The sequence below is a fragment of the Marmota flaviventris genome, chromosome 3, assembly GCF_047511675.1.
Source record: "Marmota flaviventris isolate mMarFla1 chromosome 3, mMarFla1.hap1, whole genome shotgun sequence".
NCBI classification, from domain to species: Eukaryota; Metazoa; Chordata; class Mammalia; order Rodentia; family Sciuridae; genus Marmota; species Marmota flaviventris.
The window spans coordinates 105,103,023-105,174,375 of NC_092500.1; the positions used below are offsets into that span (position 1 = coordinate 105,103,023).

The 71,353-nt window shown below is 42.3% G+C and overlaps 2 protein-coding genes and 1 long non-coding RNA gene across 5 annotated transcripts; 1 reads left to right on the plus strand and 2 right to left on the minus strand.

Annotated features, from left to right (window-relative positions):
- Nucleotides 1-13,516: 13,516 nt before the first annotated feature.
- Plpbp (pyridoxal phosphate binding protein) lies at nt 13,517-35,708 on the minus strand. The gene is made up of 8 exons (XM_027939359.2): nt 35,538-35,708; nt 29,960-30,067; nt 29,848-29,883; nt 29,055-29,130; nt 19,795-19,929; nt 17,658-17,800; nt 16,736-16,834; nt 13,517-15,280 (listed from the first exon to the last, which is right to left on the minus strand). The coding sequence occupies exons 1-8, from the start codon at nt 35,634-35,636 to the stop codon at nt 15,149-15,151; spliced, it is 828 nt and encodes a 275-aa protein (XP_027795160.1). The 5' UTR covers nt 35,637-35,708; the 3' UTR covers nt 13,517-15,148.
- Nucleotides 35,709-35,826: 118 nt separating this feature from the next.
- Nucleotides 35,827-44,333, plus strand: LOC139705230 (uncharacterized). The gene is made up of 3 exons (XR_011707119.1): nt 35,827-36,047; nt 40,011-40,199; nt 42,726-44,333. It is a non-coding gene; the product is annotated as an uncharacterized lncRNA (long non-coding RNA).
- Erlin2 (ER lipid raft associated 2) lies at nt 41,423-57,669 on the minus strand. Of its 3 annotated transcripts, none has more exons than XM_027939344.3 (12): nt 57,592-57,669; nt 56,277-56,398; nt 54,636-54,717; nt 53,371-53,417; nt 52,706-52,767; nt 52,426-52,551; nt 50,051-50,124; nt 49,851-49,909; nt 49,099-49,190; nt 48,165-48,254; nt 44,989-45,068; nt 41,423-44,561 (listed from the first exon to the last, which is right to left on the minus strand). In XM_027939344.3, the coding sequence occupies exons 2-12, from the start codon at nt 56,381-56,383 to the stop codon at nt 44,361-44,363; spliced, it is 1,020 nt and encodes a 339-aa protein (XP_027795145.2). In that variant the 5' UTR covers nt 56,384-56,398; nt 57,592-57,669; the 3' UTR covers nt 41,423-44,360. The 3 variants fall into 3 exon arrangements, with proteins under 3 accessions (XP_027795145.2, XP_071466320.1, XP_071466321.1); XM_071610219.1 differs by lacking the exon at nt 57,592-57,669 and adding an exon at nt 57,344-57,580; XM_071610220.1 differs by lacking the exon at nt 57,592-57,669 and adding an exon at nt 56,866-57,217 and having other exon boundaries at nt 56,277-56,319.
- Nucleotides 57,670-71,353: the final 13,684 nt, after the last annotated feature.

Genomic DNA, 71,353 nt, shown 5'->3' on the forward strand with positions numbered 1-71,353 from the left:
AGGAGTGATTTTTAATGAGTCCCTTTGTGTCATATCTTAGTTTATGTTAATAGGGTGACTTAAGATGCAGTTCCTAGATAGCCTCAGTATGGGGCTTGCCACCAAAACCAAGTGAGTGCAGGATGAGGACTTTCTGCCTCACCTATCAACTTTTAGGAAGGGGAGTGGGAAGCTGGAGATTGAGCTCTACAAATGCTTTGTGTGTGTGTGTGTGTGTGTGTGTGTGTGTGGTACTGAGGATTAAACCCAAAGGCACTGAACCTCAGTGTTTTTCATTTTTTTTTTTAAATCTTGAGATAAGTTCTTGCTATATTGCTGAGATTGTTCTCAAACTTGAGATCCTCCTGCCTCAGTCTGCCCTATAGCTGGAATTACAGGTGTGTGCCCCTGCTCCTGGCTCTCTAAAAACTAGTGAACAATGAGATCCAGAGACCTTCCAGGGTCGTGAACACATAAAGTTTCTGGGAGTGTGGCATGCCCAGAGAGAGCATTAGCGCTCTGTGCCCTTTGCTCCCCACAGACCTCACTCTATGCATTTCATCCATTTAGCTGTTCCTGAGCTATACTTTTTGTGTGTGTCCTAGGGGTGGAACCCAGGGCCTTCTGCATATTAATCATGCACTGTAAGATTGAGTTACACTCTCGACCTAGAAATTCTTTCATTTCTCTCTCTCTCTTCCTCCTCCTCCTCCTCCTCCTCCTCCTCCTCCTCCTCCTCCTCCTCCTCCTCCTCCTCCTTCTTTTTTGGTACTAAGGATAGAACTCATAGAGCTACATCCTCAGCACCTCCCCTACCTCCTTTTGAGCCAGGATCTTTCTTAAACAGCAGCCTTGGTTGGCCTCAACCTTGTGATCCTCTTGCCTCGACCTCCTGAGTTGCTGGGACTAAAGGCATATGCCACAATGTTGGCTTCTTTCATTTATTCTATGACCTTCCTGCTTGTTTCAATGCCCAACAAATAATTAGAGACATTATTTCACTTGACCAAGCATTACTCAGGTCTTAGTCATGTGTTTAAAAGGTATTCACTGAGCATCTACTATATGCCATATGCTGTTTCAGGTTCTGAAGGAACCAAAAGTCTGTCTGTGGTTTAATGAGGATTAACATTACAGCAGAGGGGGATAGACTGTAGTAAAAAAACCCCCAAACCTATAGGCATGATCTGGTAGGCGAGGAAAAGATCAAGGGAGCAAAATCAAACAGGGCAAGGGATGACAGACGAAGGGAAGGCCTGTCTGATAAGCTGCCCTTGGAACAGAGTTCTGAAGGAATGAAGTAGCAGTCCACAGGGATTTGGAGGGACGGAGCAGCCAATGGAGAAGAGACAGCCAATGGTAGTAAGGTGGGAGGGAGCTTGGTGTGCTCAAGGAGAGTAAGGGAGTCAGTGTGGTGGGAGTGGAGGAAGCAAGAGGGAGACAAATTAAACTCGGTGTCACAGTGACAGATTAAGTCGGAAAAAGACTTTGATTTTTTCTGCACTAGAGGAGAAGCTAAGAGGGTTGAGAATGAAAATAATGTGATCTGAATTAGATTTAAGTCGCCTCTCTGTTGGAGGATCAACTGTAGTGGGACAGGTAGGGGAGCAGGAGATGGCGAGGAGCCAGAGCCACAGTCCAGGGGAGAAATCATGGCATCTTGGGCACAGAAGGCGGTGAGGGAGGTGAAGAGAGGTTGGATTCTGGATATAGTCTGAGATCAGGATGTGAGACTATGGAATACTTACTTGGTTTTGCTCCCATTTTGTGGCATCAAAGTCCTAAAATCCTTGGAGTCTGAAACAATGTCTTTTTGTAGGCTAACGTGTTGACGGATGGCTGGCAGTCTCTACTAGCTTTAGGATGGGGGCTGGGCACAGGAAAGACCAGGGCAGGATTAGAGGGTTGGGACTTTCAGTCCCACCCCTTAACCTCCTGGGAGGAGAGAGGGGCTGAAAGTTAAGTTGATCACCTATGGTCAATGATTGAATCAACTGTGTCTATGTAAAGAAGACTCCATAGAAACCAAAAAGGACAGGGTTTGGTGAGCATTTAGGTAGCCAAACATGTAGAACACGTAGGAGAGGGCGTGGAAGCTGCGTGCACCTTACCCTGTACCTTGCCCTGTGCATGGGCAATCCTTGAAAGATCCTTTACAACAAATCAGCAAGTGTAAGTAAGTGTTTCCCTGAGTTCTATGAGCCACCCCATCAAAGTAACCAACCTGAGCAGGGGATTGTTGGAACCAGATTTATGGCCCATTCTCAGAAGCCAAAAGTGTTGGGGGTCATCTCGGGGATGGAGACCTCAACCTGTATGATCTGATGCTATTTTCAGGTAGACAGTGTCAGGTCTGAGTGGAATTAGAGGACACCCAGCAGATATCTGCTGTAGCATTGCTTGATTACTGGTGGGGAGACATCCCCATGTTTTGGGGGGGTCTCAGAATTTTTTGTATCAGAGCAGAGAAAAAATGGTTTGCTTTTCTTCTCATGGTGTCAAACAGGATTTTCTGAACCATATATTAAGAAACCTTTGTCAAGAACAACCCCTAGCCAGGAGTGATGGCTCACGCCTGTGATCCCAGCAACTTGGGAGGGTGAGCCAAAAGGATTACAAGTTTAAAGCCAGCCTTAATGGGGCCATTAGCAACTTAGTGAGACCTTGTCTCAAAAATAAATAAATAAAATTGAAAAAAGGGCTGGGAGTGTTGCTCAGTGGTTAAGCCTCTCTGGATTCAATGCCTGGTACCCATAAGCAAGCAAGCAAACAAACAAACAAATAACTCCAAGAGTTTTGGGTTAAGGTATAGAAGAGTAAATTGCATCCTGTATGGTAATGCATCCTGCAATCCCAGTTACTCTGGAAGGATGGCAAGTTCTTGCTCAGTGAGACCCTGACTCGAAAAGCAAAAAAGAAGAAGATAAGATCTGGGGAGGAAATCAAGTTTGGCCTGCCACTCTGCTCAGTGCAATGAAGACACGGCTGCTGCCCTCATGGAGTTGACAGTGCAGTAGGAGAGGCAGTTATTGAATGGATAAGGGCACTAATCTATAAACAGAAATTATGGTAAATGCTTTGAAGGAGAAGGGAGCCATTAGAGAGAATAGTGCGGCAGAGGGGGCCTGTGGTTTCTGTGGGGTCAGCAAAGGCCTCTCCGAGGTAACAGGTAAACTTACCTGAAGGATAAACAGCTTGTTAGCCAGGTAAGGAGAGCGGTTAGGGGCTTCCTTACATCTGGGCAGCCTTAGGAGAGCCTCATGTTGTTGGAGGAAGTAAAGTGGGAGAGTGGGTGAGTGTGGGGTGGGGACCAGAGGTGCTGCCTCCTCCTCCCTCTCCTGCTGGTCTTCTACTCCTGGCCAGGAGCAGGAAGCACCTCTTCCAGCTCCTGGGATCCTCTGAACCAAGAAGCTTAGACCTCTCTTGCTCAGAGTCTTAGATGGCTCAAGACTCAGGAAGTGTCCCCATCCTCAGTCTTATCAAGCCCTGAAAGAAGGGTCTTTGGGTTGGGGGGGACTAAGAGGGCCATGCCCATAGGGGACTAGCTTGCCATTTGTGACCTGTCCTAGGGACTGTTCCCTCATAGCCTTTTCTCTCCAGAGACAGTGGAGAAGATGAGGCCCACCTGCTATAAGATTATTCAGGTCCCTGACAGGGAAGAAGTACCTCTAGCCAACAGGGGAGGGTATGTGAGTGAGGGTGGAGGAAGGGAGAGGTGACGGCAGAGGGGAGAGAAGGAGGCCTGAGGCCAGAGCATTCTTTTATTTCCCTCAGCGCTGGGGACCAAACCCAGGTCCTCACACACATGCGAGGCAAGCACTCTACCACTGAGCTACATTCCCAGACCTTCATATTTTATGTTATTTTTTAAAAGACAGGATTCTGGTAAGTTGCTGGGGCTGGCCTTGAATTTGTAATCTTTCTGTCTTGGCCTCCTGAGTTGCTGGGATTACAGGCATGCACCACTGTGCCTGGCTCCAATCTCTTTTTAAAAAGGCAAGTTCTTGCTAAGTGGCTGAGGCTGGCTTTGAACTTGCAATCCTCCTGCCTCAGTCTCCTGGGTAGCTGAGATGACAGGCATGCACCACCATGCCCAGCTTGAGGCCAGCATTTTCTTTCCTTTTTTTTTTTTTTTTTGATATGGGGATTGAACCCAGGAGTGCTTTACCACTGAGCCGCATCCCCAGCCCTTTTTATTTTTTTACTTATTTTTTATTTTTTTAAATGCTTTTTTTTTAGTTGTCAATGGACCTTTATTTATTTATATGTGATGCTGATAATCAAATCCAGTGCCTCACACATGCTAGGCAAGAGCTCGATCGCTGAGCCACAACCCCAGCCCCCTTTTTAATTTTTTTTAAATTTTATTTATTTATTTAGAGAGAGGGAGAGAGAGAGAGAGAGAGAGAGAGAGAGAGAGAGAGAGAGAGAGAATTTTTTTTAATATTTATTTTTCAGTTTTCGGTGGACACAACATCTTTATTTTATTTTTATGTGGTGCTGAGGATTGAACCCGGGCTGCACGCATGCCAGGCAAGCGTGCTACCGCTTGAGCCACATCCCCAGCGCCCCCTTTTTTATTTTTTAAAAATATTTATTTTTTAGGTGTAGGTGGACACAACACACTGCCTTTATTTTTATGTGGTGCTGAGGATCGAACCTGAGTCCCGCCTGTGCTAGGCTAGTGCTCTACCGCTGAGCCACAATCCCAGACCCTTTATTTTTTATTTTGAGACAGGTTCTTCCTAAGTTCTTAGAGCCTCCCTAAATTGCTGAGTCTAGTCTCGAACTTGCAATCCTCCTGCCTCAGCCTCAAGAGCTGCCGGGATTACAGGTGTGCCCCACCAAGTTCAGCAAGGCTCGCATTCTACGCAGGTATGTGGTTGTGTGGAATAGAAAAGAAGAGCCAAACTGACTGGGACACTTAGAAGCACTGAATATTCTGGGATTGTGGCTCAGCGGTAGAGCACTCGCTATTTCACTGACCCTTCCCTCTGGTCCACATGTGCTCATGTGACTGTTACTTTTTCATAGATGAGGACTGGAATTCAGTGTGTGTGTGTGTGTGTGTGTGTGTGTGTGTGTGTGTTGGGGTTGGGGAGAGTCATCCTCCTTTTGGGCTTGGCCTTCCTCCTCTCTTTGATCAAGGTCACTCATGGAGGAGCTGGGCTGGGGCCTCCTCTCCTGATGCCTCCTCTCCATGCTACCTGCTACCTTACACAGTAGAGGTGAGTGTGGCGAGTTGTGGACTGTGGCCTCCCTGACCCAGGCCCAAGGCTCCCACCTCAGCACCCCTCACGCCACTCAAGAGGCCTGAATCAGAAATGAAGCAAAACAGAAGAGAGGGGTGTAGCTCAGCCAGAGAGCGCTTACCTAGCATGCTTGCGGCCCTGGGTCCATCTTCAGCACTGCAAAAAGCAAAACCAGAGAGAGAGAGAGAGAGAGAGAGAGAGAGAGAGAGAGAGCGCGACAGACTTGAAGAAAACTGAAGGGGAACAAAATGTTGCTGGGTGGAGAAAGTTGCAGATAATATTCTGGGGAAGAGGAGGGGTGGAGAAGACAGGGCGAGCTTGGAGTGTTTGGGGTCGTCCAGGGGCACTGGGCCAGGTGGGGGCTGGTGACAGTGAGAAGTGAGCTCCTCTTTGCAAGGCATGTGGCAGGGAGCCTGAGGTTGAGGCAAACCTCAAAAGTTTGTCTGGAGCTAAGCCTGCTTCCACCTCTCACCACTTTTTTTAAAGTTATTTTTTATCGAAGTAATGCAGACATATGGTTAAAAAATGGACCAATGTGGAAGAGCTTATAATTGAAAGCAATAGTCCCCTTCCCAGCTTGCTCCCCGGAGGCCATGGCTTTTAGCTGTTCCTGCTTTTAGTTCTCTTCTCTTTGTTGAAGCAGCCGAAGAACAAACAAGGCTTAGTACCCCGAGACATCCACCTACCCCTTCTGAAGGTGGTTTTTCAAATCCAGCTTTGAGGAGCTCCCTTTCCCAGATCCCCATCAGGCCACACCTCTCTCAGAGCCCTATGTAGATTTCCAAACTAGCTTCTCTGGGTCACTGTAACTCCTTCCCAACACCATGGCCTCAGCTGTGGATTGTGGAAATTGCCTCCAGTAATGCTGGAACCTCAGAGAAATGCCCCTATCCATTGTTTTGTTTTATTTTGTTTGGTACAAGGGATTGAACTCAGGGGCACTCAACCACTGAGCCACATCCCCGGCCCTATTTTGTATTTAGTTCAGAGACAGTCTCACTGAGTTGCTTAGCACCTTGCAGTTGCTGAGGCTGGCTTTGAACTTGTGATCCTCCTGCCTCAGCCTACCGAGTGGCTGGGATTACAGGCGTGCACCATTTTTGCGCACCTGGCTTGGATATTTAATTGTCTGGTAAAGTCCATCTTTGCATAGAACCCTGATTCTGGCAGCCTCCTACTTTGGGGGCCTTGCTGGCCTGTGGGGACCCTGGAGCTGCCCTTTCTGCTTTGACTTCTTTATCCTCTCTCTCTGCTTCTCTTCCTTCTCCTCCACTTTTCTCTGTGCTTTGCTTCTGCCTTTCTCTCAGTCTTCTTTGTGCCTATTTCTCACACACACCCTGGGTCTTCACTGTGGAAAGAAAAGGTAGAGCTTCTGGTAGGGAGTTGCCATTCTATTTTCCAAAACCCAGGGCTGGGGGTGAAGCTCAGTGGTAGAGCCCATGCTTAGTGTGCCTAAGCTCTGGTTCTATTCCCAGCACCCCTTGGGGAGAAGTTATTTCCTTAGACTGTCAGCTCCTTCTTGGACTCCAGAGGGCCTATAGTTGAGGTTGGAGAGATGAACCAAAGGTAGCCTTTCCCTAGAATGGAGCTTGGGGACAGCATTTGAGGGAGTTTGGGTGTTACTGGAGTCTGGAGACCCAGAATGTTTGAGGCAGAGTAATGGGTTTTTTTGTGTGTGTGTGCGCGCATGCCACCCCTCCCCCTTTGTGGTACTGGGGATTGAATTCAGGAACTTGAGTGTGCCAGGCAAGCACTACCACTGAGCTACATTTCCAGCCCACTTTTTGTTTTACTCTTGTCTGAATTTGCTGTTTTCATGCCCCAGCCGTCAGTTTTGTTTTTGTTTGGTTTTATTTTGTGCTGGGCATGGAACCCAGGGGCTCACACACACAAGGCAAGTGCTGTACCACTGAGCTAACCCCTAGACCTGCAGCCGGGTCTTTCCTTTAAAGCTCAGTGAAGGGGCATAGACTTGTCATCCCAGTGGCTCAGGAGGATGAGGAAGGAGGATAGCAAGTTCAAGGCAACTTAGAGAGATCTGTCTCCCAAAATAAAAAATAAAAAGGACTGGGGACTTAGTTTATTGGCAAAGCCTTTCCCAGTACCACATAAATAAATTAAAAAAAAAAAAAAACTGGGAGAACTGCAGGAGGCTTGGATGTCCATGTTTGGGCAATAGTTACAGGGAGGCAGGTCCTCCTCCCAGGCCAGTGTGGTTATGTCAGCTGTCATCCATGAGCCACCCACGAGGGGAGTCTGTCTTGGGGACATGGAGATTTAGTGGCCTCTTGGAGGGTCTATTTTTCTGGGCCCTAGAGTTTCAGGTTTCACTTTTGAAGGAAGGCAGCAGTTTTCCTAAAGGACCTTATCAGCCTGTCCATCAAAGCTCCACCCCATTTCTCCATGGAGATTCAAAGGGTCAAGAGGGCAAAGGCACTGGGCAGCTGAATGTGCACCACCTGAACTCTGTGTGCCAGGCTTTGTGCATGTTCCCTGAAGTATAGGAGCATGTGTAACTTTTCTTTTTTTTCAGTACTGGGAATTGAGCCCAGGGATGCTCTACCACTGAGCAACATCCCCACTCCTATTTATTTTTGAGACAGGGTCTCACTGAGTTTCCCAGGTTGGCCTTGACCTTGTGATCCTCCTGCCTCAGCCTCCCAAGTCACTAGAATTATACATGTGCACCATCACTCCTGGCAAAATCACATTGCTCTTAATATCACCCTACTTAATGCCCTTGGTACCTTAGCTGAGGAATTTGGCCTAAGGATTTTATAGATGAAAATAAAATTTGATTTGTGTCGTTAAAAAAAAAAAAGAATTTGACCTAAGGTAATTTGGCTGGTAAGGAACAGATTTGAGATTCAAACCCAGGCAGACTGAATCCAGACTCTTGGAACAATCCTGTGGGTTGTGTGTATGTGTGTGTGTGTGTGTGTGTGTGATTGCATGTGTGTATCAAAAACACGTGTATGTGTGTTTGTGGCTGTGTGCCTATGTGTATGTGTTGTGGCTGTATGTGTGTATTCATGCATACGTGTGTATGTGTGTTGCTGTGTGGGTTGTGTGTTTGTGGCAGTATACGTGTGTAGGTATGAGTGTATGTGTGTTTGTATAGCAGCATAGGCTGTCTGCTTAGACTCCTGCAAGCTCCTCCCTCTCTAAGTATGTTCTTGAACTTACTGCATAAAGCGCTTTTGATGCCTGGGTTCCTTGAAGTGGACAGACACAGTGAGAGCCCTGTTCCCCGTTTCCCACCCCCTGCCCTAGGCTCTGGGCTTCAGCTGAGAGGGCCAAATGCCACACTGGCTGCCAAAGTGGGTATGGGACTCACAGGTGAGCTGTGCCACACTGCCGGGCACATGCTGAGTCCTCAGAGAGAAGCCCATGACTGGTCACAAGAAGGCACACACAGAGACATCTGTGAAGACCCCATACCCAGAGAGAGGAAAGGATGGCTCTTACGTAGACCTACTGCCTCCTACTCACAAACCTGCAACAGGAGGAGAGCCAGACCCAGATTGAGCCATCTCCCTGCCAGAAAGTTCCACCAAGGGGCTCTCTCTACCATCCACAAAGGCCCCCAAATCCCAGCATCCCTGGTAGCAGCTTCAGGGTGCTGGCCTCTTCCTGCCTCCTCCCTTAGGGCTGATCAAAGTAGTAACCAGAAGCATGGCCACTCAGAGATCTCAACTTTGGAGTTCTTCCTGTTTCCAGTGGAGAAGGATAATGAAGGGGATCGGAGGGGAAGGCAGCTTGAGACAGGATATGGAGCTGAGTGTGGTGGCACATGCCTGGAATCCCAGTGGCTTAGGAGCCCAAGGCAGAAGGATCACAAGTTAAGGACAGTGAGCTCCTGTCTCGAAATAAAAAAAAGGGCTGGGGATATAACTTAGCGGTAAAGTGCCCCTAGGTTTAATCCCAGTATAAAGAGAGAGACAGAGACAGACAGACGGCGGGGGGGGGGGGGGGGGGGGGGCGGGGGGGACAGAGAGAGCAGAGATGGTTGGGTTTTTCCAAGGACCCACAAATTGGGGCACACTTTCCCTTTTTCTCCAGTGTGAGACGTGAGACTGGTTCTCCTATGAAGACCAGAAGGAAGCAGGAAAGCTACACCAGCCCAGGGTGAGATGAGGCCATGGGACTGCCTGGGGTTGCAGACCCAGAGTGGCAGCTCTCTGTAGCCTGGGGGAACCTGTGGCCCAGCTGGGAAACCCCTCCCCGAGCCCCAGCCCATCCAGCTGTGAAGTGCTGTTGGCAGAGGCTGCCTCTCCAATCTCTGGCTTTATCTTCCGAACACATTGAAACCATCAGGCCCCAGCCCTCGACTGCAGCCTGCCTAGTTCTGTCGGTTAGAGATGTCTCAGAACACTGTGCTTTCATCCAAACCAGACCTGCCCTCCTCCGACTCCCCACTCGCAGGGAAGGGGGGCAGGCCCCTCACTCATGTTCCAGTTGCAGAACTTGTTGACTATTGTCCTCCATTTCCATTTCCCCTCTGAAATGTTTGTGAGGCCACATCCCACTCTGGGCTCCTTACTCTACCTTCATCTTCCAAAGGGATTTTTTTTTTTTTTGGTCCATGCTGCCCGAAATAGGGAATTTGGGCCCCCCAAATTCTGCTGTTTCTCCATCAAAGCAGCGAACACCCTTCAGTGCCTCATGTTCTGGGGAAGCCAAATCAAAGGCAAGCCCTGAATTCCTCTTGCTCACGGCCAATAAAAACCTTGCTTTGGTGCAGGCTTCCTTTGCTGAAATCAGATATCCCAGTAATAAACAAGTCCGAAAGGCAGGGGAAAGCTCTCGCTTCTTTCTGCTGATTAGTTTTTCTTCCTTTGAAAAAAGGTCTCTCCTATAACAGGATGCCTGCCCCAGAAACTTGAGCAGAGAACTGCCGCCCTTGCCTGCCCTGCCTTGCACACCCCACCCCTCCAGAACCTTCCCCCTGGGCTCCCGCCGGTGGGGTGGGGCTCTGCTTCCCGAATACTAGAATGCTTAGCTCAAGGGCAGGTCAAAACAGCCAGGGGAGAAGAGGTCTTGCTGCTTGGGGAGATGGTTACACACTTACAGGTATAGTGAGTCTCCAGTCTTTGGTTGCTGGTGGCCATCAGACAAGTACGAGGACTTCTTTCTGAACAGTCCTTCTGAATTCTCCATGTACTATGGGGTTATAAAAAGCACCATGGGGTTTATTTTATTTTTTGTGGTGCTGGGGATCCAAAGCTAAGGCCTTGTACATGTTAGACAAGTTTTCTACCAATGAGCTACACCCTCAGCCCCTATTGATTTATTTTATTTTTGCAGTGTTGGGGGATAAACCGAGGGCCTTGCACATGCTAGGCAGGTGCTCTACCCGGGAGCTACATCCCCAGCCCTTGTGGGTTTTAATATTGGGAAGCCTGACTAGGCAGATCTTGAGGCATCAGAACAGATGGTAAGCAGAAAAATTCGGGGTTTGGCTTTCTGGGACACCTTGCCCTTGCATATCAACCCTCTCTGGGCTGCCCTTTCTGTCCTTGTCCAGTCTCTGGGCAAAGTGTCTCTCCACATGTGGCCTGCTGTCAAGGAGTGCCCGCCCCTGATGTGCTGACATTTCTCCTCTTCTCCCCCCAAATAGGTTTTTAAGTGACTTCGCTGTCAGAAGATGCTATTCTGTTTGTTTTTCCTTCTGACACTATCTCTCCGGAGAGTTTCTGGTCAAGAGAATTATGTTGAGGCTGCAGATTGCAAGAGAATTATGCCTAATGGGGAACAGACGGACAAGACACCTTTCATGTCCAGCCAAGTTTCTTTTCCCTTCTCTCTCTCTCTCCCACTTCTCATCTTCCCTTTTTGGCTTCAAAGTTGGCCCTGGTTTGTGCGTGTTTCTTTGGTACATCTGCTGAATAAGGTTACACATTGATTTTATTTTGGAGATTGGCAGCCGGGTCAAGCTCAGCTCTGAAGCTGGAGAGCAGCACGGCCGTTCCTTGGAGGGTGGGTGGGGGCAGACACTAGCAGGCAGCTGGCATGGGATGTTTCAGCTAGCATGACCTGAGCCATTTGAGAGGCACTCAGGCATTGAAGTGTGGCGTCTGCTCCCTTGGCATCCCAAAACTCAGGAGCTTGAGCTTGTAAAGGTATTTTAAATACAAGAAAGGAGTGTGGTGGCACGTATCTGTAATCCCAGCTACTCAGGAGGCTGAGGCAGGAGGATGTCATATTCAAGCCCAGCCTCAGCAATTTAGCAAGAGCCTGTCTCAACACACACATACACATACACATTCACGGCGGAGGTGGGGCAAGGGTGGCTGAGAGTGTAGCTCAGTGGTAGACAGCCCCGGGGTTCAATCTCTAGCATCTCCTCTCCCCTCTGGCCCAAATACAAAAAAGGTGCCCAAACTCCCTCTGGTGGTCCCCACACTTGATCTGTGCTGGAAAATAAAGTGTTAGCTCCAATGTCCCTTGGGACCTCAAAGTGACTTTGACTCAACTACACATAGGTATAGTATATGCACAATGATACAAATGGGACAGGAAAGAAGCCCATTTCTTGAACTGGGGGTGTAGCTCAGTAGCTCAGTGGTAGAGTACTTGCCTAGAACTTGCCTAAAATGCACAAAGCCCTGAGTTTGAGCCCCAGCACTGGGGAAAAACAAAAAACAAAAAACAAAAAACAAAACTTTTTCTCTTTTTCTTTACCTATGTGTTCCTTCATGGAGGGCAGATTTGTAAATCATTTTGGAGGATGGTGGTTTGGATTCTTTTACCCTTAGTCATGAGGCTGATGTAATAGCATTCAACTGATTTCATGGTAAAGACAGTCACCATTCCCAGAGCAAACCATTTCCAATTGCATACTGGCAAAGTCCCACCCCTACTGTAGTCCTTCAGGAATTATCCTTCCCCTCTAAAAGCTTTGGTGGGAAGAACGGGGTTACTTGTTTTCCAAAGGACAAAAATGTCTTGGGTTTTAAGAATGCCCCGTTCTGACCTCATTCCTTCTGTGTCTAGTCTTGGGTAACAGAATTGACTGCTGGTTCAGCCCTGGGGAGCAGGGGTGGGAGTGAGGGCACAGTCTTGCACACTCTGAGCCCCACAGACTGTGGGAGAGTTTGAATTTGGAGGAGGAATGTGCATGCCAGGGAAGTGGGATAACGGAAGGGAGGCTAATCCTCCTCATGGCTGAGTTTAATTCTCTCCTTCCTTCTCACCACCACTGCTTGTGGTTTCAGAGTTTGTTCTGCATTAAGATGCATCGATTCTCAAGTAATACAACAAACTAAAAACTGCACATTTGTTATATAGTGATATAGGTCTCTGAAGTTAGAGCCGCAAATCTAAGAATGCTATTTCTCAGTGATTAAAGCCAGAGATGGAGCACTTGACTAGGACATGAGAAGCCCTGGGTTCAGTCCCTGTTATGGCAAAAAGCCAAGAATACTATGGTAATGTAGTGACCAAGCTGCAGACCAGAGAAGTCAGGAGTCTGGAGTTTATTTCTTACCCTGCCACCAACTTGTTCTGATCTCAAACAAGGAGGGTCCCTGCTCTGGGCCTCATTGCCTGTCCAAAAAATGATATCACCAAGTAGCCTAAAATACACGACCATCTGTTATGAGATTAAAATAAGAGAATATGAGGGAGAGTGCTTATTAACCATAAATGCTAAAAAAAGAGAAAAACTGGGAGGGGATACATTTGAGAGGTTGCTTTAAGAAGTGTGATAAGCCTGCTGGGTATGGAGGGAGGCATAGGCCTGTAATCCCACTGACTCAGGAGGATCACAAGTTTGAAACCGGCCTCAGCAATTTAGTGAGGCCCTGTCTCAAGATAAAACATAAAAACAAACACAACAAGAAATATGATAAGGTTAGCAGTGCAAATCAATGATAGAACGATTGCCTACCATGCATAAGGCCCTGGGTTTGATACCCAGCACTGCCCAAATAAATAAATAAACCAACAAAAGAGAGAAGGAGACTAAAATAACCAGGAATCCTTTCCAGGGTAAATTGCTGACAGTGGAGCCCTAATTCTTGCCCCAGTTTAGCCAATGTCGCCATCTAGAGGCAATTCAAGAGTTTCTTGCAGCCAAAGCTAACCTCTTTGTAATTCCTGAATCATCATTTAATTTCCTTGCCCTAGAAGTTCAGAATCTCTTTTTTATCCGTAGCATGGCTTTGGCTGCATCTGTGATCCAAGAAAAACCCTTCTTCAAAGCTAGGCTGGCAAGCAACAGGCGCAGCTGCTCCCTGTCGGTTCCAATGCCCACCTCCTGTTAGATCACTTACTACACCAGATCATAAAAAATAAATCTTTTAATTGCTTTGTAATTGGCACAGATGGTATAATTCAAACTCACATTTTATTTAACACTCTGAAATATCACACTGTAGCTTTGATTGAAACAGTACAGGAATCATAATGGTGTGTTACAAAATTACATTCAGCAGCAGCATCATGTTCTCAAAGTTATTTCATAAAATTAAAGACGAGGGCTTGAACAAATAAGAGAAAAAGCTATCTAAAAAATAAACAACCAACGTTGAAGCCATCTGTCATGACTGTTAGAGAATTGTGCTTTCTGGTTTTTGAAGATATCAATGCTTTATTAACAATCAAGAAGAGCTTCAAAATTCTGGCTTATAAATACAGCGGGGAGCTGTAAATGTGCGTAGAAAACGCTTCCTCAGAAAGGGAACGTCAAAGGAAAGCCTTGTTGAAACCATGTGTCTGAACTGGCTTTAATGACTTCAATTTTTTTCTTTTTCTCCCCCCAGTACTGGGGATAGAATCCAGGACTTCGTGTGCGCCAGGGAAGTGCTCTACCATTGAGCTATACCTCTAGCCCTTTTTTATTTTGAGACATAGTCTCACTAATTGCCCAGGTGGGCCTCAAACTTGGGTTCCTCCTGCCTCAGCCTCCCAAATGGCTGGGAATATAGGTGTGCACCACCATGCCTGGATAGAACTTTCATTTTTGAGGAGTGGTGAAATTCAATTTTTTTGGCTAGAAAATCACCTGAAAGAGGATTATGGTGGAGGAGAAATTGTATTAAATTCCATCACTGTAGGTCCTAGAGGTAAAAGCTCAAAATCCGGTCTGTTCACGAGGACCTCAGAAAGACCCAGGTCCTATTTACAATCAATTAACCCCTGTAATTTCAGGGTCAGTATCACAGTGGTCAATCACACAAACTCTCCCTAGCAAAAATTTGTGTTTGGAGCCTTAATTTAAACCACTGTTTATGTTACTTATATTGCCATTCCTGAGCAGAGAATACCTTCCCTATCTACTGAGCAGCAAAGGTGACCATTAAGTAGGAACTTGTAAGAAGTCTGTAATCATAGGAATTTCCTATTAAAGTGGGAGGAGGGTGGGAAATCCCTCTGACTTCCATAATTATAGAAATTCATGACTCCTTTTTTTTTTTTTTCCCCAGTACTGGGGATTGAATCCAGATTCTCACACATGAGAGGCAAGTGCTTTTCCACTAAGCTCATCCAGCCCTTTTTATTTTGAGACTTGCTAAGGGCCTAAGTTACACAGTCTGGCCTCCAACTTACGTTACTCCTCTTTCAGCCTCCCCCTGGGATTATGGGTGTATGCCACTACCTTTGGCTCACTGACTCAAATTTTAACTTGAAAAAGAGATTCACAGATTGGTTGGTGCTTGTCCGCAGAATTCAACATTAAACTCACTTCCTGGCTACTGATTTGATGTTTGCTCTGTAGAAGAGACTGGATTTCTCAAATTCAATCCAAAGCCACTGCCTGAAGCAAGCTTTCTATGTGAGATGGTTTCCATCAACACATGTGATCATCAGTGCTCTATCAAGGTCACAAGAGAGCATGATTGGGCTGTAACACGGGCAATATAAAAATGAGAATCAGGGTTTGTGCATAGTTAGTCTTCTTGGTTGTCCTCAGCTCAGTGTTCCTGTGCCACCCCCACTGGGGCCTTCAGGTCTGTTGTACTCTTATCCAGGGCAGGTTTCTTTGAGAAATCCCGTGCTCCAAAAATGGTGCTTCCTATCCGGACGTTTGTAGAGCCTACTTCAATCTATGGGAAAGAGGAGAAAGTATTGAGGATGATTTTTAAAAATAGTAAAATGTAGTTAATCTGAAACTGTGCCTCTCCTTCTAGCTCTCCAGAGGCTTCTATAAAGAACATGATAATGCAGCTATGGGGTGTGGTTCTCCCTGGGGAAGTACCAGGGAGGTGTTCAGGAAGCAAGTAATGATTTCTGGGTTTCCACAGAACTTGGGGAGCTCGATGGCATTTAGTTCAGTGGACACCAGGGCTGTTGGACACTGGAGGTATATAGGATACAACTGTATAGTGAAGAGTTGTCTCAGCCCACATGCCTTTCCAATGTGCCATGGTCAGGTAGAAGAAAAAGCCTTACTACAATTATTAGAGCATAGAAGCTAACTGCATTTAGCTTATAAACAGAAAGACTTTTTATACTGGTTTAGTATATATAATTTTCCAGGTATGTATTATGCTTTAATTTTTTAGAACTTTATCAATTACTTACTATTCTTATTCATTATTATTATTATTATTTTGGTACTAGAGATTGAACCCAGATGTTTAACCACTGAGATACAACCCTAGCACTTTTATTTTTTAAGACCGGTCTTGCGGTCTTGCTTAGGGTCTCGCTAAGTTGCTGAAGCTGACTTTAAACTGGTGATTCTCCTGTCTCAGCATCCAAAGTCACGGGCATGTGCCACCATGACTGGCCAGTTATTTACTATTCCATAAACTCCTGTATATGTTGCCAATAAATGTCCTCTATCAGTTTGTATTTACAGCTGTTGAATTCATGGTGAATCTACACATGATTAAGTATCAGATCACCTCACTAAGATTTACTGTCATGATGGGCATGGTGGTGCTCACTTGTAATCCAGTGGCTCGGGAAGATGAGGCAGGAGGATCTTGAGTTCAAACCTAGCCTCAGCAACTTAGCGAGGCCCTAACAACTCAGCAAGACCCTGTTTCTAAATAAAATATAAAAGGGCTGGGGATGTGTCTCAGTAATTAAGCAACCCTTTTTAAAATCCCTGGCACACACACACACACAAAAAAAAAAAAAAAAAAAAGAAAGAAAGAAAAAGAAAAGAAAAAAAATACTGTCATATATTCATGCCCTGGTGTTTACATGATGAAATGCCTTTAAAAATTAGTTAATTTCTTTCTTTTTTTGGTGTCAAAGGATTGAACCCAGGGCTTAGTGCATGCTAACTCATGTGGTCTACCACTGGGCTATCCTCCCAGCCTATAGTTTCTTATTTTCTTTTAGATTACACTCAGGGAATTATACTGAATTTTTGAAAATTAGATGTTAGGCTGTACCGTCTATAAATTTTCTTAGAATAGTTGACAATCCCTGGGACTGGGTAATCTGCAAGGAGGCATTTCAAAGGTTTACCTACCAGAAACCTATTTCTGCTTCATCCTTTTGGACCCTACTCTAAAACAGAAAAGGGCACCCAGAAGGACACTTACTGCATGCTGGAAGTCCATGGACATGCCCATGCTCAGCTCAACTTGGTCAGTGGGGATGCTCAGCTTTCTACACAGCTCCTCCCGCAGGGACAGTAACACCTGACAGAGACACAAGCGTGATACCCATTTTATTCCTGCCATCTCTAATGATGTCTGAAAATAACCAAATCTGATCATCCCTGAAGATTATTTATTCTGCATGATTCTGAGGCCTGTCAAAATTGCCAGAAGTATTAGAAATGCTTTAATAAAACCCCCCACTTTCAAGAAAACTATTGGGGCTATGCATGTAATTCAGTGGTACAGCTCTTGCAGGAGGCCTTGGGTTTAATCCCAGAACTGCAAACAAAACAAAACAGAAAAAAACAACAATGAAAGAAGAAAACTATCAGTCATTAGGAAGAAAAAGCTTTAAAAACTGTGTGAGCCAATTTCAAATTAGCTAGAAATGTCTGTGGTGTTTGAGAACTTACTATTTCCTTTCCCTTATGAGAGAGTTCAGAAGAGGGTTATAATATCTACTAGACAATATGAGGGATGTCTTTTTTTCTGTTTTCTTTCATAGCTCATAATTTTTTTTAAATTAAAGTATTACAGTTATACATAGCAGTGGTGTTCATTTCGACAAAAGTCATATATGCATGGAATTTAATTTACTCCATTTCAGTCGCCATTCAGTTCCCACTCTCCTGCATTTCCCTCCTCTCCTCCCTCCGCCTAGTTTCCCTCCTCTATTCTGATTTTCCTTATTTTTGACTGTTACTTTTTATATATGTGAAATGTCTTTGAAGTTACAACAGCCGGCCCAGGGCCTCATGCAAGCTAAGCATGCGCTTTACTATAGAGCTACACCCCTAACCCCAAGATCCATCTTTTGCACATGAGTAATCCCTCACCCCACCCAACTCCTGGCCCCTAGTACCTGGAAGTCGGGGTTTGGTCCTTGGCTAAGATCATGCCCAAAGCTTCCTATGGTCATCAGTCCCACGAATTCCAGGCTGGGACACTTGGTATTTATGTGTTCCACCATGGGTATTGTCTCTGAAGGTGGAAGGCCATGTTTACCTTCACAAAAAGAAACAGAAGACACATAAGCTGAAATGCCTTAAACAGCCAGAGGAGGAGGGCTCCATTTTCTTCCATCTCTTCTACCAGAGAAGATAACTCTCAGATGAGGACCTTATGGAATACGTTATCATCAAGTCCTAAGGAGCAACTTTAGGTTTGGTGTTTTGTGTTGCTCCCCTTCTAGGCAGGTTCTGAATTTCTCAAGGAAAGAGCTATAAATCGGATTCTTTTTACTCCATCTCAGAATTTTGTTCTTCATTTTTTTGTGTAGTGCTGGAGGAACCCAGGGCTTTGCACATGTTAGGTAAGAGCTCTCTGAGCTACATCCCCAGCCGTTTCCCCCCTAATACATGATATTGGGGACTGAACCCAAAGATGATCTACCAATGAGTTACATCTTCAATCCTTCTTACTTTTTTTGAGACAGGGTCTCATTAAACTGCAAAGGCTAAACTCAAACTATTGGGTACTCCTGCCTTAGCCTCCAAAGTAGCTAAAATTATAGGCATGTGCCACCATGCCTGGCTTCAAACATTTATTCTTAATAAAAAGATGCTTCCAACATTGTATGTATGTGTCTGTGTGTGTGTGTGTGTATGTGTTTACTTACTTACCTACCAAAAAGTTCCTTTATTTATTTCCTTCCTTCCTTACTTGTCATACTGGGGATTTTCCCTCAGAAGCACTCTACCACTGAGCTACATCCCAGCCTTTTTTTTTTTTTTTGTGGGTCCAGGATTAAACAAGGGGCATTCTATCAATGAACTATACCACCAGGGCCCACCCGCCTGCCCACATTTTAAAATTTTGAGACAGTCTTGCTAAATTGTTAAGGCTGGACTCAGATACTTGTGGTCCTTTTCTAAGTCTGGTGAGTAGCTAGAATTATGGGCATGTGCCACGATACCTGGCTTCATACACTTATTTTTAACAAAAAACTAATAAGGAAGACGAGTGGGGTTCTGTGCTTACAGCTTTGCCTGCATCACCATATTCAATCCTTGTCACATTCTCTGAAGTGGGTACTATTATGATACCATTGCCAGACAAGGAAAATGAGGTACAGGAAGGTAAAGTAATGGACCTCAAATTACAAAGCTGGAAAGTGGTGATGCTCAAGCCTGTCTGATTTTAAAGGTCATGATCCTTCTCGCTATGTTAAGCTGTTATCCCAGGCCTTGTAAGATAGTCATTGACTGGTACTCACAGGGATTTTTCTTCAATTCTCTTCCAATGCAACACTAGGTAATCTTTTCAAACCTAAAATGTATTAGACGTGTAACTCTACAATCCCTTTCAGGAGTGATGATGACCTTTGGGGACTTTCAGGAGATCAGAGTCTCAATCTCTCTCTCTCTTTTTTTTTTTTTGGTACTAAGGATTGAACTCAGTGGTGCTCTACCACTGAGCTATATCCCCAGTCCTTTTCATTTTTTAAGACAGGGTCTCACTAAGTTGCCCAGGCTGGGCTTGAACTTGTGATCCTCCTGCCTCAGCCTTCCAAGTTGCTGGGATTACACATGCATGTGTCACTGCACCCAGCCTCATCCTTTCTTTCTTTTTTTTTTTTTGTACCAGGATTGAACCCAGGGGTGCTTAACCACTGAGCCACATCCCCAGCCCTTTTTATTTTGAGACAGGGCCTTGCTAAATTGCTGAGGCTGGTCTCTAATTTGTGATTCTCCTCCCTCAGCCTACAAGCTACTGGGATTACAAGCGTTTGCCATCCCGCCCAGCTCTGCACAATTCCTTCTTGATTCATCCTCTCCTCCCCCAAATTAAGATATAACAAACCAGGACATATTAAAGAATTATATAAGGACTGGCTTGCATATCATTATACTTCTATATCACACATATAACAACTTAGAGGCCTGTGACTTCTTTCTATAACTTTATGGGTCAGATACTTATATGCTCATCATTCTCTGAGATCTTTAGTTATCTTAAGGGAGAAAAAAAAAATCTATAATACAGGGCTGGTAACTTACTCTCCTCTCCACTGGTGTTAATCTGGACCATAACCTTCAGCCTTTCAGCAGAACCTTTCTTCTGCCAGGAACTGTTCACTTTGTCTGCTAACTTCATAGAATCCACTGTTTCCAGCATGAAGAGGTTGGGAACAGCTGTAAAATGAGAAAGAGGCAAGGTAGCTAATATGCAGTAAATCTTTGAACTGCTATAGGGAAAAATATCTCAGGAAAAGAAAAAGACATTCAAAGCTTAGTTCCACTAAGGAGATAAAAGGAGACAATCACAAGAGTTTACAAGATCTAAGTTCAAACATTAGATCATCAATGGCTCATGAGCAAAGTTGAATACGGAAAGGGAAACAGACACACCACAATCAGGAGGCATATGTACCCAGACTCTTTGAGAGGCTGGTAATTTGAGAGATTCTGAATAACAGGTTTCAGTCTCAGTTCACACTGAGAGAAAAAGGTCTAGGTGACAAGAAAGACTAACTAGTGGAAGCCAGAATACATGATATCAATGTGTTCTTAACCCTTCTGGGATGCAGGTGTTCTTGTGTGACAGGGATATCAAAATGACCCAAACAATGAAAGCTAAGTGGTTCACTTAAGGCACTCGAGCCATCTCCTTTTTCAAAGTGTACATGAGATGAAGTATCAGCCTTACTTGCCTCAGATAAAGATCAACAGTGACAGGCAAAACCAACTAGTTATTTTTATTTTTTGTGGTACCCAGAAGTGCTTTACCACTGAGCTAATTTTTTATTTTTTAAGACAGGATCTCACAAAGTTGCTAAACTGGCCTCAAACTTGTGATTCTCCTGACTCAGCTTCTTGAGTTTCTTGAGTTGCTTGGATTATAGGTCCAGCTATTTAGCATTTAACTCCCTACCCACCGTTCTGTTGGATAGACCCCAGGGCCTTTGTGTACACTAGGCGGGCACTCTACCACTGAAAAATACCCCTAGCCCACATAATCATTTTTTTCTTTCCTTTTTTTTGAGACAGGGTCTCATATTGCCCAGGTAGCATTGCCCTCTCAAGTTTCCTGCCTCAGTCTCCCAAATAGTTGGAACTACAGGTGACTGGCCTGAATTCTTTTTTTTTTTTTTTTTTGTACCAGGGACTGAACCTAGGGGTACTTAGCCATTGAGTCCCCCTCCTTTTTATTTTAAAATGTTTTTTATTGTTGTTGTTGTTGTTTTATTTTGACACAGGATCTCGATAAGTTACCTAGGGCCTCACTAATTGCTAAGGCTGGCTTTGAACTCACGATTCTCCTGCCTCAGCCTCCTGAGCCGCTGGGATTATAGGTGTGCGCCACTGTGTCCAGCTTAATTATTCCTTTTTAACAGCTAATGAAATACTATTATCTCCATGTAAAGAAGGGAAAACTGAGGCAAAGAATAGTCTTTTTAAATTCAAGTTTACAAAATTAACAAATATTAGAATTATGATTTAAATTAAGGCAAACTGACTCCCTCTTCTTTTCTTTTTGTGGTCCTGGGGATTGCTCTACCACTGAGCTACTCCCTATCCCTTACCTCCATATTCCATACTCTTTTTTTTAATGTTTCTTTTTATTTTTAGTACAATATCTTCATTTTATTTTTATGTGGTGCTAAGGATCGAACCCAGTGCCTCATGCATGCCAGGCCAGTGCACTACCACTTGAGCCACATCCTGAGTCCCTCCATACTCTTTTTAAAAAAAATTATTCTTTTTTAGATATACATGACGAATTCTATACTCTTAATACTGAATTTAAGCTCAGACTACTTTGCTTAAGAAAATAAATTTTTAAAAAATGACAAAGTATATGTGCTTCATTAAAAAAAAAAAAATCAAGCAATGTAGAAGCATATGTAATAGCACCTGATATGGTGGCATATGCCTCTAACCCCAGCTACTCAGGTGGCTGAGGCAGGAGGATGACAAGTTCAAAGCTAACCTGGGCAACTTAATAAGACCCTGTTTCAAAATAAAAAATGAAAAGGGCTGGGGAGAAAAAAGAAAAAAAAAAAAAAAAAAAAAAAGGCTGGGATGGAGCTGGTGGTAGAGTACGCCTGGATTCAATAGTACCAAACAAAACAAAACAACAAAGCAGGTGCAATAAAAGTCAAAGTCCCTCACCCTAGAAGATTCTACTGTGTTACCTTTGAGATGAGAGTTCTTCCAGATCTATAGATGCTAGGGACTTGAGGACTGAACCCTGGGCCTCACCAATGATGTACAATGCCAGCCTCCATTAAAAAACAAACAAACAAACAAACAAAACACCACGAACTGAATTATACTAAACACTCCATGGGTTGTCTGTTTCCATTCGTGAAATATACTGGATATTTTTCCACATTAGTACCATAGAGCCACTGTTACTTAACAAACAAACAAACAAACAAACAAAAACAGCATTCCATAAACATATGATCACAATTTATATAATTATTCCTCTTTTAATGGACATATTAGGTTTTTTCTTTTTTTTTTTTTTACTACAAGGCTTAGATATAGAACTTGTGCACATGTATAAGTATTTCTATGAAATAAATAAGCTCTAGAATTAAAATGACTAACCAAGCAGGAAGTAATTTGTATGTGTGTGTGTGTGTGTGTGTGTGTGTGTGTGTGTGTTTGGGATTTAATCCAGGGGCATTCTACCACGGAGATACATCTCCAGCACCGCTCCCCTCCCTTTGATTTTTCAGGCTTACTTTAAAAAATCTTTTTTTTTTTTTTTTTGTAGTTGTAGATGGACAGAATGCCTTTATTTTATTTGTTTATTTTAATGTGGTGCTAAGGATTGAACTCAGTGCCTCACACATGCTAGGCAAGTGCTCTGCCACTGAGCTACAGCCCCAGCCCTCTCTAGCCCTTTTTATTTTGAGACAGGATATCACTAAATTGCTGAGACTTTCTAAGTTGCTGAGGCTGACCTTAAACTTGCAATCTTCCTGCCTAAGCCCCCGAGTTGCTGGCATTATAAGCATGCAACACCATGCTGGTGCCATGATGTATCTCCAACAACAATACATTAGACCTCTGCTCCCAGACAAAATGGAATACAGGAACCAGATTTGCCCTCCCATCTTTTGAAACAACAAATAATATAAGAAACGTACATGAAATAATAGCTTATAAGGACTAGATATCACATATGAAAGACAAAAGAGAAACAAATGGAAAGAGCACCACAAATGTTCCAGCTTACTGTCTGGAAAGAGTTTTCTAGAATATGACACTGTGAAGAGGAACGGAGGTAGAGTGTGGTGGACTCTGAGTTAAGGGAATGGAGCTGAGTACCTAGGAAGACTAAGGCAGCCATAGTTCACAGGATGCAATGACAGAGAGGAGGGAGCTGCATACAAGATGCCAGTGGTCTGAAACAGTCTCCCTTCAAGTATTCAGGTGGGCAATGTGAGGAAATTGCCCAAAGCCCAGGAAAAAACTATTTGAAAAGATAAGAAGAAACAGTGCCTGAGGTTGACATAGGATGTGGAACTGTGCCAATTCCCACCAATCAGGCTGGAAAACTCAAGATTTAGGGCAATGGTTAGAGTACAGAGGGGTCTAGACTTAGTAGCAGGGAATAATTAACCCTAAACTAAGTTCTGCTGTAGTCACACCAACTAATCTTAAAAGAAGACCTAAAAGTATCAAACTATTCCCAAGAAACTTAACTCTATTCTAGAAAAAAGCTCAAGAATATTAATAGGAAGATAAAAATACTACCATTCAACAAGATAAAATTCACAAAGTCTGGCTATCCAAACAAAAATTACCAGGTATGTAAGCAGCAGAAAAATATGATGCATAATGAGGAGTTATATCAATCAATTGAAAGTGATTTAGAACAGACAAAAATGAAAGAATTAGTAGAAAAGGTTAAATAAACACTTATAGCTGTCCCATATATTAAAAAAAATAAACATGGAAGGTATGTGTGTGTACACACACACACCCATATATATGTAGACTCAAACTGAACTTACTTGGTTTTTTTTTTTTTTTGTACTGGGGATTGAATTTAGGGGTACTCAAGCACTGAGCCACATCCCCAGCCCTATTTTGTATTTTATTTAGAGACAGGGTCTCACTGAGTTGCTTAGCGCCTCATCTTTGCTGAGATTGGCTTTGAACTCTCTATCCTCCTGCCTCAGCCTCCCAAGCCACTGGGATAATAGGTGTGCTCGGCTCAAATTGAACTTCTAGAATGAAAACTACAAGGTATGAGATAAAAAATTCACTGATGACCAATTAGACATGGCCAAAGAAAAGATTAGTTACCTTGAAGAAATTATTTAAAATGAAATAATAATGCTCCAAACAGTCCTAAAAAATGTCTATTTTTTTATTTTTTTGTGGTGCTGGAGATTGAACCCAGGGTTTGCACATGCTAACATGGGTTCTACTAACTGAGCTAAATCCTAAGCCTGTTTAGTAATTTTCTAAAAAATATCTAAATATGATGAAAACTATAAACACACAGATCCAAGAAATTCATCAAACTCCAAATATAAGAAATATGAAGGGCTGGGGATGTAGCTCAGTGGCAGAGCACTTGCCTAGCATGTAAGAGGTCTGAGTTCAATCACCAGAACTGCATTTGAAACATGAAGAAAATTACACTGGTACATTATAATCAAATTGCTCAAAAACAGAGATAATGAGAAAATCTTAAAACTAATCAGTAGAAGAAAGCATGTTACAAATATAGAAACAAAGACAAGTATGACATCAGATTTCTCATTGGAAATGATGCAATAAAGAGATGACAGAATGACATCTTTGTAGTACTAAAAGAAAAAATGTGTTTATCTAGAATTCAATAGTCAGAAAAATCTCTTCCAAACCAAAGATGAAGGTGTAGGAAAGTTCATGGGAAAGAATGAAGTTGGACATTTTCTTTAGACTATATACAAAAATAAACTCACACAGACCTAACAGTGAGAGTTAAAATTATAAAACTATTAGAAGAAAACAAAATAAATCTTTATGATCTTGTATTAAGCAATGAATTCTCAGATATGACACCAAGGTGTACGATGCAATAGAAAAAAATAGATAAATCAGAGTAAACAAAAATGAAAAACTTCTGTGCTACAATGGATACCACCACCAAGGACATGAAAGACAACACAGGGAACTGGGAGAAAAGATTTGCAGACCATTTATTTGATAAGGGATTGGTTCAGAAAATATAAGAACATTTGCAGCTCAGTAATAATAAAGACAAATAATTTCAACTTTAAAATGTAAAAATAGGGCTGGGGTTATAGCTCAGTGGTGGAGCGAGCTCTTGCCTAGCACATGTGAGGCACTGAGTTTGATCCTTAGCACCACATAAAAGTAAATAAATTAAAATAAGTAAATAAATGTGTTGTGTCCATCTACAACTAAAAAAAAAAAAAAGTGCAAATAGCCAGGTGTGGTGGTGCATGCCTATCATCCCAGCTACTTGGGAGGATAAGGTAGGAAGGTTTAGAATTTGAGGCCAGCCTGGACAACATAGCAAGACCCTGTCTTAAAATTAAAAAGCGCGAAGGAGTTGAATAGATATTTCTCCAAAGAATATATACAAATGATCAATAAGCACAGGAAACAATGCTCAATATCATTAGCCATTAGGTAAATGAAAATCAAAATCACTACGCAAAAAAAAAAAAAAAAAAATTACCATTTCATGATTCCATAGTTCCTTTGTTGACTTATTAGCAATAACTCTTGTGTATGTGTATTTGTGTGTAGTACTGGGGACTGAATCCTGGTCCTTGCGTATGCCTGGCAAGCATTTTACCACTGAACTAACAGCCCTAGCCCTTTTAAAAAATTTTTGACAGGTCTCTCACTAAGTTGCTCAGATTGGCCTTGAATGTGTGATCCTTCTGCCTCAGCCTCTGTGTGTGCTAGTGGGCTTGGCAATGGCAATAACTCTTTATTAAGTGATTTTATTAGTTGCTTTAGGGTTTAACAGTTCACCTTCAAGGGGTATATCATTTCACATACAGTTCAAAAACTTTACAACACTGTATTTTTGTTTCTCTCCTTCTTTTTTAAAAAAATATTTCTTTTAGTTGTAGTTGGACACAACACCTTTATTTCACTTGTTTATTTTTGTATGTGGTGCTGAGGATCGAACCCAGGGTCTTGTATGTGTGAGGCAAGCGCTCTACCACAGCCCTCTCCTTCTATTCTTAATGTCACTGTTGTTATGCATTTTGCTTTCACATGTGATAAACCCCAGAATACATATTTTTGTTTATATGACAACATATTATAATAATAGAATAATAGAAAAAATTAGGTAGATTATAGCCTCTGTCCAGCGCAGGCTACTGAACCGGGGTGGCTGGAGTGAATTTGGGGTGACACGAAAAGATCACGCAGACACGGAAATACCTTTTTCTGGGCGTCAGGACAGCTTCGCTGTCTCACAGCCTCAAGCTCCCGCAAAGTGGGGCAAGAGAAAAACACGAGAGGCTGGTGTGAGAGAGGGGACACGTTCTGAGGTTCGGCTTTTATTTCTGAGGGGAGCTAATCCATGGAACACTCTATCCAAATAAGGGCAAAAGGGTAGGATTATAACAAACAGGTGGGTGTAATTCAACCCCATTGGGTGATGCCCACTCCCAGAGATGCACCTTTCTAATCTAAGCGGGAGGTAAAGTCCACTTGCATTGCAGAGTACAATACCAGTCCAGTACCTCTTTACTCAGGACTCAAAAGTGTGTGCATAGCTCCTGTTCAGGGTGTCCCTGACAGTAGATAAATTTGATAAATATCTAGCTAGATGGGATTAGTGGGAAAGCGAGAAGATATAAATTACCAATATCAGGAAGGAGAGAGTTAACCTTACTAGAGACTCTAAAGATATTAAAAGGATAATATAAAAATATTACAAGCCAGGTGCAGTGGTGTACATTTGTATCCCAGCAACAAAGAATAAACTGATAAATTGGACTTCATCAAATTAAAACTGTTTTTCAAAAGACACTGTTAAGAGAATAAAAAGACGAGCCATAGACTGGAGGAAAATATTTGCAAAGCCCATATCTGATAAAGGACTTATATTCAGTACAAAGAACTCTCTAGTTTCAATAGTAATAGTACAATCCAATTAACGAATAAGTAAAAGAGGATTGGGGATATAGCTCAGTGGTAGATATGTGTTTGCCAGGAATGTGTGAGGTTCAGGGTTCAATCCCCAGCAACAGGCAAAAAAAAAAAAAGAAGAGAAAAACAATGGGCAAAAGACTTAAGACACCTGAAAATATATAGACATCAAAGATGGTAAACAGGTGAAAAGATGTTCAACATCACTAGCCATTAGATAAATGCAAAGACTTGACCCCATATCTTCTTCTTCTTCTTCTTCTTTTTTTTTGTAATAGGGACTGAACTGAGAGGTTACCATTGAACTACATCTTCAGTCCTTTATTTTATTTTTTGAAGGGGGTACTGGGGATTTAAACCAGGGGTGCTTTATCACTAAACTACATCCCCAGCCATTTTTATTTTGAAACAAGGTCCTGCTAAGTTGCTTAGGGCCTTGCTAAGTTACTGGGGCTGGCCCTGAACTTGTGATCCTCCCACCTCAGCCTTTCATTGCTGGGATTATAGGCATGCACTATCAAACTGGTCACATACCTATTAGAATGGCTAAAAGTAAAAGACTGGGGCTAGAGATGTAGCTCAGTGGTAGAGTGCTTGCATAGCATGTTCAAAGCTAGGTTTGATCCCCACAACTACAAAAAAAGGACTGACCATATACTGTTATCAAGAACTTCAACAATGCTGGTGGAAATTTAAAGTGGCACAACCATTTTGAAAAACAGCTGGCAGTTTCTTAAAATTTAAAGATTGCTGGTTGCAGTGGCATGTGTCTGTAATCCCAGCACTTGGGAGGCTGAGTCAGGAGGATCACAAATTTGAGGCCAGGCTCAGCAACTCAGCAAGATCTTCAGCAACTCTGTGAGATCTTATCTGAACTGTCTGAAAAAAAAATAGAAGGACTGGGGATGTAGTTTAGTGGTAAAGCTTCTTTGGGTTCAATCCCCAGTACCCCCCACCCCTCCCAAAAAAAGGTAGAGATAAAAGAGCAGTACAGAGTTTCAGCACTAAAAAGAAAACAAAAGTTACACATCAGACATACACTATGTGAATCAGTCATTCTACTTTTAAGTATTTTACTCCAATGGAGAAGAAAATATATGTCCATACAAAGACTTGTACAAGAATGTTCACAGCAACTCTCTTGTAACAGATAAAAATTACAATCAAGTCAAATTTTTGACAGATCCATGGATAAAGAAATTGTGACATATTTATACAATGGAATAAAATAAAGAGAAACAATAAAGAGGAGCAAACTGCTAAACACATGCACGAACATGATGAATCTCAAATTTATTATGCTGAATGACAAATAAGAGTACATACTTTGATTGTTTACGTAAAACTATAAAAATGTGAATTAGTCTACAGTGATAAAGCAGGTAAGAGGCATTGAGCAAGAGAAATGGGGAGGAGCAAGAAGGGAAGGATCACAAAGAGACAGGGGGAAACCTTTGGGGGAAATGGATATGTTGATTTTTTTAATTGCGATGGTTTCACAGATATAACCTTATGCCCAAACTTATCAAATTGTACACTTTAAATATATGCAATTTATTATAAGTCAATTATACTTTTATCAATTATATTTTAATAAAGCTGTTAAAAAATAGTTTAATTTTGATACCTTGAGAGAAATTCAGTTCCTTAAGATCTCCATCTGTCACTATCATATAGTTAAACCTTTCTATAGTTAATTTTTTTTTTTTTCTGGTGCTGGGGATCAAACCCAGGAGTTTGTGCATGCTAGGCAAGTGCGCTACCACTGAAGTGTAACCCTCAACCCTGAAGTTAATTTTTTTTGTACCAGGGATTGAATTCAAGGGTGCTTAACTACAGAGCCACACCCCCAGGCTTTTTAAAATATTTTATTTAGAGACAGGGTCTCACTAAGTTGCTTTAGGGTCTAAGTTGCTGAGGCTGGTTTTGAACCTGCGATCCTCCTGCCTCAACCTCTCAAACCACTGGGATAACAGGTGTGTGCCACTGCACCTGGCCCCTATAGTTAATTCTTAATTTTACTTTTCTAAATATTATTTTAAAAAATTCCACAATACACATGGTGAATTGGGTATGCTCTAGTAAGTTGCTCTCTTACACAGAAGGTAGCCTAAGTCATATGATGTTGCAGTAATTTTGTTTTCACATTTAGAGTTTCATCTTACCCATCAATTTGTTGACGTTTTGTTTCTGTAGGTGGCCAATGAAATGCCATTTGATCTCAGGACATGAAGACAGAATCTGAAGTGAAAAAGATAACCATGTTTGACTCATGTTTTATGGAGGCCTCTCCAGTTCAAATAATTTGCACACTTCTAGTGACCTTTCAATCTGCTCTGTCCCTTAAATGTAATAAACTGCTATTGCCATCTCTTAATGAGGCAAAAGGAAACTTAAAAGAAAAATCTAAGGCTTCTACTGTGTGCCTTCCTTGTTCCCATCTACTTTCTCCATCTTTTAGATATTACCCTTTAAGGATGAACTGATTTAAGCTTTCAAATCTCAAAAGGACAGAGGATTACAGCAAGCTCTTAAAAATCATCATTTCTTTCCAGACACGGTGGTGCACACCTGCAATTCCAGAAAACCAGGAGGCTGAGGCAGGAAGACTGCAAGTTTGAGTCCAGCCTCAGTAGTATCATGAGACTTTGTCTCAAAATAAAAAATAAAACGGATTAGGGATGTAGTTGAGTATAAAATGCAATGAAGTACCCCTGGTTTTAATCCCTAGTACCAAAAACAAAACAACAACAAAAATACCATTTCCAAATGGCCAAAAAGAGAAAACAATAGTGTGAATAAAGACAGAAAAATCTGAGCATTTGGGACAGAAGGCAGAAATGAACTAAAATTTTTTACTCCAGCCCAATTTCCTGCTCAACCACCAACAGGGGGTCTAATTTTCAATTAAAGGGTCAAGATTCAGATACAAACAGGAGACTTCTGATATCCACTTACTTTAGGATTTGATGCTTTTTCTAGAAGTTCCTGAACCTAAAGGGTAAAAACAGAACGTCAGAAGCCTGGCAATCATGACTCTTTCAAAGGCTCTCCGGGAGAGGGTTCTTACATAGTTCTCTCCAAAAGTGCGCTGGCCGTGACCATAGGCCTCAATCACCATATCTGCTGGTTTGGTTTTGCTGACTGCTACTAGCCGGGGCTGGATGGCTGGGAGATCCTGCCAAGAGATAAAGCATCACATGAGTGAACATTTGGGAAAATTATCCCAGTTAAGTCCTGTAGGATGCATTCTGTAGAACAATCGACATAGATATCAACTGGGCATTTGGTAAGATACATTTTTCTGATATTTCAGGGAGATTAGTATCAAAGAATAGTGAATTGCCAGGTTTCGTTCTCGACTAAAACTCAGGGATCACTCCAGGGAAACTGGGCTAATTGGGTTGCACGAAATAACCACACAAGAGACACAAATACCTTTTTCTTTTGGGGTTGCTGTGATAGCTCCTCTGATCTTAAGGATCCACAGAAAGAAAGAGAGAGAGAGAGAGAGAGAGAGAGCGCGCACGCGTGAGGGAGAGCGAGCACACACTGACCCCTTTTATTGAGAAGCTATTCAGATGAGGCAAGGGGTCAGGTTTCAGGGGGCTGAGTCCAGCTTCATGATGTCTGCTGTCAGCAGGTTGACTGACACCTGGGTAGGCCACACTCAAGGGCACAGTAAGAGAAGGGGACACACACAAGGCACTTCCATGGAAGATTTTATCCTAAACAGGGCAAGGGGTAATATTACAAAGGAATAGGTGAGTGTAGCTTCACCCATGGGTCTATAGCAAGACACACCCATGCATGAGACACCATCCCTCAAACCCAAAAAGGGTGGGGAAAGCTTTGCCACATTCTGCTACTGAGCGCCTCAGCATCCAGCCAGGGAGTGAGACTCAGTCACGTGCAAGGTTGGTCTCCCACAGTGAATAATGTATTTTATTTTGAGACAGGGACTCATTACACTGCCCAGGCTGACCTTGAATTTGCAATCCTCCTACCTCAGCCTTCCAAGTAGCTGGGATTATAGGTGTGTATCACAGTACCTGGTTCATAAATGTCTTTTATATTCCTGATTTCTCAACTTAGTGTTAACTACCTTAATAACTAGCAAAAGATATTTCTCTCTCAGGGGAGCTAGACAAGTTAAAGCAATATTTCCTTAAAGTGCAGTCTTTGATCAACTGCATTAGTATCACCAGGATCCCACTGAGATCTACTGAATTTGAATCTCTGGGGCTGGGTTCTGAGAATCTCCCTTTGGTTTTGTTTTTATGGTGTCACGGATCAAATGTAGCACCTTCTCCATGTCAGACAAGTACTCTGCCACTGAGCTATACCCCCGACCCTCAGAATCTTTTTTTTTTTTTTGGTACCAGGGATTGAACTCAAGGGCCCTTAACCACTGAGCCATAATCCCAGCCCTTTTTCTTTTGAGACAGGGTTTTGCTAAGTTGCTTAGTGCCTTGCCAATTGCTGAGGCTGGCTTTGAACCTGCGATCTTCTTGCCTTAGCCTTCTGAGCTTCGGGGATTACAGGCATGCCCACCATGTCTGGAAAGAATCTCCTTTCCAACAAGCTCTCCAGTGATTCTCATGTACACCAATGTTGGAGACCATTGAGTCTGGCTAAAGGAAGTTTCATGGAGACTTAAGAATCACTTCATGGGGTCGGGAGTGTAGTCAGTGGTACAGCACTTCCTGGCACTGGGTTTCCAGCACTGCAAAAAGGAAAGAAACAAAAAACCAAAAAGTCACTTCACTAAAGGGAGGCTTGGTCCTTGTCCATGATGACATTCCAATAACGGGGGACAAGGTTTTGAGAAAAAGGATAAAGTTTTCCCAATTTGCTAGCACACGAGAAAAGCAGCAGACTAAGCTATTAAAGGCTGTATGCAATTCTAACTGCCAGAGGAACAGAGGGTTTTTAAAAGGGGAATACAAGGACTGTGCTGCAAGCATTATGATCAGTAAATATAATAAATGTCCAACTTGTGTCCCTGAGAGAGCCATTGCTTGGGTTTCCAGGTCTGGAATTTCCTCATACTTGTGGGCATGATAGCTTAACCTAAGACAGGAAAAATGTTAGTTGTTTCCTCCACAATTAGAGAGGGGATACAGTTTTGGAAACTTACTCTAGCCCTGGTAAAATTATTTTATTTTTTCTTCAAAGAACAATAATATTTATTGGGGAACAGCAGAGCACTGCAAGGGTAATATGCATGCCTTACAGTAAACTATGGGTGTATTAAAGGAGGTTGAGGCAAAGGAAAGTGTTTCTTTTGGGTGTGTGGGGGGGTACTAGAGATTTAACCTAAGGGTGTTTTACTACTGAGCTACATCCAAAGCCCATTTTTATTTTTCATTTTGAGACAAGTTCTCAATAAATTGCTGAAGGCCTCATTAAGTTGTTGAGGCTGGCCTTGAACTTGTGATCCTCCTATCTTGGCCTCCCAAGTCCCTGGGACTATAGGCGTGTACCACTGAGTCTGGCTAAAGGGAAGTTTTAAAAGACAAAAATAAAGATTACATCAGATATTTTGAAACAATTATCTTTCATCACAATGATTAATAACAAGAATGGTGTCATTCTTAGGTTGAACACAGCTTTTGGGCAGATGTCTTTGTAGAAATACTCCCCCGCTCCCTGCCCAGTACTGGGGATTGAACCTAGGGATGTTCTACCACTGCGCTACATCTCCAACCCTTTTTGTTTTTATTTTATTTTGAGACAGGGTCTCACTAATTTGCTGGGGCTGGCCTTTAACTTGTGATCCTTTTACCTCAGCCTCAGGAGCACTGGGATGACAGGCATGCACCACTATTCCTGACTAAGGAGTACTTTTTGTTTAAGGATATGGTGGCCTTTTTAAGCTTGTGGTTCTTTCATGGTAGGTGAAATCAGATGATTATGCATAAGGTTCCAGATTAACTTCTAGGTTTTTGGTGTTTTTTAAACATGTCTTTATTAGTGCATTTTAGTTATACATACAAGTGGGATTGATTTTGACATAATCATACGTACATGCAATATAATTTGTTCTGTTTCAGTCCCCAGTGATTCCTCTTCCCCTAATCTTCTCCCTCCCTTTTCTTCCCCTTCCTCTCCTCTACTGGTCTTTCTTCTTCCTTCTATTTATTTACTTAGGTATTGGGGATTGAACTCAGAGGTGTTTTACCACTTAGCCACATCCTCAACCCTTTAAAAAACATTTTTTTAAAAATTTTTGTATTTGGAGACAGGGCTGTTCTAAGTTGCTTAGGGCTTCACTAATTTGCTGAGGCTGGCCCTGAACTTATGATCCTCCTGTCTCAGCCACCCAAGTTGCTGGGATTACAGGCATGGGCCACTGTGTCCAACCTATTTATTTTTTTGAAAAGAAAAGAGTGATTTATTGGCTGCAAGCTGGGGAAGTAAAACTGGCTCCAACATGCCTGGACTCAGTCTCCCTGCTGCTCACTGGGATACCTATTTATTAATTGGTGCTTTATAGATATACAGAGATAGAATTCACTATAGTACATTCAGATATGTACACAGCATAATTTTGTCAATTGCATTCTTTAGTTCTTCCCTTTTCCTGTCCCTCTTCCTCCCTCTCAATACCCTTCCTTTACTATACTGTCTGCTGTTTTTATGGTATCTGCCTGCCCTCCTTTCCTTTATTTTGCTCTAGCTTCTGCATATGAGAGAAAACATTTGATCCTTGACTTTCTGAGTCTGGCTTATTTCACTTAGCATGATGTTCTCTAGTTCCATTCATTTACCAGCAAATGCCATAATTTCATTCTTCTTTACAGCTGGGTAAAACTCTATTGTGTATACATGCTATATTTTCTATATCCATTCATCTGTTGATGGATGCCTGGGCTGGTTCTATAACTTGATTATTGTGAATTGCATTGATAAAAACATTTATGTGACCATATCATTAGAGTATGCTGATTTTAGTTCTTTGAGAAAAATAACAGAGTGGGATAGCTGGATCATCACATGGTGGTGCTATTCCTAGTTTTTTGAGGAATCTCCATACTGCTTTCCAAAATGGTTGTGTTAATTTACATTTCTACCAACAACGTAGGAGTGTACCTTTTTCCCCCACATCCTCGGCCTAATTATTAATATTGCCCCATTTATTCTAAAAGTGGTCTGATTAGGTCTATGTCCAAACCACCTGTAAACATGCCTATCTCCTCCAAAAGTAGCCTGAATGGATGATGATATGTAATTTATTGTTCAATCTAAGACTCTGCCACCCAGTGGCAGAACTGAGACTAGAACACAAACAATTCTGGACTCAGGTGTAGACCTATCTGACCTCTTCCTATACCAATTACATAAAGAGCACTGCTTCCCTGTATATTCTGCTGCAACAAATCCACACAGAAGCAATCAGAGAAGAGACTGATTAATCCATATAGGTCAGTCTTCATGTCCCTCACTCACCCTGGGATTTTCATAGAATCACAGTATTCTCAAAGACATGTAGGAGTCCAGTTGAATGTAAAAAGTCTTATTTTTCTTTTTTCTTAGGAAGACCATCAGTTTTGTAGGAGACCATGTCAAAATTCCTAGGATCATGCTGATGAATGAATAGTTTTCAGAGGGAAAAGTGGAATAGGCAGCCCATCTATCTGACAGAGACCCTGGGATAACCTCCCAAAGTGATGTTTATTAGGGGAAAACCTAGATTTTTTTTTTTCTTGGAGAATCACTGATAATCATAAAATATTAATGCCAGGAAGAAGCTTAGAGCTTTCAGAGTTCATTCTATTGCTGTACAGAAGAGGAAACAGAGCGCCAGAGTAGTTAAATGATTTGTTCACGGTAGCATCTAATTAGTAGTTAAGGAAAGACTGGAATACAGGTCTTCTGTCTTCTTGCCAGCATTCCGAGTTCTGAAACCATAAACACTTTATCAGAGAGGCCTTTATCCTTTGGGTTCATGTCATTGAAACTATTCAGCTATCTTGCCCAGAGATGAGCATGTACTGATGATCCTGGAAGCCCAAGAGGCAACAAAATATATACGGTAGAAAAAACAAAAAACAAAAAACAAAAACAAAAAAACCCCAACAACACACTCCTTTTAAACTGCTTGGGGGCGGCTTCCTCCTGCTCCAGACTCACAAATGCAGTTCTGGTGCCTGCAAAGTCGGGCCAATCCACCACCACGTTAGTTGGCCAGGGGAGGAAACGACATTTACTGAGCATCTACTAGCTGTCAGACACTGCCACACACGTGATCTCGGGTGATGAGGCTCCCTTGCATGCTGTGGTATCACACACTTCTCATGCAGCCTGTGTGTAGGCACGGGCCTGCCCCTCCTCGAGTCTTACAAGACCCCTACACCAAGCAATGGAAAATGGCCCCGATATCTGGAGACGAGTCATTTTTACTGTGTGGTGGGTAATTTTTGAACCGACAAAGCCAACCTCTGGAGAACCTAACAGACACAACTCGAGGTCACGGAGGAGATCCTTCGCTAGCCTTTCTGGGGCTCCGCAGTCCTCGCTCACGCTTCGCCTGCGGGTCCCGCCCCTCGGGGAGACACTTCTGCGTCACCGTGACGACCTAGTCCCACGCAGGTGTCCCCCTCCTCAGAGGCCGCCCATCGTTCCCCCACATGCCCTTTCCTCACCCTCGGCCGCCTCGCCACAGCCTGCTGCACGCGCTCATTCACTGCCCGCAATGCGAACCCGACTCCCAGCTCTGCGGACATGCTGCCAGCTCTCCACATTCCCCGGGGACAGACGCAGAGCCCCGGACCCTCGGAACCCAGGGGCTGGGACCACCTTCCGGTCCCGCCCAACTCCCGCCCTGCGACCCAATCACAGTTCTCCACCAAGTCGTCTTACCCAATCGATATGCGGCAGCGCCGGGCGGGCACGAGGCGGACGGCCCGCCCCTCGCAGTGGCCATCTTGGGGAGGTCGCTTGCGGGCCTGGCGGGGGAAGCCTGGAGGGGAGCTGGGTCCCCCAGCCGCGGGGTGCCGAGGCCGACGCGGGGTGCCGGAGGCCTCCGCCGAGAGTCCTCGGGTACCCGGTCTGCAGTCTTCTCCTTCCTGCCGCTCCCTACCCCCAAGGGACTTCTTTGAGGCAAACTCCGCAGCACGTTCTTTGGGTCCTCTTCCCTTAAAATGCATTACAAGGTTTGCCCGTTTCTATAAACTGAAATTCTAGACGAAGTGACCAGGATTAGATCCTGCTAGAGCAGAGATATAGCTTTTAATATATTGGATGGTTTTTGTGAGAAACCCTTAATAGATATAAAAGAACACTCCAAAGACAAGGCACGATTCAAATGTATGGTTATTTTTGTCATCCTGTAAACCAGTGCTTGCTTATAGAAATATGTGGTTCACACAGAAATCAAAAATTTCCCATGTGCTTATAAAAAATAAACCAATTAAATTATATATTTATTTAACCCAATATATCCAAAGTAAGATTGCAACATGCAATCAATGAAGCAAGCTGCAGTGACGCAGACCCATAATCCCAAGGACACCAGAGGCTAAAACAGGAGGACCCCAAGTTCAAGGTCAACCCCCGAAATTTAGTGAGACCCTGTTTTAAAGATTAATAAGGATTGGGGATGTATCTCAGTGGTAGAGTGCCCTTAGATTCAATCCCCAGTACAAAACAAACAAAAACCAAAAGAGCAGCTTTAACTCTTGGAAAAAAAATTTAGTTAGTATTTGAAATCTAGTGTATAGTTTTGACTTACAGCTTGCTTCAGTTTGGGCTATCTATAACACAAGTGGTCAGGGGCTGCGTAGGCTAGTGCTGCTTGTCACACTTGTCAAAGGAGAGGACAGACAGGTTTAGGCCAACAAGAATGAGCTCAGCACACAGTCCAGTTCTTCCGTCTCCTGTTTGTCCAGTTCTCTGGCAAATAGGGTCCTAAATTTGATGAGCTAGATAAACACCACACAGTCCTATGGTAAAATAGTAGGTACTATGGCAAGTAGAAAGAGATTGCTTTTATGGAAAGCAAATTTGGTTGCAATTACTGTTCAAAGAGTCTCAATTCAATTTAATGACATGTGATGCTATTATGTTGGAGAAAGGCTAAAGTTTGTTCTTTAGCCCTTTAGGTTGCTTTTTTGGTCTTGTGATTGGGCTCACTCAGAGATTTATGGAAAGAAGAGGCAATATTCTTTTTCTTCTTATACCTTTTCTCACCAGACTCCAGAAAGTGAGATGGAATTTTACATGTTCTGCTCTGGGAAAATAGTTTTGGACAGAACCTTACATCCTTGCAATGAGACTTCTTTTGGAGAAGTCTATGGTCATTTTTCATGGTACACATGACTAGATTATAAACTAGAATTGCTGAAGATATTAGGAGTAATTGTATTCAAGTATCTCTAGTGTTGATACATTTTTACTCCAAAGTGGTAAACATTAAAAAGTGACCAGAATAGCCCTTCATGGAATAAGCCTAATAGTTGTTTGTTGTAGAGGCACAAAATTGTATAGAACTAGCCAATAGGAAGTGATGGAAGGAACAAAGGAGATGGCGGTGAAGGGATGTATAGAGAAGGGAAAGGATGAGCATGAAATACTTTTAAAGAAAACATTTTAAAACCATAAATATGCTGGCTTTAGTGGCATACACCTGTAATCCCTGCCTTGGGAGTCTGAGGCAGGAGGATCACGGGTTTGAAACCAGCCTTCCCAACTTAGCAAGTCCTAACCACCTAAGTGAGTTTGTCTCAGAATAAAAAAAAAATATAAAGGGCTCAGGTATAGCTCAGTGGTAAAGCACCCCTGGGTTCAATCTCCAGCACCAAGAAAAACAAACAAACAAACAAACAGAAAAAAACCATAAATACTTCATAGATCTAGGGAATATCTAATGGTGATAGCAATTCAGGTTATAGGTCACTATGATAACAAGTAGTCCCTTCCTTCCCTCTTTCCCTCTTTCTTTCCTTCCTTCCTTCCTTCCTTCCACTAGTGGGGATCGAACCCAGGGAGTTTTAGCAAAGTAACTATATCCCCTACCCTTATTTTAAAAGTAACTACACCCCCTGCCCTTATTTTATTTTTCAGACAGGGTTTCAGTAAGTTGCTGAGGCTGTCTTCAAACTTGCAATCCTCCTGCTGTGTATACCACTGGTCCAGTTTGTATCTTCACTAATAGATGAGGTCTCTCTCTTCTGTGAATTACTAGGCAGTGCCATCCTCCACCTTCTTACCTATTCAGTGAGCCTTTGTTGAGGCATTATTCTGTAAAGGAAATTTACAGGAGACCAGGATGAGTTGAGATTTTACTGTAGATTTATTTCTAAGATGTTTTTCATTTCTAACACTCTACGATCTTATGAAAATGGAAGTAGGAAAAAAAAAAAGATAATGGTCCTAGTCCTATTATTGTTTCACATTCCAGCTTCTTTACTGTTTAAAATTATTTAGCTTTTGAATTTATTTTTGTAGTACTGGGGATTAAACCCAGGGGCATTTTAAATCCCCAGCCCTTTTTATTTACCATTTGGAAACAGGACCTTACTGAATTGTTGAGGCTGACCTCAAACTTATGATCTTCCTGCCTCAGCCTCCTGAGAACTGGGATTACAGGTATGCACCACTGCATCCAGCTCCTTATTTTCTTTTTTTAGTTTTTTCTTCAGTTGGATGGATATCAACTATCTAACTTAACCTTTTACTCTCCCCTGCTACATAATCCTTGAAAAATGCAAGTCCAGAATTATTTCAGCACCAGTAATATGTCTTTAAATTCTTCTCATAATTTGCAGAAACAAAGGAAAAAACAGATTAAGAAGCCAAACACCCAAAAGGAGTAGATCATCTTCTTCTCCTTCTGCTTTTCCTTCTCCTTCTTCTTCTTGGTGCTGGGGATTGAATCTAGAGTTTTGAGCATGCTAAGCAAGTGCTCTACCACTGAACAGAACTTTCAGTCCTTTGTGTTTTACCTGAGCTATATCCCCAGCCCTTTTTTTTACAGTTTTATTTTGAGACAGAATCTTGCTATATTGCCCAAGTTGGCCTTGAACTCGAACTCCTGCCTTGTCCTTCGGAGTAGCTGGAATTACAGGTATATGCCATCAGATTTTATGAATAATCTAAAACTTGGTATTCATCATAAATGTCATCAAGTTTTTAAAAACATTCACCTCTATAGTCCTAGGTCCTCTATATGAGAGAAGCATATAAATTTTAAAATTATTTCCTGAGCCTATAGTAATTCTGGTTTTTTTTTTTTTTTTTGGTGGGGGGGATGTTAGAAAAAAGATTAGTGTTGCTTAGTTATTTGACTTTGAAGAGAAGTGGAGTCATAGTGCCCATGTCCCAGGTTAAATGAATTCAGGCAGAGTAGCCTAAGACAGCAATTCCTGCACAAACATGCTGTCATATTTGGCTTTTGAAATGTCAGTATAGATTGTAGACCTGGGGAGGGCCCTAAAAAAATCATCTGATCTTTCACATAGAAAGAATGACATTTAGACCATCCCAAAGAGCATAAAATTTCCCCCAATTTCTGAGACTTTTCAGAGAAGAAAATGTTATCTGTGCTAAACCCTGGACTTACTTTCTATTGGCAGGGAACTACTTATTCCTATTTCAAACTTTAGCCAGATGTATGTAAATTCTTTTAAAATACTCTGCCAGGTGCAGAGGTGTACATCTGTGATCCCAGCTACTTACTTGGAGGCTGAGCTATTTGAAGCAGATGGCAAATTCAAGTCCATCCTGGACAATTAAGTGAGACCCTGTCTACAAAAAAAAAAAAAAAAAAAAAAAAAAAAAAAAAGAGTTGGGGATGTAACTAAGTGGTAAAGGGCCTGAGTTCTATCCCCAATATCACCTGTGCCTCTCCCCGCCACCAGCCCAAAACAAAACAAAACAAAACCTAACAACAAAGCCCAGTGAAGTTGTTAAATTTCCCTTTTGCCTTTTGTGGGGTCAACTGGTGAGTTCACTTTTTAGAGAGTTCCTCTCACCACCAACCGCAGTGCTGGGGGTTGAACCTAAGGCCTCATGAATGCTGGGCAAGCACTCTACTGCTGAGCCACATCCCCCCCGCGCCCCCCCCCCCCCCCCCCGCCACGCCCTCCACCTTGGTTTTAACATTGTTCTCTTTTTAGAATCTTCAGGTTTCTATTTTTTCATTCAGTACTGGGGATGGAACACCCAGTGCCCTTGTACATGGCAGGCAAGTGCCACCACTGAACTACATCCCCAGCCCTGTTTGTTTTAACTGAAGCCCAGAACCAGACAATTCCTCTCAACAGGGTCAAACCAGCTTATTTTCTGCATTCTCCATTTCCACAGAGGTATGTATTCTCAATACTGTATTTGCTGCCTGGCCATGTTCCCTTCTTCCTCTACATGCTATCCTATTTGTAATCTTATTATTTTTTTTTAAAAACATTTGACTTTCTACTTGGTGGCACCCACTTAATAGTTATGTGCTTTCTAACTTGTTTTCCCAGAGGAGTAAAAGTTCTTTTTGAACACTTACACATGCTAAGAACAATGCTAAAATCCTCCATATGAATTATTTCTTATAGTTCACTTGATACATTTTATAGATGAAGACAGAGGCTTATATTAAGACCACACACCTAGGAAGTGGTAGGGCAGGGATATGAACCTAAGCAGTGTAACTCCAGGAATGGTACTCTTATCTTACTCACTCAATTCCAAATTCATATTATTTGTGTATTGGGCCTTTGAGCCAATAAAGAAAGTCTGGAAGCCCCAGGAAAGCCTGGACTCAGGTTGTCAGATTTAACAAATAAAAGTATAGGATACCCAGTTAAATGGGACTTTCAGATAAATAACATACTTTAAAAAATACTTTTAAAAAATAAGTATGTCTCATACAATATTTGGGATATACTTACACTAAAAATTATTGTTAATCTGAAATTTACATTTAACTAGCCACCCTGTGTTCTTTCTGGCAACACCAGGCAAGGAAGCTTGCCAGAGCAGAGCCTGGGACTTCCCCACTGAATTGATATCAAAATGCATTTTGGGTCAATTGAAAATATTCCTTCTCTTTGGAGAACTTCAGTGTATTAATTCTTTAAAATGACAAATCTCTATAACACCTGCCAAGAATTTATTCACAAATTAAGTTGTTTGCTTCTGTGTTGATAATGAGATTGATTTTCATCTGAATATATTTTAAGGGATAACTTAACTCACTAGCCAGGGATGTTTTATTTCTTTATATCACCTATCCTAATATTAGCAATTGCTACATTTCACTTTAATAAAAAATAAATCCAAAGACTCATTTTATTTAGACAGACTGAAAATAAAACTAAGACATAAATTCATGAGGCTTTTTGTGTTGTCCCAAACAATTCTTCCAGCTTTCGACCCAAGGCAGTATCATTTATAGAATGATTAATATAACAAGAAATTATTTCTCAGTAACAAAGGGGATCATTAAACTCTTGGGGCTCTTTGAAAAATTACTTTGATTATTCAATCACTAGCCCGTACAAAAGCAGAGATAAGAAAGGAATGAAAATACAAACACAAATGAATGGTTATTATCTCTTTTATAAGAAAACAATAAAAACAGTGGCTAGAACCATATTGAACAGAACCAAGAAGTAGTGGTTAAGTTTTTAGACACAAAGTTGCCATTCACTAAGGATACAGTTTATTCTCAAACTCCATAAAGTCAGTAAATATGACCATCTGACTTTAACTACTCTCTTTAAATGGTAAAGTTATCAGTGTTAAAGGAAACACAGACTCATAGAAACTGCCAAAGATCATTTATAAAACATCTCCCTTTTTTGGGATCAACACATTGCTAAACTTCAGTGATTCCCTCTTTCTCAACTTAATATGAACACAGATCCCTCCAAATCTATTTTATTTTAGTTATATAAAAATTAACAAACTTTGGCTTCCTTACAGACATTCTGTACTTATATTTAAAAGAGTGATTAAAAGCGGTACTGAATATGAATCATTTCTGTAAAGTTTTAATGAGAAACATTCTACCAAGGTGCTATTCCTTGGGAAAATTCTACAAAAACTGAATTTTATAAACAGTTACTTATTTTGATAGAAGTTCCACTTATAAATAGCAGCCATTACTTCACTGCCTACAACACTGCAGGCTATCACATTTTATGTTTAGAATTCAAATGTTTGAAGATCAGATTTTCTAGTAAGTGTTAAAACAATAAAGATGGGTTAGTTACCCAAGGTTAAAGGAGACAGCTGACTTCCATGATTTTACTGTTCAGACAGATACCCACAACCACTGGATTTATGCTAATGAGCGTGACAACATTTATATTTTTTGTTTAAAGAGGAAGCAACATTAATCTGGTGGAAGGTAGTTGCAGCAACAGGACTTACTGAGGCTCTTTTGTGGTCAAGGGACAAACTATCACAGGATGTTGGTACAGGAGAGACTTTCAAGTTAAAACAAACCTGAGGAAAGTGTGCTATTTAGAGGCTGAGATAACACTGCTCCTGAATCTACTGTGGTGAGATGGTGTTTTCTGAGGCCCATGTGGAATAATTCAGACCAGAACAGACATATATGTAAACAGGGGATGCTGGCTGTGTCATGCTGCTCCTAATAAGTGACTAACAGCATTGAAATGAAAGGAGGATGAATGCATTTTAATAATGGGGAGATGGACCTTCTGCAAGTAAGAAGTCTTAAGCACATTAAAATCCATCCCTACTGGGAAACATTTTGCTGCCTGAACAAAGCAAAATGAGGACTGTGGTTTGAGAATTCTCAGGGCCAGGAATGAGAACAGAGAAGGGCAACATTTAAAGTAAGGGGAGGTAATATTTTGCATCTTTCTTTCTAGGCAGGCTGAACATTTCCTGACAAGCCTGGTGCTACTTACGAGCAAGCCACCCTGAGTTCTAGGACTACTCGATAAAATAGAAGTCTGGGCATGGGACTAAAAATGAGGTGGGGATTGGTGCCAGAAAGTATCACTGCTAGTATTCACAGAGGGAAGAGTGGTACAGTAGGAATTTTTATTTCTGCTCTTTCTTTGGGGTAGGGGCAGCTAGACAAAATCCTAAACCAGGGCTGATAATGGTCACTTAGCATACCAATACACTTGCAAATTAACTCCAGATAGCTGCTCTTCACTTAACAATTCTGTACACCACTCATGAGCTATACATGTTGGATTCCCTACCCACAAAACATTAGTTTCAGGATACAAGAAAAACCTTTCTTTCATGTTTGCTCTCCCCCATCCTGAATCTTCCAGGGTGACTCATAATTTTTCCAACTAGGAATGAAAAAGAAAACATTTTGAACAGATATTGATGTAGACCAGGGACTCAGCACAGGAACACGGCATGAACTTTGACATATATCCACACAGATGTCTCTGGAGAGTTAACATTCAGTCCAACCTCTCTGTGTGGCTGTCTGGGAGCCCAGGATTTAAAAACATACACTACTTAGAGAATAGACTCCCTTTATCACCATGTCAGATAAACACCCAATAGGAGCCATAAACATTAGGACTTCAGAAATCTCTTGGCTGACCCTTCTTCCTCCTCCATACATGGTGTCAGAGCTCTTCAATGAAGAATCACCACAACAATAAAGACACTTGATTTCAAGGTACATACATAATCTGCCAAGCAGGTACTACAGTGGCTAATAGTATAATGATCCCACTTTAGCAACTAGTAAGCCACTTGAGTTGTTTGTTCCTATCTTCTTGATGCTAAGTGGAGCCAACAGAGAGATTATTTGAGAAGAAAAAACTGAATCACAGATTAAATGAAAAGTTTCTAAAAGAATGTGTGGTGGTAACCAAGCCCTGACTCTGGAAATGTAGTCAGAAACCACCACTCTTGAGCCCTAGGGCAAGGAGCATAGTGTATAGAAAATTTTGCAAAACCTAGCACCAGTTCTTCCTTCAGAGGGCTCAAAAAAAGCTTGCTTCTAAAATAACCCATACACGCACTGACAAAAATGCCAGGGAAGCCAAACATTCTCTGCAGCTGTTTTTCCACTGGCAAATGTACAAGTGCATGTTTGTTCAGTTGTAAGCCTCCCCCACAGACTTCTGCCTTGGAGGTGGGGGTGCGAATGGTGAACTGTATTTTCCCAAATAAGGAAAATCAAATCACCAGGAGGCAAGAGCCTACTTCTCCCACCCTTTAGTGACAACATTCCTAATTAAGTCAACTTCAAAGGGACTAAATTGGTGCCTGCAGGTCAGAGGTCAAACCCATGGTTTATAATCTTATCAGAAGCCAGATACAACCTACTTACCTGAATAAAACCCCAAATCATCAATCCCCACCCTCCCTTCCCAAGAAGGGGAACAGATTTAAGTCCTTTTCTTCTTTTCACCATAGTAACTTGAAGAGTCAAAGAAGGTAGTGTGGGAGGAAGGAGCAGTCTGTTTCATCTTAAAAAATAAAGATCTCTGTAAGTGTCATCTGAAGTTGTATAATTTTTTTTTTTTTCAATTCTCTGGTGTGGTTGCCTCCAGAGGCTCATCTTCTTCGCCAAAGCTCAGCTTGTCACCTAGCCCCTCATACTGCTTGCTGATACCGCCTGCAGAGTCCATGAACATGTTAGGGATGTCTTTGCCAAAGTAAATCTTGCTGTTGGAAGCAATGGCTTTATACTTCATCAGCTGTAGATATTCTGGTGTCAGCTTCAACTGTGACAAAAAGTAAAGCCTTAAGTGGGATTATATTGGAGAAAATTTTTGGCAGCACCCCTTCAATTTTCATATGCAAAGAGTTTCTATCAAAGAAATATGCCCCTTTCTACTTTCCATGGGCTCCTTGTTTATATTAGTAACAGTGGAGCCATTTCTTTTAGGAGGAAGTAATTTAAGCTCTTCAAGACAGAGTGGCAAGAGCTGTAGAAATTTCTATGTTTAACATCAAAAATTAAATTTCTATAAAAACTCCTATCAAAGGAAAATACCTGACCCACACAAAATTAAGTCCACACAAAATTGAGTCCTCAATTCTGGCCCCAAGGGGCTCTAGGTGGTGACAGTCATTTAATACCAGATACTCTCAAGCAATATAAACCCAAATCTAAAGACACGTCTTCATCAGGCTGTGCTGGGCCTTTACCTTATTTGCTTCAGCTGTTTTCAAAGCAGTGTAGCACTCAGCGTCAGCTTTTGCCTTCTCCCGGGCCAGAAATGCAGCATCTGAGGGGGAAGGAATGTAGGAAATTGGATGAAGTGCAAAAACTGGACTTTGCAGGAAATGCAGAGTCTAACAGAAGACTATGTTCTGGGGGATGGGGATGTAGCTCAGTGACAGCACCTGCCTAACATGTGCAAGGCCCTGGGTTTGATCCCTAGCACTGGGAGGTTGGAGGGACTGTTGTGGTTCTTGCCTCTATAACTCTTGCTCTGTCTCTTTGCCTCTATAACCTTGGGGAGATTGTTTCCCCCCACCTCCGCCCTTCTCTCTCTCTCTCTGCTTTGGATTTTTTTTTTTTTTTTTAAAGAGAGAGAGAGTGGAGAGAGAGAGAATTTTTTTAATATTTATTTTTCAGTTTTCAGTGGACACAACATCTTTATTTTATTTTTATGTGGTGCTGAGGATCGAACCCAGTGCCTCACGAATGCCAGGCGAGCGCGCTACCACTTGAGCCACATCCCAAGCCCCTGCTTTGGATTCTTTTGGCACTTCACACTAGCTGGTGTAAGGATCAACCAAAGATGAAAAAGTGCTTTGAAAGTACCTACCTAGGATGGGGACTAATTATGTACAAGTCTGTTGCTGGGGGCAAAATCATACATGTTGACAGCATAACCTAAAAAAGTACAGCTACCCAGAGACACTTCCTATTTCCACATGCTTCCTTTTTTTGTAGCTCCACATCTGTGAAGCAAAGCAGTGGGTCCCTGCCTCAGGCCTCAGTTTCAGAGCTCTCCACCTATCCCTCTCCTGCTACTTAGCAAAAGCAATGAAGCCCAAAGGCGGCTCTGAATATAGCCAGTGGATGATTCACCTTAAAACTGAATACCATCAATACAAAATTGTTCAATTCCTTTCCAAAATCATTTCCTTGTTATTTCTTTTTTTATTTGTTCTTTTTAGTTATACATGACAGTAGCATGTACTTTAACATACCATACACACATGGAGCAAAACTTCCCATTCTTGTGGTTGTACATGATGTGGAGTTACACTGGTTACACTGGACATGTATTCATATATGAACATAGGAAAGTTATGTCTGATTCATTCTACTGTTCTTTCCCATTCCTATCCTCTTTTTAATTTCTATCAATTATTTAAAAATATTTATAGCCCAAGAGCAGTGCCCATGCCGGCAATATCATTGACTTGGGGGGATGAGGTAGGAGGATTGTACGTTCTAGGCTAACCTGGGCAACTTAGGAAGACCCTGTCTTAAATTTAAAAAAAGGCGGGGAGTGCCTAGAAACATTGTTTAGTGGTAGAGTACCCATGGATTCAAACCCCGGTACCGGAGCCAGGTGTAGTGGCACATGCCTGTAATCCTAGTGGCTTGGGAGGCTGAGACAGGAGGAACTCTAGTTCAAAGCCAGCCTCAGCAATGGCGAGGCATTAAGCAACTCAGTGAGACTCTTGTCTCTAAATAAAAAATACAAAATAGGGCTGGGGATGTGGCTCAGTGGCCGAGTGCCCCTGAGTTCAATCCCCAGTACCAAACAACAACAACAACAAAAAGCCAATACAGGGAAAAAACATTTCTAATTAACAATGATTAAGCTGGCACAACTCTAGAGAGAATTACATACAGTGGTCAAGACTAATACATGTCTGGATTCAGATCTATTTAATCCCACTCTGTAAGTGATATGCCTCTTGACTTAGTTGGAACTAGCTTTCTGTCAAGCTGATGAAAAATTTTTGATGTGTGCCCCCTTGCCCTGGGAATGAGGTCAGCCACATGTAATATCTGTAGCAAAACACCTGGGGAGAAAGGTCAGTCTGTGGGGGTCTTAACTGCATGCCTTCAGCATGACCCTAGGGTGAAGGAACCTGTAGTCTTGCTGTAGTCTGGCTGCCATGGGAAAATTCAACTGGCCTCAGTACCTGATGACAGGTATATATAAAAAATAAAAATGTATCGTTTAGCTGAGTGCCGTGGCACATGCCAATAATATTAGCTACTTGGGGGTGCTGAGGCAGGAGGATTACAAGTTCAAAGCCAGAAATAAAATAACACAAAAAGAGCTGGGAATGCAGCTCAGTGGTACAGTATCCCTGGATTCAATCCCAAATCCCCAGTACTGAGAACAAAACAAAACAAAACTGCTGTTTTGCTAAGAGATCCTGAATAAGAAGCCACTGATCTGTGAAATCCTAACTGGCTCCTCAGTGGGTCCTTGAAAACCTTACAAGTCCCATAATGAATATAACCGGACATAACACTTTGTAGCCGAAGGATCCATTTTTGTCCTAAAATTTGCTTGACAAAAGGACCACAAGAGATAAAAGGTGGGTAGTGGGAAAGAGGTGAAGGCTTAGGAGCAGGAACTGAAGGTGAATGATATTCAGAAAAACTAGCAAAGAAAACACTTGAGCTTTAGTGTTGTTGGTTTTGAATTTTCTTTCTTTCTCTTTTTTTTTTTTTTTTTGTGGTGTTTGGTATTGGAGATTAAATCTAGGGGCACTTTATTATTACTGAGCTGCATTCACAGCCCTCTTTATTTTTATTTTGAAACAGGGTCTAAGTTGCTGCCCTTGAACTGGTGATGCTCCTGCCTCAGCCTCCTGAGTAGTTGGGATTACAGGCATGTGCCACCATGCCAGGCTTTAAAAAAACATGTTTTCTTCAAAGCCAACTTAGTATCTGCTTAGACCTTGAGAGCAGACTTAAAGATCAAAATAATGGCATGGACTGATTTTAAAGGAGTGGGTGGCTGAGGCAACGGGGACCAGCTGCTATTCTGGCCCAGCTTCTAAGTTTACTCCTAATGCTCAGAGGCCCCTGCTAAACTGTGAGCTCCAAAACAGCAGGGACAGTGACTTCCCTTTTCCTTATATTTCATAAAATGCCTGGCACACAAAGGCACTCAACCAGAATTTGCTGAATGAATGAATGCTCTCTAAAGTAGAATGCTGAATGTTATCCTGGCTGAAATATCCAAACTTGAGTCTAAGCACAGAGTAAAACACACGTTTCAGAGAGATTATGACATCCTAGAAACAGAGACTAAAAAGCAAAGGAAACAACTCTCTCACCCACTTGCCAAAAAATAGAGGCTGAGTCAAACTCAGGCATCAATGTTACTTCTGCTTACCTTCAATTTCTGAGATCCTCTTTTCAGTTTCCTTCTCCATCACCTTCTGCCCATAGGTGATTTCTGCAACCTGAGCTACTTTTTCTGCTTCTATAAATGAAGTTGAGAAAAGACTTACAGCTCTGACACTTCAAGTTTGACTAATTTCACTTTCTACCTGATCTGAGTGCCCTGTGCATGACAATGGATATGCTCATATGGAGAGCTGCTTTCCCCATAGGGCACCTGTGACAGGCACATGTGGGCAGAGATCGAATGAGGAGTGAGTGTAGCAGCACATCATCAGTGCAAGATAGTAACCAATAGTAACTGGCCCCAGGGAGAAGAATCATTTCTCTGAAGAAGGTGAGGAACAAGTCCTGACTTCTCTCCCAAGTTACAGGTATACTTCTTCCCAAATAATATTTTAAGGACACTTTAGGAAGTAGTTGGGTTGGTTGTTGATAATGCAGTGTAGTGATCAGGAGCACAGTCTAGAGCAAGAATCTCTGAACTTGAACCCCAGTCCCACCTCTACTTGCCACAGGACTCTGTTATTCAACTTCTCTCTGCTTCAGTTCAGGTAATAAGACCAATTACGGTAGCTACTTCACATGACAGTTGTGAGGACTTAGTTCCTTCACATATGAAGTGCTTAGAGAAGAACATGACTCATAGTTAAGTTCCCATTAAGTGTCAGCCATTATTATTATTATGACTTATGACTAATAGAAAGGGCTCCTTCCATTTATGAAATGGGTAGAAACTCAAAACTCATTACCCTGGCCATGATCTAACAGTTTCAACTTTGCTTCTGGGGCATGAATGCCACTCTGGCATGGTGGAAATGTTTTGGAAGACTATGTAGTCTATTCATGCCTGGGCCTTCCCTGCATCTTCCCATCATTTCCAGCCCTTCCACCCTGAAAGGGAGATCACAGAACCACATTCAGACCAATGAGGGCCTTCTTCCGCTCTGTCTCAGCCTCCTTCTCCACCACCTTCTGTTTCTGGGCTGCAATAAGAAGCTTTGTCTTCTCACTTTCCCTGAGGGGGAAAAATATGCAGCTGTGAGGCTAGAATAGAAAAGCCGCTGCAGAACTTCACTGTCCCCTGGAGAAGCCAAACTCTTTCAGTGAGGAGAAGCACACTCTAATTTCTTGCTCTCTCCTGGAAGAATGTTCAATGGCCCAGGTAAAGGCTGATCTGTTGCAGATAGTGGCTCTTTCTCTTCCAAGCTAACTCATTTATAGGAAATTAAACATAATGTAACAGCTGGGCATGAAGGTACATGCCTATAGCTTCAGCTACACAGAAGAGGCAGAATGACTGCTTAAGCCTAGGAGTTTAAGCCTAGCCTAATCCCATCTCAAAACAAAACAAAAACATAATATACTTTTAGTCAAATGGACCTGCTATCTACTTACTCATCTTTCCCTCCTATCTCCACATTTAGCATGAGCCACTGAACATGAAGAAGGCCCCAGGCCTTTTAAAAGCATCCTGCTCCACACAGCTCATTCTCTCTGTTAAGGAGTCCCTGTGAGGGCAGTGACATGCCTGTGTAATCTAACAGTGGAGTAGGCTATCATAAATGCTCAAGAAAGGGAATAACCAAAAAGCCTGGCACAGTTTTGGTTAACTCTGAGATGGGAAAGGTGGGAGGTGGTAGAGTGTGGTGGTCAGTTAGGCCTAGGGCATACTCACATCAACTCGTAGTTCCTGCGAATGGCCTCAGGTATATTGGGCTTTGTCACCCGCACAGCCTGGAGAAAGATACAAATAGTGAACAATGGGAAAGTGAGGGTGGAAAGATATATAAACTCCTACAGAGCCTACATATTCCTGCATAAAAAGGACATCCCTTGGAAGAGATGACCGTATTCTCCCACTGTGGCAATGCTTACTTGGATGACAAGCCCAGGGGCCATTGAAGTCAGGTCCTGTTGCAAAGCCAGTTTGAGATTTTCATCAATCTGGTCTGGAATCAATAAACACACACAAAAAGGAAATGTTATACTTTCTAGACTAGGGAGGGTGGGATGGAGGTAAAGTACAAATGAAAATAGCAGCTCAAGAACATAGGCAAAAGGTCTTCCTAATAATATCATACTGCAAAGCCCAGAAACATAAGGGTGTCCTGCACCCCTTATTTATTTATTTATTTTGGCAGTGTAGGGGATTGAATCCAGGGCCTTGTGCATGCTAGGCAAGTACTATGGTCATTTATCAGACCAAATTATATCTGAGTCAAGGTAGAAAACTGTTGCCCTGGGCTAGTAACTTACTGGGGAAATCTAGAAGAAATATTTTGCAAAGCATTTCAGTAATACTGATGGTAAGTTGCTTATATGTTATACTGATATTGATAAATTCTAATTAAATCATATTACTGGGCTGGGGATGTGGCTCAAGCGGTAACGCGCTCGCCTGGCATGCGCGCGACGCTGGGTTTGATCCTCAGTACCACATAAAAATAAAATAAAGATGTTGTGTCCACCGAAAACTGAAAAATAAATATTAAAAAAAATTCTCTCTCTCTCTCTTAAAAAAAAATCATATTACGAAGTAAACACAAGCGGTTCTTCAGGTAAAGTTCTGAACAAGTATTAGAAACTATTATTATAAAATGGTCAAAGAAGATGTAGCATAGTAAAAAGTGATAAAAATAATGCAGAGTCATGTTTAAAGATGAGGCTGAGAGAGTTCTGAGTAGTTCAAGGAACATTAGAGATATGAATTTCTCCTTTATGAATATACACAGATTCTAAGTAAAAAAACAGTGCTTGCCAGCAAGACTGAAATTCAGAAAGAAAAAAGTATCAAAGCAAATACATTTTCCTGGTTCCTCTGTATAAAAGCCACACTTCACTGAGCTACCAAGTTTATCTATAACACAGTAAAAAGTATTTAAATACAAGACAATTTAGTATTTTAATTTTCTCTTCAGGGACATTAGGATTTCTTTCTCTTTTGTTGTTTCAAATGCTTCAAAATATTCATCAAAGGCACTATTCTCAAACAATGGCTAGAGAGAAAATAAATATTTCATAAAATTCTATTAGTTTGAGGTAAAAAAAAAATCAATAGCAAATTTTCCAGTTTTTCCTTGAAGGTACAATTCCAAAAGCAACGAAAGAATACAAACCCCATAAAATGAATTTACATTCAGTTTTCCACTGCATAAAAATAAAGTGATTCTGATGATTTCCTAAATCTTAGACAAAGCAAAAGGTTATTTGTCTAAGCAAATGGTCACAGGCAATATAAATGATTCCTCCTTCTGTCCATTAATAAAAAATATTTTTAGGTTTGAGGTGTAGTTCAGTGGCAGAGTACTTGCCTAGCATGCACAAGGTTTCTGATTTCATCTCTGGTAACACAAAACAAGACAAAAGAAAAACAAAAAATCCAAAAACCCACATAGGGGCCTTTTTATATGGACTCCAGGGAAAAATCATCATCCAGTGTTAGTATCAAGAAAAATTCATTTACTTCTATCATTGGCTACTAGAAAATTCTAGAAGCAAGTTTAAACAGAATACCATAAAGGAGCTGTAACAATTACTGAAATGTCTCCTTCCTTTGTTGCTAAAGTCAGGTTGGGTTTCCTTTGATCAGGTAAAAAGGACAAAGGTGTCAACTTAAGTGTGTGGATCCTTTTTCTTTAAACCATTTTCCTGTTCATCTCTTTAGGGACAGAGTGGCATTGGCGTGGGGGGGGGGGGGTGTAGCAAAACATAAAGGTTCTAAGAACTGTAAAAAGTTAAATTCTTGTCTCACTTTCAGAATTATAGAACCATAGCATTTTCATCACCCATCCCTGGGGCCCTTCACTTGGTGTGGTGTGGTACATAGAGAACACTGAATTAATAGCCAGCAGAGAAAGGTTCTAGTTTCAGCTCTGCTACCAACTAGCAATTAGCTCATAACTTTCTTGCTTTGGGCCTCAGTACACTTATCTTAAAATGAGAATGTTGGGAGGATAACCTCTAAGGTTCTTCTAGAAATGATGGTATCTTCATTACAGAATGATATTTTAGGGGAAGAGAAAACACTTTTCCGTTCCAGTTCTCTGAATCCAGTCAAAAGTGAATACTCTATTCTACTATTATTTTTTTTTCAAGGATCTTCTTTCATTGACATTAATATTTTCCAGGAACTCCTTAGGAACGAGTTCCTAAATACTATCTATCTTATCTTGTGGGAGCTAGGAAGCAGGTAGTGGGGTGATGTAGGATTGCTAAAGCCTGGTATGAACGGGGAAGGGGGACTTTCTTACCAAACAGCTCAATGTAGACTTCTTGAAGTGTATGTACACTGCAGAACTGGTTCAGCTCGTGATGGATCTTGTTGAAGATGAGGGCCTTGTCATAGTCGGCAGTATAGTTCTTCACTATATCATACACTGGGTGAGGGAGGAGAGAGTTCAGTATAAGAAAATGTAAGATTCCAAACTCCTCAAACTTTCTAAGACACAGCAACTGTCCCTTCCTGACACACCAAGAGACAGGCAGATATGGGGGAATTAAGTGAGTGGAGAGGGTACACTGGAAGAATACCTGCATTTGGTACCAGGAAGTTCACCACTTCAATTCTGTCAAAGTAGATCATCACACCACCACTATTGGAGGAAGAAGGGACAAAGAAGTCACTAATAAGTTCTGGAATATTGTGTAATCTCCAGATAGCATAAGATGTGTGACTGGCAGAAAAGGAGCAGAATATTTGTGGGACATCAGAGCTGATATCAACAACCTGATCTGAGAAATTACACCTCCCAAAAATACCTCCACAAGAACTAGTGATACTTTTGGGATATCAGTAAGAAAAGAGCAGTTCATATCTTTTGAATCAGCAATGCCTTTTGATGAAAGCAATGGACTGCAGGGAGTAGACTAAGGAAGGTAAAGAAGTTTTCAGAACACACAAGTTCACTGTGGAATTTTATGGTGTTTCTCACTTTGGCTTTGCCATCATATTCGTTCAGCCCTTCCTTAACCCCTCAAACATTCATTATTAAGAACAATTTCTCAACATGGTATTCTAGCCCCTCCCAAACCCTCTTGGATCCTTTCTACTACACTCCATTACTTGGTCAAGTTAGAATAGAGGGGCAGGAATATGATAAAACCATCACAACACAGTGTCACTGTCTCTTACTTCAGCCACTCAGAAAGTCCTTTCCCTTACTTATTGGGGTTTAGCTTTATTCTGGGTATTTTACCTGGTTCCACAGGGAACATTCTTCACCTCGTCTGTCTGGAGTGTGGTCTAGAAACAGAGGACATCAAATACTTTAAGATGGACAGTGACAAACAGTGAAATTTACTATCTGGAATCCCAAATACCCTTGTCCTTAACTACTTGTTTGGGTTAAACTTTGCCTTTGTTAAACATGAATAACTCACCTAATCCCCCTTTACAGTATGTGCATCTAAACCAGATAAAGGTACCTAACCTACCTTCACTGTAAGGGAACCACATCTGAACAGGCAGAGAAATAATGGTTTAGGTGAAAGACCCTGGATTAGGAGTCTTAAACTGTGTGTTTTGAAACAGCAAATTCCTATTTAACCTGTCTTAGACTTCAGTACCTGCTTAGCCTGTCCTCAGGATTACTACCAAACTCAAATGAGGTAATATACTTGAATACATTTTTAAAACCATAAAAGAAAAATGACTATGAGGTATTCTAGGACATTTTGCTGGTTCAGTTGAGAAGTTATTCTTGAAATCTGATTTTTTCTTACATGGACATATCTCAGAGATGTCTAGTCTATCTTAGCCATGTTGAGATCTGCCACTTATAACCTTTTTGGTTGTTGTTTTTTTTCTATTAGTATTGGGGATTGAACCTAGGGGTGCTTTACCACTGAGTATGTCCCTAGTCCTATTTTTTTCTTTTGAGACAGGGTCTGGCTAAGTTGCTGGGGCTGGTCTTGAACTTGTGATCTTCTTGCTCAAATTCCCTAATAGCTGGGAATTACTGGTGTGCTGGGCATTCTACAGCTCATTTTACTCCTACCTCAGATGTTATTACCCCTTACTAATCCAGCTTCCCTCTTCCGCCTAAAAAAGTTATTTCACATTTCTGAAGTTTAATAAGAACCAGCAAAATTACCATGCTTTATTTCTATCTATCATGGTAGTCTGTGCTCTAAAAAACACAGGCATACATACATATACACTAGACTTTTCTTCTATATTTTCAGAAGAATCTTCTCTGGTTTTGTCTTGAGGTGAAGAAATAATTTCCATATGGGGCTAATGGTCCAAGGCAAGGCAATGATGATTCCGTTCAGCTATTTCAATAATCAAGTAAAGCTCCAAGAGCCTCACTGTGTTTGCATACCCATGTGTGTTTGTGATACTTAAATCAGTCTCTGAAAAGGCATTTTATTTATCCAATGGCTCAATAATTTCAAATCATGTTATTATCAACAATCCAAATTTGTAGTCATTCAACCATACCACACAAGCCAAGTGTACCTGCACAGACTTATATGATGTGATGAAAGGGAGCATGAGATGGAAACCAGGGCCACTGGTGGAAGTCAGCAGGGCACCGCCTCTGCAGAGAAGGGAGAGAGAGGAAGGTTCAGTATTACATTAAGACCACGCGGGCTAACTTTCTCTTCAGTCCTATAAACATTTAATATAGAGTGACACATGCCACAGCCACATCCAGAGATCCTTTTCTTCCTCTTGCTTCAACACTAGGAAGCCTGAAAGTAAGCTTTTGCACTAAGAAAAACAGGCACATGGGTGAAGTGAAATGAAGACAGTAAACTGGGTGCAATGGTGCATGCCTTTAATCCCAGCAACTTCGGAGGCTGAGACAGGATTCCAAGTTTGAGGATAGGCTCAGCAACCAAAAAAATTTTTTTTGTGAGACTCTGTCTCAAAATAAAAATAAAAAAGAGCTGGGGATGTAGCTCAGTGGAAAAGTGCCCCTGTATTAGATCCCCAATACCGACCCCCGCTTCCCTGCAAAAAAGGGACAGCAGAATCCCTGGCTATATTCAAGATAAGAGAGGAAGTCTTTTTCACTTAATCATCATCTGTTGAGCTTGTGGCAATTCTTTAGGGAACTTAAATGAAGTGATACACCATAAATTAATTGCATTGTTTTTGAGAGTTCAGTGACATGGCCAACTAAAAGAATAATTTTATGTATATACTATAAGTCATTTAAATATATTTATCTGACAATATTGAGTTACCTTCCTAATCAGGTTGTTTGTAATGATAACCTGTTTGGGGAACAAATAAATTGATGGTGGGGAGAAAAAACTAAAAATGACCTTAGAAAGTAGGGGAGAATTCAATCAGAATTTTAAATTTTTTTTTTTTTGGGGGGGGGCACTGTGGATTAAATCTAGGGCCTTGTGCATGCTAAGCATGCTTTTACCACTTAGCTACATCCCTAGACTCAATCAGAGTTTTAGAAGTTGCTATTGGCAATCCAGAAATAAGCATCATAGGGCACATTTAAGAAGAGGTTCATAAAGACTTAAAGCAAAAGCTTTGGCCATGGAGGATACTAAAAGGAAACCAAACCAAGATTTACAAGTGTTTCTTTGCTTTACACTGTGAAGTCAAATTTAATTAAAAAAAGAATAAAATAAACAATGATATAATTGTAGGAACCATTATCTTAAGGTTTGCCTTGACTGATACAGATCAACTTGCAGAACCTTTTGTTTTCCCCAAAATGTTCATTCTAAAAGAGACTCCCAAATTATCAAAGTAGGCTATCTTCTCAAGTTGCCATCAAGAACTGGGACTCAGATGGCTTTTCTAGAGGTAACCTGATAGTGTTGAGCCAAGCCTCCCAGAAGTATGTTTGAGACGATAATAGTTCAGGGATGATCAGGAAAGAGTGCTGCTTTTGTCTCTGAGTCTATATACACATTTATCCATCACCAATACTAAGGGAAGTTCTAAATATGCATACAAACACACTTGCATATTCACACACCTGGTTTGTCTTGGTCACTGATACAAAAAGCTCAATCTAAAAACACTGCTGTATGCGATAATATATAAACTTAGCAAAATCTGCTATAGTAACTAAAAAAGGGAGCCATTTAACAGGAGGTTGAAAGTTTCTACCTGTCTCTGCCTTACCTGTAATATACCCCAATGTGTCCCTCTTCTATCTTGTGCACAGCTGAGAAGAGAGAAGCACAAAAGAAACTGGAAGCCACCGCCACAACTGCTCCCAACTGAGCCATCAGTGAACCTTTATCCTAGGGAAAAGATGTGGGAAAATGTGTATGGCCAGACATGCAGGAGAAAAGCCATGCTAGTGAGTGCCTCACCAAGTGAGGCTCCCTGAAAGTGACTCATATGCAGCCTACTGTAGTAGGAACATAAGGCTACATATACAACTCATTTCATCCTTGCTCTCAGTCAACATTCCCATTCCCTAACAGTGGAATTATGTTCCCCATCACAGTGAAGAGGCAATGGCTTCAGTCCTTGTCCAAGTAAGAACCAGTGCCAATTGGGCAGGGTTCTGAACACAGCCTTAACTTCCTGTGAACATGAATGTGCCGTTACTGGAGCCTCACACTAGTAAAGGGAAGGGAGCCAGCTGCAGTATGCTGGCCCAAATTACAGGGGATGTCAAATGACAGGCAGTTGTGGCTATGTAATTCTGGTCAGGGCCTCCCAGTTCTAATTGCCTGCGATTTCAGAGGAAACCATCATTTACTCATTTCAGATGCTAGAGACAGAAGCAGCAAGCAGCAAAGTTCCAAAGTGGGATCCTCTGGCCTTTCATTCACCTTCCCAGTTATTCATTTGGACCTAAACAGGATGGGACTGTGAACTGAAGCCACTCTCTTGCCCATATCCTTTGCACTTCAGCCTGTCGTTCGGAGAAACCGGGACGGCCCAGGCTGGGAGACTGAGGGTTCCTGGGTCTAACTGCGTTCAGGCACCTGGATGTGAAAGAGCTGGCATTCAGAAACTCTTTTCCTGAACCTTGAACCTAGATGACTGACAGCAAAGTTCAGTCGGAGTGCCAGGGCCCATCAGCGCAAGGCATGGATTCTGCCTCCCGGGTCTAAAATAACTGGGACGCAGATGTCTGAGGCACTTATTTTACCGTGGCCGCCTCTAGCTACCGATCTGTAGTTGCGTCCTTTTTGCAAATGCCCTTTCCACCCCCGAAATCACCTCCACCCCACCTCGCGCCCCTTCCCCGCTCTCCTCTGAGAGAGGGTCGCGCGTCCCAAGGGCTCCAAAAGCCTCCGCTCGGTCCCTCCAGGAGCTCGTGGGCAGGGAAGAGACAGAAAGGGTTTTCTTTCTCGCTCCCGAGGGGGCAGGCTGAGGGAGAAAGGCGGCTAAGGCCGGAGCTCCGGAGGACCGAGGCTGAGCTCGGGCCAGAAGCCGCAACGAGGCCGGGCGCGCGCACTTCAGGGCGGGGGCCGCGTACCAGGCTGTCCCTCCAGGCGCTCCGTACTCGTCCGAACCCCAGAGCAACCGCAGAAACCGCCACACCCCTCAGCACGCTGCTTCCTTCCGGGCCCGTCGCTCTGGTGACGCCATCAGTTCCCGCGAGAAGACCACACCCCCTTACCTCGACTTCGTTCGTCCGCTCCGCCCCTCGCGATCCTAGCAGTCAGTGTCCGTGGACTGCCGCCAGGGAGCGCTCGCGATTCGGTCCGCGAGGCTTTAGACCGGTGTAGGATTTCGGGGCGGGGATGGAGTGGAGAGAGAGGTGGTGTCCAGCGCTTAGGGAGTGAATGGCAGGACGCGCGTGGCCGCGGGTATCACTTTCCCAAGTTTTGACTTTGGAGATGGCTCCGGATTCCCCTCCACGTTATGTTAAACCTGCTTCTTTCCGGTTCTTCCGGAGAAGGTGCTAACGAGTCTCAACGTTCTAGTCTAGTCCTCTGCTCGACGCTTTTCCCGTAGCACAGCTGAAGGAAACAATCTTGGAAATGTGCGGATTAGCACAGTGACGTCGATAGTCAGCAATCCCTACTTTGAATTTCCATTTACAATTTTCTGGGAGATTTGTCCTTTGAGGTCTCCACAGCAACATAGAGTAACTAAGGACTTATTATTCCCAATTTTAAGGAACGGAATCTGAGAAGTTCAGTGAGGTGTGGGGATAACAACAGTCAGTAGAAGCTTCCTTCTTGTTTCCTTTATCAACTTGAGCTTCCTGCAGGGCTTGTGCGTGTCCTCCTCTCCCTGGATAGTCACTGTTTTTACGGAGGGCAGGTGTTTTTCCTTTACAACCCCGGGGCTTAGGTGCGTAGGAGGTACACATTGAAGGCATAGTGGAACCAGGACCAGAAGCTAGACTGGGGCTCCTGCTCTAAGGACCTCTCGTTGTCCTCAACCTACACTGTTCAGCAGCATCACTTTGGGGCATTTTTATTAGAGAGAGAGAGAGTGAGTATGTGAGTGTGTGACTGTGTGTGTGCGCGCTCAGAATTGAACCCAGGGCCTTCCACATTCTAAGAACTTGCTTTACTACTGAGCTGCACCCACGATGGGGTATTTCTGTGAGTCACTGAAGTCATTTTGTTTGTAGGTGAAAAAACTTTGAAGTTCACTGGTAAATGCTAAACTTTTACATAGGGAAGATGGCAAGCTGGCAGTGTCAGATGAATTCTGGGCTCAGGAAAAGGAAAGTGTATGTTTTCTAGGCATGGCTGCTTGGAATTTAATGCCCATTTTCCCTCCCTGAGTTTACTCTGGTGAGTTTACCAGCATTACACGTTTAAGCCCATAAATGGGCCACTTGGTGCTGGTTGGGAGCCCCGCCCACACCTCTATACTTGAGGGCCTCTCCTGTCCCCACTCTGTCACAGTGCACTCTCCTCCTGCAGCACACACATACACAGGTCACCAACCTCTTCATGGATTGTATCAGAACTTGAGAGCCTTCTCTTTCTCAACTTTTAGATAGGCTTAATAAAAGTTTATTTGCTAGTTGAGTGAATGAGTAATAAAAATAGAAATGTGGAGGCTTATCAACCTAGGGAATGGAGTTGTCTGCAGCATCAAGTGTTTAAATTACTTAATTTAAAAATTTCTTGACTATTAAACTTTGAAGTGAATTGTGAGTGGAAGTTGTGGGATTTTGTTCTCAGGAGGACTTTTGCAAGGTCTGAGCTATTTAGTTATGGCCTTGCCTAAAGGCAGCAGATGGATCCAGTGGATAGTGTTCTAACAGTTCTGAAAACCCTTCTAAGAGACTTGTAATATTTATGACACAGTATCCAAAAAGTTACCAAGTAGATAAGTCTGTGATGATTTGATTAACAAAAGAGTTTTTATTTTTTTTTATTTTTTATTTTTTTTATTGGTTGTTCAAAACATTATAAAGCTCTTGACATATCATATTTCATACATTAGATTCAAGTTGGTTATGAACTCCCAATTTTACCCCAAATACAGATTGCAGAATCACATCGGTTACACATCCACATTTTTACATAATGCCCTATTAGTAACTGTTGTATTCTGCTACCTTTCCTATCCTCTACCATCCCCCCTCCCTCCCCTCCCATCTTCTCTCTCTACCCCATCCACTGTAATTCATATCTCTCCTTGTTTATTTTCCCATTCCCCTCACAACCTCTTATATGTAATTTTGTATAACAATGAGGGTCTCCCTCCATTACCATGCAATTTCCCTTTTCTCTCCCTTTCCATCCCACCTCATGTATCTGTTTAATGTTAATCTTTTCTTCCTGCTCTTCCTCCCTGCTCTGTTCTTAGTTGCTCTCATTATATCAAAGAAGACATTTGGTATTTGTTTTTTAGGGATTGGCTAGCTTCACTAAGCATAATCTGCTCTAGTGCCATCCATTTCCCTGCAAATTCTATGATTTTGTCATTTTTTAGTGCTGCGTAATACTCCATGGTGTATAAATGCCACTTTTTTTTATCCATTCATCTATTGAAGGGCATCTGGGTTGGTTCCACAGTTCTAGCAATTGTGGATTGTGCTGCTATGAACATCGATGTAGCAGTATCCCTGTAGTACGCTCTACAAAAGAGTTTTTAAAAAATGGTTTTAAGAAACTTGCTGTGAAAGTTGGCATGGTGGTGCACATTGTAATCTTAGTGGCTTGGGGAGACTGAGGCACCAGATTTGCAAGTTCAAGGCCAGCCTCAGCAATTTTGGGAGACCCTCAGCAATTTAGCAAGACCATGTCTTAAAATAAAAAATAAAAACAACCAGGGAGGTAACTGTGGTAGGGTGACCCTGTGTTTAATCCTCAGTACGAAACAAACAAATAAAAACTTACTGTGGGATGGGGGTGTAGATCAGTGGTAGAGTGCTTGCCTAGCATGTGTGAACTCCTGAGATTCATCCATTATGGCAAAACAAAAACCCTTGTAGGATAGAGTGGTGGTTAAGATGGAGGTAATAATAATATGAGTCTTGCAGGACTGTTGTAAGGAAAAAATAGAAAATCAATAAAAACACATACAAGATGTAACGGATTAAGTGTTCGCTTAATGTTGCTGTTTTAAATAGTAAATTTCCTTCATGTATTTCTGCATATTTGTGGGTTCAGATTATTAATGAGACAGAGGGTGAGGAAATCCTAAGCTTATATGGTATTGCACAATAATCAAATGAAGAGATAACAGATCAGAAGAGATAACAGATTCAGAAATGATATCTCAATAGGTATTTACTAAACAGTTTTCATGAAGCATTATTGAGTGCTTTCCATGTTATCAGGCCTTATATACTTTCTCATTGTGCATAAGCTTCAGGTCAGCCCTTTGAGTTCAACTCCATTTTGGAGGAAGAAGTCAAAACTTAGAGAAATTAAGGGATTGTCCAAGTCCTGTAAATTGCAAAAGTAGAATACAAATGACCCCAAGTCTATTTTTTTTTATAATAAATGAAGTGGAAAATGATTCACCTTAAAACATACACACATAATACATTCGCAGACACAAGTACACACACCACATTTATTTCACATGTAGCCTCTTAGGAATCAATGGTCAAAATTTGCAAAACTTTAAGTTGGGCCTAGTCATTGTACAGCTTCAGATTGAAGCAGCATGTTGGTCACCTCTGTATTACTGTAAAAAAAAAATACCTGAGATAATCAATTATTAGGATTTGGATCTAAAATATCCTCCAAAGTCTCAGGTCAAAGGATGGTCCCCAATGCAGCAAGGTTCAGAGGTGAGGCTTTTAGGCAATGATTGGATCATGGGGGCTCTGACCTAATGAGTGGATTAATCCAAGTGGATCAATTCATTGATAGCTGAAAGGACTCCTGGGAGGTGAGACCTTGTGGGAGAGTGTAGGTCACTGGGATTATACCCTTCCAGGGTTTATCTTCTCCCTAAGCCCTCCCTCTCCCATCTCCTGCTTCCAGGCTGCCATGAGCTGCCACGAGCAGCTTTCCTCTGTCATATACCCTTCTGCCACCATGTTCTATCTCACCCCAGGCCCAGAGCAATGGAGTTGGCCAATAACGGACTGAGACCTCTGAAACCATGAGCCAAAATAAAAATTTCCTCCTCTAACCCTCTAATTTGTTCTAGTCAGTTTTTTTGGTCAGAATGATGAAAACTGACTAACACATGAACTTGAAGGAGGAAAGGTTTATTTTTGCTCACAGTTTCAGAGGTTTAAGTCCATGGTCACTTGGCCCTGTTGTTTTGGGCCTTTAAGCACAGAATATCATGGTGGGAGTACATGGTGGAGGAGGCCTATGCACCTCATGTCAACCAGGAAGCAAAAAGAGAGACAGGAAGGGGCCAGGGTCCCAGTATCCCTCCAAGGGTATGCACCCAATGACCACTAGGCCCCACCTACTAAAGGTTCCACTACCTCCTGTAAGTATTATGGGCCCAGCCTTCAACACATGGATCTTTGGGAACATTCCAGACCCAAACTGTAACAAACAGCATGAAAAATGCTCCCACCCAGCTGGACATGGTGGTGCATGCCTATAGTTCAAGCAACTTGGTAGATCAGGCAGGAGGATTGCAAGTTCAAGGTCAGCCTCAGCAACTTAGCAAGACTCTGTCTTGAAACAAGAAAAGGGCTAGGGATGTAGCTCAGTGGTAAAGCACATCTGGGTTCAATCCCCAGTACCAAAACAACCCCACCAAACTCTCACCCAGTGTTTGGGTCAATTTTTTTTTTTTTTTTTGTGACTGTGACCAAAAGACCTGACAGAACAATTTTAGAGGAGGAAAAGTTAATTTGGCACTCACGGTTTCAAAGGTTTCGGTCCTTAGATGGTTGACTCCAAAGCTCTGGGCCCAAAGTGAAGCAGAATGTCAGAGCATAAGGGCATGGCCAAGGAAAGTAGCTCAAGACATGGCACTGGGAAAGAAAGAAATTATAAACCCCAAAGACATGCTCCCAGTGATCCACCTCTTCCAGCCACACCTACCAGCTTGCAGTTACCACCTAGTTAATTCATCAGTGGATTAATGCACTGATTAGGTTAAGGCTCTCATAACCAATCATTTTATCCTCTGAATGTTCTTGCATTGCCTCACATATGAGCTTTTGGGGGAAATCACATACATATCCAAACCATAATGTCTAGCAATCCACATCCCCCTATCTCTGGATTGCTGTTTGGTCCTTTTATTAGTGAGAGTGCCACTTCTAAGAGAGAAGTGACCCACTTCTTTAGCAATGGAAAGCATTTAAAAAAATTAGAAACCAGTTAATGCCAAAGGAATGAGGTAACTCTTCAACTCCTTGGCTTCAGTTCTTTTATATCATAAGAATTAAAGTTTCTGGCAAAAGTTTTTGTTAGATTTTTTTTTTTAACTTTAGTATCTAAAACAGAGAACACAGGTCATCTTTCCGAATGTTTGATCTCAGAATCAAGATTTGAGTGAGTGTGGGAAAAGAGTGACAAACTATATGCTGGGAGTGCAACTCAGTATAGAGCACTTACATTGCATGAAGCCCTAGGTTCAATCCCCAGCACTGCAGAACTATGTCCTTAATTATTAAGAGGTATACTTAGAATTTTCTGCTCTTTTTTTTTTCAATTGACAAAAATGATCCAAGAACAAACGGAAATTTGCTTAGAACTAATGACATTTCTCCAAGGCAGTTGGGTAAAGAGATCAAAGAGTCATCATGAAAAAAATTGAGTTGGAAGACACCTAAAGGTCCCTTTGTGATTATATGCTTTCACAGCTTCATTGATGTATAATTGACATGTAATAAGCTGCCTATAAAGCATGTGATTTATGTTTTGGCACAAATACATCTGTGAAATTATCACCACAATCAAGATAATGAACACATATACCATGTCCTTCATTTCCGCATGCCTCTTGATAATCTTTCCCTCCCACCCCTCTCTGCGACAAACCTCCATATTTCTTCCCCCCAAAATAACCTGCTTTCATCACTCTAGATTGCTTTGCATTTTGTAAAATTATATATAAATGGAATCATACAATATGAACTCTTCTCTTGAGGAGGGGAGTTTCTGTCTTTCTTTTATCCAGAAAAATTATTTTGAGATCCATGTTGTTCAATCTGTACGTAGTTTGTTACTTTTTATTCCTGTGTAGTATTTCTTGGTAAAGCCATAAAACCATTTGTTTATACATTCTAGGACGAATAGGATGCTTGTGACGTTAATCCAACCCATTTATTTTATTCACAGACAAGCAGAGGGCCAAGGAGAGGAAGTGTCCAGAAAGGGGACTTGGTGAAGGTCCTGAGTGCATTTGGAGGGTGATGAGAAGGAGTATTCTTTTACTCTGAGATTCTGTAGGTGGTCTGGCATTTTGTAGTTTGGCTTGGCCTGTTTTGCCTGGGGTGACTTTTCCTTTGACATCTCTAACTCTCCATCTCTAAATTTCCAACAATATTAGAATTAATAGAAAAAAAAGATTATGTGGAATTTTATCTGCTGATGTTTATCTATACAACTCTCTATGTCATTGATAGACTCCTCTTTTGCCATAGACAAAGATATACATTATATACTTGTGTGTTAGTCTGTTTCTGTTGCTATAACTGAATATTATACCTTGGGTCACTAATAAAAAACAGAGGTTTATCTATCTTACAGTTCTGAAAAAACATGCCACCAGCATCTGGTGGAGGGCCTTCATGCTGCATCATAACATGGCAGAGAGCATTACATGGTGAGACAGAGCAAGAGTGCTAACTCAGGTCTCTTTTCTTTTTATAAAGCCACTAATGCCCTCATAGGAGCTTCCTACTCCCACCATGACCTCATGTAATCCTAATTACATTTCAAAGGGCCCACCTCCAAATATCATTAGCATATGACTTTGAGGATTAAGTTTCCAACACATCAACTGAGGGAACACATTTAAATCACAGCCCTTGGTAGGTGATTCTCAGAATATAAGATTACCTACATCCATTCTAGGACAGTCTTTTCCCACCTGGATTCCATGCACCTGCTACCATGCCTGGCTTAGATCTGGATTGTATTTGTTCTTTCTCTCTCCTCAGGGACATAGAACCTTCAGTTAGCTACTCTTCCTATGAGTTCTTTAGTTTAGCCTTCAGTCTTGTGCTGGTCTTTTCCGGTCCCTATCTCTTTCTCTTATTCTCTCTCCATTGACTCCCTCCACGGGGAAGCTCCATTGCTCACCTGATTTATCTTCTTCCTTTTGAGCAAAATTTCTTTCTTTTTTTGGTACCAGGTGTTAGAGTCTGTAAACAAGTCAAGATGGCACCTGGCATTTTGCAGAGGGAGTGGTTTGTGAAGGAACGCCAGCGAGCCATTAAGTGTGGAGATTCCTTATTGGTTGACTGCTGTTTCTAGTTTATGTTAATTAAGATAAGCTGTGTGGAATGTATATATACCCCTCCTGTCCTACAATAAACGGCTCCCACTCCTGCTATGCCCAGCCAGCCGGACTGTGGCACCAGGGATTGAACCAGGGTTGCTTAACCACTGAGCCACATCCCCAGCCCTTTTTGAGATAGGGTCTTGCTAAGTTGCTTAGCACCTTGATAAGTTGCTGAGGCTGGCTTTGAACTCATGATCCTCCTGCCTCATTCTCCCGAGCTGCAGGGATTACAGGTGTGTGCCACCACGCCCAGCTTGAACAAAATTTCTTGAAAAAGTATGCTATAGTTGTGGTTTTTGTCTCCCAGTGACATAAAGGTTTATGTAGAAAAGTAGAAGTATATTCAGGGGAGAATTTGGGTCATATCCAGAGGGAGAAATAGCATTTACTTCCACACCTTCAATTCCCTAGCTTTATTATTGTTTTTTTTTCCCCCCAGCACTGAGGATTGAACTCAGGGCCTCACATTATGCTAGGCAAGTGCTCTATCTTTGATCTCTCTTTATGTGAGATCAAACATTTGAGCTACACCCTCAGCTTTTTAAAAGAATTATGAACCAGGGGCTCACCTAGTTGCCCAGGTTGACCTCTAACTTGAGATCCTTCTGTTTCAGCCTCCCAAGTAGCTTGGATTACAGGTGAGCACCACCCTTGTTTGCAGTCTGCCAATCCCTTTCTCTGATGTACCTGGTGATGATTGATTGACCCACTAATGCTTAAATTAGTCTAAATGTACCTTTTAATCCCCATCATAAGCTAAACACTATTCTTAGAACTCTATGCTTGATCTACTATTCTTTTTCTAGCTTTTCTTTTGTGTTTTGTGTTCTCAATTTTTTTGGTGTGTGTGTGTGTGTGTGTGTGTGTGTGTGTGTGTGTGTGTGTGGTGCTGGGATGGAATCCAGGGCCTTGTACTTGTTAGGTAGGCACATGACCAGTGAGCTACACCTCCACCACCATGTAATTTTTGGCTGCATACTTTTTCCACTTAAAAAATGAAATAATAGGATCCTTACAGAAAAAATAAAAATTCAAATCTCTTAGCTTGTCATATAAGATCTTTTACATTGTGATTGTCTATGTATGCCTCTATCTTTGATATTTTACTGTATATTGTGTTTTGTTATACCAATGCTTACTTGTCTTACTAGATCCCTTACAAAATTTTCTTCTGTGTTTCCACAGCATCCTCTGCTTTCTTCTTCCTAGCACCATTATAAAATATACTGAAATATTCCTGCTACAGGTCAGGAACTTCTCACAAGATTGCAACCTCCTTGAGGGCAAGGGCTTTGTCTTATTTATCTTTGTATTCTTCCTATCCCCTACCCCTAGAGCATAACATAAATCCTAGCACAAAATAGGCAATTGATGAGTGCTGATTGAATACAATAATAGATATCACATGACCCCTCACCCTCAACTGGTGATTGAACCCAAGGGTGCTTACCCTTGATTTATATCCTCAGCCCATTTTTATTTTATTTGGAGACAGGATATTGCCAAGTTTCTGAGGCTGGCCTTGAACTTGAAATCCTTCTGCCTCAGCCTCTTGAGTAACTGCAATTACAGGTGTGTGAAACCACACCTGGCCTCCTTTCCTTTCCTTTCCTTCATTTCCTCTCTTCTCCCTCCCAATCTCCATCTGTCCCTTCCTTTCTTTCGCAGTGGTGGTTAGAGGGGCTGGCCTGTGCATTGTAGGAGGCTTAGTAATATCTTTGGCCTGTATTTCTGTATGCTAGTAGCAAGCCCCTTCCTGTCCAGTTGTGCCAATCAAATATGTCTCCATCATTAGATGTCCTCAGTGTATGTGGCATGTGACAAAAGTGCCCCCAGCTGAGAACTATGGTTGTGTAGATAGACTTGAAGGGGTATTAAGAACAAGAAGGCAAGCTTTCCAGGCCTCCCAAAGTCAGTCGGATGCTGTGCCCATGTGGTTCTGCATGAGCTGAGAGCACGAGAGGAGTTAAGAATGGAGGGTGTTTGAGTCAGTTTTTTTGCTGGTGTGACTAAAGGACCCAACCGGATCAATTGTAGAGGAGGAAAAGTTTATTTGAGAACTCACAGTTTCAGAGGTCTTAGTCCATAGAAGGCTAGCTCCATTCCTCAGGGCTCAAGATGAGGCAGAACATCATGGCAGAAGAGTGTGGCAAAGAGAAGCAGCTCACTTTGTGATCAGGAAGCAGAGAGAGGCCATGCGCCAGATACAAATATATACCCCAAAGCCAAGCCCCCAATTAACCACTTCCTCCAGCCATACCCCACCAGCCTCTAGTTACCACTCAGTTAATCACATCAGGGATTAATTCACAGGTTAAGGCTATAACCCAATCATTTCTCCTCCGAACCTTCTTGTACTATCTCACACGTGAGCTTTTGAGGGACACCACATCTAAACCACAACAGAAGGAGAAGGTATGCATGTGGACATGTGGAGTGAAAGGAAAGTGAGGAACCCAGAGACGGGTGAGCAAGAAATGAAAGACAGAGACCAGGCAGGGATACACATGAGAGTTTATTTGTTAGAGCTGACAAATAACGGCCATCCCTCCATAGATGGAGAGAGGGGAAACAGGCTTGGGGTTTGGGAGTCTTATGGGGCAGGCTCAGGGATTAGAGCCAGGCAGGTCCTAATGTGAGTCATTAAGGGTGGGGTTGGTATGAGGGAATGGTGAACCTTTCTCAGAAACACCCTTGGGCGGGAAAGCAGAATTTTTCTTAAAATGGCAGCTGTCACTTAAGATAACTGTCCAGATGCTAAGCAAGGATCTTACATGGAAAAAGAGTGTGTTAGTCAGCTTTCCATTGCTGACATAAACAACTTAAAGAAAGACAGGCTTATTTTGACTCATGGTTTCAGAGATGTCAGTCCATGGTCACATGACTCTGTTGCTTTGGGCCTGTGGCAGGACAGTATATCATGGTGGGAGCATATGACAGAGGAGGCTGCTCACCTCATGGCAACCAAGAGAGAAAGAGAGAGGGGGGGGGGAGAGATATGGAGGGGAGAGGGGAGAGAAAAGGGCCAGGGTCCCAATATCCCCTTTAAGAGCATGACCCCAGTAACCCAACTTCCTTCTACTAGACCCTACCTCCTAGAACCCACCCATAGGTTCCACCCCACCCACAGTAGCACTACTGGCTGGCAACCAAGCCTTCAACATGCGGATCTTTGGGGAATGCTTCAGATCTAAACTAAAGTCTGGAGGCCAGGAGGAGTTATGGAAGAAAATGGAAGATGGGCAGTGGGTGGGGGCTCCTCTAGAAACCATGAGAATAGAAACCACTGTCTATGGGATGGGAGAGGTGGAATATTTGTATGTATGCATGAAACATAGATCTCAGCTTATCCTACTGAACTGAATTCCAAAGAGAGGAATCACTTGTTCCTCAGAAGATCAAACATGGGGAGCGGCCCGGCTATAAATCCTAGAGGGGAGGACTTTAATGCACTTAGAAATCAGGCCTGAAACACCCATAATGTTTGTCGGTCCACATTTTAGTGTTCTTAAGTAAGTGTGCAGGGTGTGGGGGATGAAATATGGCAGGTATTTGATTTAAAAAGCCTGCACAGATTTAATGTCCTGATAAAATGTATTAAATCTTTTAAGGTTTTAATGAATCTAGTATGTGTTTCATAAATCAAGAACTCTGCTAAGCCGTCTCCTGGTTTAATAAGAGTAAACTAGGAAATTGCTCTGAGCAGAAGCAAAATACATTTATATCACATTGAAAAGTAATAGATTTTTAGGCTGAGGGGGTCTTTCTGGGCCTTTTAAGCTGTTTGCTTATTACATTGCTCCAACTCCTTCAAATATTAAACCACAGGCAAACATATGCTTAACCGTATCAAGATGTGAACTAGAACAAAGGTAAATATTATTTGTAAGAGAGCAGAAAACAAAGGCTGTATTTCCTTACCCTTAGACCTAGGACCAGTTTGATTTCTGCACTGAAACTTGGCTTTGTGTATTTGTGTATCTAGGTTTAGGGTTGGTTAAAAAGATCATTCTTCTTTCTCCCTTTTTTTTTTTTTTTTTTTTTGTGGTGCTGTGGATTGAACCCAGGGCCTCATGCATGCTAAGCACACACGCCACTACTAAGCTCTATCCCCAGCCTCAAAAATCTTTATTAACTGTTATTGAACCTCCACCCTAAATTCCTTCAGTCCTCCCCCCTCACCGCCTTAACGCATTTGCAGATCCAAGTGGTGAGTGTGTAAAATATGTCTTGAATTTTACAGCTGACCATGGAATGGCTTGTTAAGGTTGTTGGCCAGACTGCTTGGGAGCTTCCTCCCTTGTCTTAACCCCAAGGGCTGTAATGTTTGCTTTTGTTCCTTTTCTTTCTAGTCCTACTGCTCAAACTCCAGCAGGGTGGGAAGAGGGCGTTTGGGGGATAGGTGTCAAGATGGGTATCTCTGAGTGGGCTGTGGCTCTAGAGACTTACTACCCAGCTTGCTTTGTGGATGGGCAAGGTTCTGGGTGAGACGGTGGTTCAGGGAGTTGGGGGGAGGTGGCGTTGGAGGAATGAGGGGGGTGGTGGGACTTGAACATTCCTGCGCACAAAAGCTGGCAGGGCTCATGAGCTCTGCAGGGGAGGGAGCCGGCCCCATAAAGCTCAGTGTGGAGAAGCCTGTCCAACCTCATTAGCTGTCACGGGCAACAATACTGATCTGGCAATAAAGGCGATTCCAAACCTGTTGGTCATTAATCACCCGCTTGACAGTTGCGAATGGAAGTGGAAAAACCTCATCCCCCCCCGCCCCACCCTTGCCCTCCTCCCCTGGCCGGGCGCCGGAGTTTATAGTTACCTCTCGCTCTTGGTATATATGTGGTTCGCTGCTGTGGGCTGGTTCCTTCTCCCTGAGCTTTTCAGACTTAAGAGGCAGCAGGGTTGGCCAAACCAGGCAGCTGGTGGTTCTGTGCACAGGGATGGAGGAGGAGTGAGAAAGTGAAAGGAGGTGGCTTTTAGATGGGGGACCTGGGCCTTGATCCCTCTGGGATCTAGGGCTGGGCCTTGGCAAGCATGTAGAATTGGGGAAGTCTGTCCTCACGCTCCAGCCGTCTTTCCGTACCCTCCCCCTCATTCCGTGGCACATCCTTCTCTCCCTCCTTCAACCACTGAGTGCCAACATATTTCCCTTTGTGTTCCTTTCCGCTACTCTTCCCACCCCTACCCTCCATTCCCAAATAAGCAGATCTTGCTCTCAGGAAATGTTTTCACCTTTATCCTATACATCCAGCCTTGCATGAAGTCAGATTACCTTCCCCAGAGGTACCTGTGTTTTCAGACATCCCCAGTGGTGGTATTTGGTGAATAGTGATATTTGGTGGATGACAGGTGCAGTCAGGGGTGGAGTAGGTGGAGAGGCTTGGTTAGCACAGGTGCCCCCTGAAAGCAACTCATGGGAAGTGTGGTTTGGCTGCTTGGTTTGTCTCTCTGGGTTTTGTACACAGAGAAATGAAGGACCAGAGGGGGAAAGACAATGAGCTACAGAATGTCTAGGGACCATCCCACGAGGAGACTCACAGTGCTTCAAGTTTCTTGCAGGCTCTTCAGTACTCTTGAGCCAGGTTACTATTTAGAGAGAGGAGATTCAACTTCTGCTCAGTTTCATAGGAAACAGAAGGAGGAGGGGTGTGAGGAATTTCCCAGGAGTTTCTGAAGCAGTAGCCTCCATATAATACTTAACATACTTTTTTGGCTCTTTTGATGGGAAGGCATAAGAGAAGAAGCTGAATGCTGATACCCCGGGAAGGGGAGAAATTGAATCACAACTTGCCACGTGATCTCAAATAGTCCTCTGCTTTCCCCACACTTTTCTGTATCCTCTGGGCCTAGATTGATCCTGGCTTTGGCCGCATTTGTTGTTGCTGTCTGTTCTCTCCATGCTTCTCTGACCTTTTGCTACTCATTATAGCATTAGGCAGAGGACAGAAGAATTTGTCCACAGTTGATCCATTCAGCCCACTCTGACAAAGATGAATCCCCATGACAAATTAATAGGAACAAAATGGAAAAGAAGGATAGGGCCAATTATAGCATTTTAGGCCTATTTTCCGATTTCTTGAACACCCACCTTTTACCTTGTCCCTTATGTTTTTTCCTCACACTAGGGTTCTTCTTAGTTCTAGCTATACATTCCAATTACTTGGGGAACTTTTGGAATATAGTGATACCTGGAGCACATTTCCGGATATTCTGATAAAATTGGTCTGGGATAGAGCTCTTACATGAAGATTTTTTTCTTTCTTTCCCTTCCTCCCTCCATCCCTTTCTTTCTATTATTTATTTATTTTTTTATTGGTACTTAGGGATTGAACCCAGGGCCTTAAACATACTTAGCAGTGCCCTACCACTGAGCCCGCCCTCATGTTTACCCC

Coding starts and splice junctions, on each gene's coding strand:
- Plpbp (XM_027939359.2), bottom strand. CDS start 35,636: ATGTGGAGAGCTGGCAGCATGTCCGCAGAGCTGGGAGTCGGGTTCGCA. Junction 30,068..35,537: donor CTGTGGCGAGGCGGCCGAGG/GTGAGGAAAGGG, acceptor ATCTCTTGGCAG/GATCTCCCAGCCATCCAGCC. Junction 29,131..29,847: donor AAAAAGCATCAAATCCTAAA/GTAAGTGGATAT, acceptor TTTTCACTTCAG/ATTCTGTCTTCATGTCCTGA.
- Erlin2 (XM_027939344.3), bottom strand. CDS start 56,383: ATGGCTCAGTTGGGAGCAGTTGTGGCGGTGGCTTCCAGTTTCTTTTGT. Junction 49,191..49,850: donor CGCAGGAACTACGAGTTGAT/GTGAGTATGCCC, acceptor TTTCCCCCTCAG/GGAAAGTGAGAAGACAAAGC. Junction 45,069..48,164: donor GAGGATCTCAGAAATTGAAG/GTAAGCAGAAGT, acceptor CTTCCCCCTCAG/ATGCTGCATTTCTGGCCCGG.